This window comes from Mandrillus leucophaeus, unplaced genomic scaffold, assembly GCF_000951045.1.
Source record: "Mandrillus leucophaeus isolate KB7577 unplaced genomic scaffold, Mleu.le_1.0 Scaffold847, whole genome shotgun sequence".
Taxonomy (NCBI): Eukaryota; Metazoa; Chordata; class Mammalia; order Primates; family Cercopithecidae; genus Mandrillus; species Mandrillus leucophaeus.
The window spans coordinates 996,913-1,058,690 of NW_012109219.1; the positions used below are offsets into that span (position 1 = coordinate 996,913).

A 61,778-nucleotide genomic window follows, 5' to 3' on the forward strand; every position below is an offset into this window, starting at 1 on the left:
TTTATTTAGTTAGATACAACAATGGTATTGGTATTACAGGCTGTCCAATTTGCAAAAAGAAAGATTCAAAGAAAGTCCATTCTTGACCAGGTAATCCTGCAGTCAGGACGCTTTGGAAAGGACAGCATTCTATACTGTTAGTTGGTGTATTCACTCTCGGATGTGGGAATTCCTAAGAGTTGCTCATCTCACTGTGGGGTCTTGGACAGCTCATCATTGGCCTTCGAGACACTGGGCTGCCAACATTCCAATTTACATTTGGAATGCTTGAACTCTGAACTCAAGCGTCAAGGGGTCACAGTGGGACAAAGACAAGGTGAGCATAATACAAATGTGCTGAAAGACAAAAAGAAAGCAATGTTCCTTTCCTGGACCTTTACAAAAAGTATCTTCCTTTGCAAGGAGCCAGAGAAAGCACTCAGTGTAGTGGGATGGCTTTTATTCAGTTGTTTTGGGAAGCACATTATCTTAAATATGTCTTCCACCCATGCAGTACTGCACAGAGTTGAAAAGTGTGATGTAGTCCTACCCACATGGAGAATGGAAGCACTAACAGCAACATGACGTTAAACAGTTTTGGTTATTTAGCATATTTTAAGCAAATTATTCATACCTCACCCTACTTATAATTATCTCTATTATTGTGTGCCTATAAATTTATACATAAACACACAAACACACTATGTATGTGCATTTGTATATGTATAAATCAAGTATTTATAACACATATAAATACATGAAAATATCACAGGTAGTGCTGATGTGAACACATGTATAATATGAATTCTGATATAATCTTTTATAGCATAGTTCAAAGTGTTTTCTAAATAAGCCTGATTATGACATTGGTTCAGTGTACAAGGATTTAGCTGAATTTAGCTGAAGATAAGAGCATGATTACATATCACAATATCTCAGCTGCTTGTCATCTCCTGTATTTCCTTGTGTTCTTCTAACTTCATATACTGCTTCGTGAATGTGTTAGTGTGCTTTCTTTCCTGAACTGCTTGTTTGTATATGAGAGTCTCTAGTGGACAGAACCATGAAGTTCAGAGTGAGAGTACTTGGATTCAGTCCCAGTGGTGCCGGAAGCTAGGCTGGAGACCTCTAGCATGCTTCTGAGGGTCTCTGAGTCTCAATGTCCTCATCTACACAAAATAGGAATAATTTGCTAACACACATGGAAAGTGTTTGGAAAACTATTCAATGACTTCTAAATGGAAATGATTGTCAGACCAGGTTTGGGCTAGAGAATTAGGTTTGTCACTATTATACTGTAGTTTTCACAAATTTGATGGAAGGCCATATTTGGTGATCATGACATTTTAGAACGAGGATGCTACTCTTCTAAAAATCAGACCATGAGAAAGGGGGTGGTGGAGGAACAGCAATGAATAATTTCAGATATTCTGTGGCTCATTCAGCTACTTTAAAAGCAATCTGATATTCTTTCAATTTGAGATGTCTCTGAAATCAGCACATACTCTTAAGACAACAGAGATAGTAATAGTAATAATCAGCAATATAAATAACTATAAAACTTTGCACTTGCATAGAACCTTTTATTTCAAGACCTTTAGGGACTTGTCAGAAGGAATAAGTGGAATTTTATTTTATTTTTTGCTTTTTTCTTTCAGAGAAAAAAAAAAGACAAAACTGGAATGGGATGCTCCCAAAGTCTCATTGGCCTTAAACAAATCTTTGCTCTAAAACTGCACAGCCCTCCTTGAATTTGATCCCTTAAATTATTACCTACTTTGCTCTCTTAAAATAAAATAAATAACTTGTAGCTTCTCCCCTGAGAGCAGCTGGCCAGACATGCAGAATGACAAACCTGTGTTGGTTTTCAGGTCATCGCTGATGGAATCTAGAAAAGTTTTTGTACAAATCTGCCCCTTCCTTACTACGTCCCAGAGTTCTACAGTGTTTTAACAGTACCATGGGTCCTTAATATGATACATACATGCACGTATATATCATGGAGATATGGCTTTCATTATGTTATTACATGTATTCTGAAGGGTTTTTTTTTTTTTCTTAATCACCAACAAAGAGAACAAACGACCCAACTCTTATCTCTCATAGGTCAGCATATAACTTGAATGGACATAAGGTTCATCTTGTCATCTCCCTCGCTTGACTGCAGATGCTACTGGATTTCCTTTTGTTCTCTGTTAATTTACACTTTTGAATTTTTGAGAATTGACTTTCCAAGCCTTTAATGAAAAACAAGGTGTTTCAGTAATTAACGGGCACAAGCAAAACCTAAAACAGAGCTATCGCACCTTCAGAAACAAACAAGAAATAACATCACCTAAGATGAATGAAAATCACTCCCTTTCAATCTGGCTCATGTTATAAAGATGTCAAGTTTAGCAAAATTCCCCTCACAGAGGGTAGCAAGTTTTCTTGAGGAACAGAAATATTTTTCTTTCTTGGTATATCTGACCATTCAAATAGCTGTAAATTTCTATTTAAATTTGCGCCCTCTTTTTTGCAAAACCAGTGACTATGCCCAGAAGCACATTTCCAGTGCTTGGTCTGGGCACAGCCTTCCGTTGGCATGCTGTGCCAAATTTTGCATTTTGACGTTTTGAATGGAGTGAAGGAAACAAAGACAGCATACTGACAATGGAGAACACTTGGAATGAAACCACTCTCCCAACCAGAGCCCAGAGCAAGGGACTTGACCTGTGTACACTGAACGTGAGTGCATGTGACGCCCTCAGGGTGAGGTTTCCTTTCCCTTAGGGATTGATTCTGCCCTTCCCACAGTCCTGTGGGTTCCACGTGGATGAGGATTTCCAGGCTTCGGGGTCCATATTCATTAAAACCCATCACCACCGTACAACCCAGAGACATTGAAACTCAGCTAATACACTCCATTAGCTTCCCCTAATTGTATAAGTCGTACCTTTTTATGGATCTGCTCTACCTATCAGGGGAACGATGTCTGGAGCGGTAGTGTCTGCACACAAGGTATTAATCAACGAAGACCATGCACAATTTTGCTTGCACAGTTAAAAGGACGGGTGGGCATGGAAGTTAGGGGTCGGAGGGAAGTGAGATCTGAAAAGTTCAATGTAAGAGAAACTTGCCTCCGAATTTATAGCTTGTCTTATCTTTTCCAAGTTCTTGGTTTCCCACCTGACCCCGAAATGATCTCTGGACATGAATCCACCTCTTTTCAATTGAAGTTGACAAAGGTTCTGTGGGTAGCACTTGAGAAACAAACCAGTGCTATCATCATAACCTATGAAGACAAAACTGTGTCCGAGCACACTATGCACCATCTTGTGTCTCACGGAAGCCATCTTTGCTCTCTACTGCACGCCGCCATTTCTGGTGATGGGAAAAGAATCATCCATGGCACAGAGGCCAATAGTCTTTTTACTCCTCAGAAAGGTCCTCAGGGGAAGGTGCCGAATACATTCTTCCCAGCTAACAGTTGCTGAGAATTTCCTAAGTAGGGATGGACGCCAGCTGATCCCAATGGTTGTCTTTGTTCCTCCCATAATGCGGTTCATAATAAATCTTCTTTCTCTCTGGTTTTAATCTCCCATAGATAAAGGCTTCACAGATTGAACACAAGTTTTCTTTTTTATACACAGGCTTAAGCCATCCAAAAACAATAAGAACAGTAATAATAATAAATAAATAGAAGTGAATCCATAGAAACTCTCGATGTCTGTACAGCAGAAGTGACAAAGTTTAAGTCAAATATTTGTTTTCCCTTTTTTTCATCCACATCAAAGGCAGGAATACAACAAGGCATTGTTAGTTGTGGTGGGCAAACTGGAGTGTCTGCTGATATAACAAATTACGTTTGTTAAGGCCTTTGTCTATGCAGAGTTAATAGTAATGCAGAAGCCAGATTGATTAAAAAGAAAGGGTAAGAATCGTGAAGCAGGGAAGACCAAAAAAAAAAAAAAAAAAAAGAAAAGAAAATTAAAAAAAGAAAAAGGAACAAACCAAGGGAGATGGAAAGAGAGAAAGAGATAATGCCAAAAAGAAGTCAATACTGTGTCTACGGATGAAGAAGTACACACTGCTTCCCTCGAGAGCTTCTCGGAGTCTTTGATGTTAATACTGTCAGAGTGAAGGAGAGCAGCTTGGTGGCCTCCAGCGGCAGTTAAAAGATGTTCATCCTCTCAGCCTGTCTGAGGAGTATGTTGGGAAGGATCGGTCTGGGGAAAAGGGCCCTAGCCTAGAATGTCCAGGTAGACCGGAGATGCCTTGGCCAAGTTCTGAAGGAGGGTATGGATGCCCTTGATGTTCTTCCTCATGTGGGGCTCTCGCTGCCAGCACCCCAGCATCAGCTCATACACCTCCTGGGGGCACGTGCGGGGTCGCTGCAGGACTCGGCCCTGAGTGATACACTCTATCACCTGGACAGAGATCAAAGATAGGATGAGACAGGAGGAAAAGCAACGCACATCAAAGAAATGTTAGCGCAAGAAACAGCAGAAGAGGGGCTTTTACAAAAGAAGCCCACTCTTGGTTTCATTTTCTCAGAAGGAAGACAAAAATTATTATAGGTTAGTTTATATTGTGTTTAATTTGATTGGCTTATATCCATTTTTCCAAGCCACTCTGATTTCACAAAACTGGTGGAAAAGTAATTTATATGGAATGCTCCCAAACCTCACACTGGAGCTCCCGCATGTTGTGGTTTTTATTGGTCTGAGATGGAACATGAGTCACTTGTGTGTTAAGGCACTGACTGACAGGAAACCTCGCAGGCTATTGGATAAAGGAACTGGATTAAAAAGACAGACATGGATCTGAAAAAGATGTGCGGTGCCTGACCAAGAAGCTGTGCCTCAAATATAAACATATTTGCAAGAGTAAGAATAGAAAAAACAAAACGTTTGAGTCTTTCACTAGAAGTTAATGTTCTGGTGAAATATTCAAAAGGGAAAGGACCTTGAAACTTCGTTGGAACAATACTAAAGAACTCGCTGGACTGTATGGGTTCTGGAATGCTACATCTGCTATTAATTTATCAGATGAGCTGCATAAAGTGACTCCTCAGTCCCACCACCAGAGGAGCAAGGACATATCAGCGAGTGCTGTGCTTTGCTTTCTCAGAGTGACTATACATTGACCATGAAATTTAGAAACATAGCAGGCTACTTGGGAAGTGCTGCCGCCAACAAAACCCCATAAGATAACGTCCTGACATGGTCTTCCAACCCAAAACAAGGCCCCAGCTGATGGAAGCCTCTGGGATCTCAGCCCTCTGGAGGGTCTTGGCCAGACCCATTGCACACCTCGTTGTTTGACAGCTGGTACCAGGGCTGTTTGCCGTAGGTGAAGATCTCCCACAACACGACCCCCAGGCTCCAGACGTCACTTTCTGTCGTGAATTTCCTGTACATGATGCTCTCTGGAGGCATCCAACGAATGGGCAGCATCGTGTGGCCACCGACCTGGAGAGAAAGGGATCAACAGGGAGGCATCAGTCACTCCAAAACCAGGTGTGGAAGGGAGATGCTGGGGGACACTGCTTGCTTTCCTTATTTGCACTTTATAGTTTTAATTGTTTATAAACACATAAGGGATATATGATTTCTTCATAGTCTCAAGCAACAGAGACAGAGGGCAAAGAGTGATCCAAATCATTTAAAAATATATTATTTGCAATTCTTTCTCTCAAAACCAGATAGGAGCAGGGATGATGATTAGGTAGATGATCACCTTGGATAAATAAAACTACACACACATACATGCACTTTCTGCTAGGAGGATGACTCAATCTTCTAATTAACAAGATCACTTTGACCAGGAGAACAAAGAGGGGCTCTGCATCCAAAATGACCAACCAGTGACTCTACTTCCTTGGCAAGGCTAGAGCCTCCTTCTGCCTTCAGGTCTTATGTGTACATGATGCTGACTCAAACCCCTCCACCATCACTCAGCGATAGGCAGGTCAGGCATTATTATTCACCTTCTACAGATAAGGCAATGAGATTCAGATTGCTTACAGACACAAAAACTCAGGTCTTTGGATGCTAAGCTCAGGACTTTCCTCTATTACAGGGCACTGCTCCTTAGATTATTTACCACAATAGATAAATACATTTTTTTAAATGCCCACTTTAATGAAAACACCAAGACTGGGGCATCAGATAGCAATTGCATTAGTACAGGCAAAGAAAACTTTCTTTGACAAAGTAAAATTGTATATGACTTTCTACTTCGTGGAGGAAAGTTAAGAAGCTCATTTCCGGGTTTGTCAGGGATGCCTGATTTCAAACCCATGAACAGATTTCTGCACAGTAGTCCTGTGGCTGGTAAGTTCCGCTTTTCATCCTGGTAACCCCCCAGCACCACCAGGCTACACAGTGTGCCTGACACCTGAGAGCAGGTGGGCTTATCCTACAGCAAAACGCTGGACCTCTGTAACAACTCTGGGTCCTGAGTTTATAGAGTAATGGTGCATAGAGTTTCTGCCCAATTCTAATTCTCAATATCCAGTTAGTATTTATTAAAGGAAGAAAATAAACTAACAGTACCTGAAAAATATTCCCCTACCCCAGAACCCAAGAGGCTGAAGTGTCAGAGATGTCTAACACGCTTGGTGATTCCCAGTGATGTTCTTAGCACCAAAGAAAGCACAAGAGTACAAAAGGAGGAGGGTATTTTATTTCATTCTTCTCTGTATGATGCATCCAAATTTGACAAATAGGGACAAAAACTACTGGCTCAGGTGACCATCTTTACTATTCAGCTTTTAATAAACATAAAGCTCATAAAGGCTAAGTTGGTTTTCATTGGTGTTAGATTTCCTCTCTCTTCCTTCAGCAGTGACAGGTCATCAGTGTTTAATAGACAGAGACTTCTCTTATGGTCTTACCTCATGTCTGAAGGTACTGGCAACAGTCACCCTCAGGGTCGATACTCAAACTGCAATCAGTGTGGCACAGACACTGACCAACCAGAAAGGATGTGGGTGGTAAACATGGGTACAGCTATCTCAGCGCATTTCTGGCTTGGTGAATATCTGCCCTATTCATAACTCTGTGACCCCTGGGTACCTAGGACTTTGGGAGAGGGAATCTGCTGATATACACAGAGGACCTGATGTTTCCAGATGCTTGGGAGGACTTGCAGTATGAGGGTAGAATGATCCCACCAGGTCTGGGCAGCTCACATGGCAGTGGCAAGGAGAGGACTGCTTTGGACCATTCAGGGATGCTGCTGCCACCTTGCAGAGCTAGGCAAATGACCCTTTTGTTTATGTGCCAGAAAAGGCTGGGCACTTTGGCACACACATTTTCAAAGATTGTTAACCCCTAGAATAAAGCATCTCTAGTCTCCTTGCCATTCTCTGAAACCATAATTGGAATGTACCATATAGTTTAGAAAACATCTACACACATCCGGTGCCATTTAATTGAGTGAGCAAACCATAAAGAACTCAGGACTCATGGTGGCTCCTCTAGCCTACAGACGATGAAATTGCTCCTGGCAATTATGGGACCTTGCCTGGGGTGACACTTCCAGCAAGTGGTGCAGATAGGACAGAGGTCTACACATTTTAGCAGACCATTTTCATCCACATAGCAAGCATTTTCTGGGGACCTCTTAAGATACAAACATGGCCTTATTCTGCTTACCTAACATGCCAAAAAAAAAAAAATGGGTAAGATGAAATCAAAGAGAAAAACAATCCCTTTTGCTATACATCTTATTTTTAACCTTATCGCTCTCATTTTCACCTTCTTCCTACCTTATAAAGAAGAGCTCATATCATCATTGTTCATCTCAGCATACTGCTGTGGTACAACCAGCTCCACTGTGCATTTTGGTGCTGCTGTTCTTTCTCTTTAGATAAAATAGGACCCCAGTGGTCAAAGTGGCTTAGAGAAGTGGGAATCTCACACTAAAGACTGAGACCTGGTCTTGTTATGCTGTCTGAGTTGTGTTGTTTTGTTTTAACATCCAGGAAAGGGAAGTGTCTGCTAATCTCTTAGAAAGGAGTGTAGAACTTACTAAGAGTGGCGTTCTTTTGTGGGGAGGAATGAATTACTTCTTGCAAAGAGCCTTCCTGCAAGAGCTATTTAAAAGTGTGAAACCTTGAACTCTACAGAAAATTTTAAAGATAAAAGGCTTAAAAGAGTGGACAAATGCATGGCTCTGAGGGTTTCATCCCAGAGTTAGACGGAGTGAGAGGGCCTAGTTCTTAGTGAAAAAGACATAGTTATTTCTTTTACGAAAATATTGAAATTAGAATCTAGATTTATAATCAGTATGTAGTTGGTGCGTGGGAGTAACAAGAGACTGGGATATTATGACCCAGCATGGTGTTCTTTCTGATATCAGTCCCTCAAAATGTTAAAAGCTGGCAATCCCAGAAGTTCCTAGATCAAATGTGTCAAATGTACTATGAATTGCAACCCTCTTCAATTTAAGGAGATCCATCAGGAACTGAGCCTTATTAAAGTATATGAGGAGTTTGGCAGGAAAGAACAAACTTAACTTTGGTAAATTAAACTATTTGAATGTGTGTTTGTGGGAGAGATAACCATTTATATATGTCTCGAACAAGACAGCTAAAAATACACTTAGGGGTGTGTTAATTTAGCAAGATCTCAGGATTTCCATATCTACCTGGACATTCACAGCTGCAATGCAGTGGATGACAATAGCTGGTTTCCAATAGCTCAGTCACCTGTTTCCTACTTGGGTAACCTTGACTAGTTGCCAAACGTCTCTGTGGCCAAGGTGTAATAATTATATATAGGTACCAATGTATACCTCCCAATGTTGTTGGGAGGTATTTACTGGAGCAGGCATTTGTGAAAGTGCTTTCTAAGTCTTAAAGTATTAAATGCTTTTGAGGTGTGGCTTTCTTCTCTGGAACCTTCACTCACTTACTTCCTCCACGAGAAGCAGCCATTCTGGAGACGTTAAGAAGAATCATTATATCTCACTCTCCTGAACTCCTCATTTGGCCAAAAGCAAGTGGCTACTTTGACAGCAACACCCTTTTTTTTTTTTTTTTTTTTTGTCACTGGCAATGCAAGATAGAAAATCTGATGCTGGTTCTCTCTCCTGCATTGCTAATGGCCAAGAAACAGCTTTTGTTTCCTCTAAAGAAGAGAGAGAGAACAAAAGATTCACATTTTGATTTACATGTTTTCTCAACTGATCGTTTATTTTCTGCTTGCTGTCTCTTTGGGGCAGATTTTTCACTCTAATTCTTTCAAGAATCCCTTCTGGGATTTCATGCATGCTGTTATAAATAATGCTTTCCTTGTTCAGATGTCAAATGGGTGAGTGGTGGGACAATCTAATAAAAGTTCAGACAGGGTTCACAAGTTTTCTAAGCCTATTTAGAACATTTCTGAACATTTCTTTTGCAACCCTTTCTCAGAATTTTGAAGCATGTCACAAAAGCAGACCCTCCCCCCACAAAAAAAGTCACTGTTGTTACAAATTACTGTCACATTCTAGTTATAGTCACTTGATGGTTTTTGGACCACACAAACAACACGCTGCGCAGCAACAAACACAATGAGACATTTGTTTTGTATCGTACTACTTGGCAACTTGCCCTCATGCCCTTGCTTAAATATTTGTGAGATGGAATGTGATCCCAGGAATGACACTGGGAGTCAGAATTCCTGCTCTCAGACTGATATGCCGTGGGGCCTCAGGGACTCTCCAGTAATTAAGTTGAATGGGGTCTCATGGTCTCCACTAAACTCACCAGGTTGATCTGGTGCAAGATGAGAAACCCAGTTATCTGGAGAGTTGACTTGGACGGACTTGCAATTGTTATTTTCCTCAACCCAAGAGACTGGAGTTCTAGTTCTTGTGCTGCTATTAACCAGCCTGAGCAGGTACCCTCAGGTCTGGCTTCTGTCTTTATTAGTAAAATGTGAAGAGTTAGGGCAGCTCTTGGTTACTTCCAGCACAAAAACGCTGTGGTTCTAGAGTTACCCACCACCTCGGCACCACCATAATCATCCATCAACACTCAGTCTTCACCATTTACAAAGAATTTCTATTCAATTATCCCACTTGAACCCAATGGTTATGCTCTAGAGCAGACATAGACTTGCCTGGATAGTGCAAGTAATGCCCCTAAAAGTCAGTGAGTTTAAGTAGTTTACCTAAAGCCACATACCAAACCTCTCCTCATTGGACAACCTGTATTCATTAGGATGGACCACTCTGCTTTTCTGCTTTCTCCAGTCTCCACACACACTCTGTGTTCAGCCAGCAAGTTTAGGTGGCTTCCCATCCAGGGCCAAGTTACTCATGCCTCTTAGAAAGTTTGATCTTCTTCCCTTTCTCCCTACTTCCCAAAGGTCTCCTACAGGCAAGCTCAAGTCCCACCACTTCAAGAAAAAACTCTCCCTCCCTGCTGCAGTGCAGGGATGGTTCTAGTACTGTCAGTGTAGCTCTGGGAACACAGAAGGAACTCCTTTCTTTGCCTAATGTATCACATGCCTCAAGAGAGATGTACACAATTCAGTTCTTTCTGGTGGGAGACGAGGCAGAGGCTGGTAAGCATACCATGTCTTCAGTGGGTTCCTCGTGAGTGCTGCTATTTGTCTCAATGTGTTTCTTGAAAGAGATCAGTCTTCACTACCTTCCCGTACATTCTCCAGTCATTTCTGTAAACTCTCGATAGAACCAAGCCTTAGGTTAGACGGATGGAAACAGTCTCACCCATTTGATGCTACAAATAAGAAATTCATAACTTCTCAAAATGCAGCCAAATCTACTGTGGTTCACAAGGAGTATAAAGGCTTTCTAAGTTGTATAAGAAATCCCACGTCTAGGTTTGCCACCTGTACAGTAGACAGGGGGAGTGTCCACATTGCAGACTTGGAATTATTATGTCTGGGAATGAAGTCTAGGAAGACTTCATCATGTATAACATAAAGGAGTATTTTTCTAAAGATAGTTGCTAGTATCACATCTCTTCTGAGGCTGGAGAAAATTAGGAGACACTAAAGAAGGAAGTTAAACTACGGAAAAATAATTTTAAAAACCAGATGACCATCAGGGCTGCTAAATCACTGCAACTTGGTTAAACCAGCAAAGCTAATCAGAACAATGTCTGAGGCACAAGGCCAAAAAGAAATTCCATAGTGCCTAAAATAAATCAACCTGAAAAAAAAAATGGACCCCGTTTTTAAAATATATCAAGAAAAGAACTCTTCTTTTAGCCCTTAATATTTATTTCTATAACACCTCATAATTTTGATAGTGATATGTAGAGAAAAATAACAACTGCGTTCTAGTTAAAATACCCAGGCCTGAACATTCTTTAAATCTACCTGTTTGAAAGGTATTTCAAGACAGTAAATCCTAAAGAAAATACTAAAAGGCCCTTGGTGTAAATATCTTGCATTAGAAATCAAAGATTTTATATTTAAATCAGAATGGACACATCTAATTAGTTTGACTATAAAGTTTATTTCTTACCCAATAAATTCAAAGTGCACACTCTGGTCATTAGGATGTAAATTGTGAAAAATTTCAGTTGTTTGTGGCTAACGAACAATTTGTTTTTTGAAATTGGAAGCCTGGAATTTAGGGAAATGAAGGAATTTGCTGAGCAAATGTAAATATGAATTGGTGACCAAATGGTGTTGAAGACAGCTTTCTATCCCACGTCTCTTCATGCTGACAGGCTAGGTTCTTTCCTATGAGTTGTTTGTTATCCTTGGTACAAGTTAATGAGGAATGCACCACTCATTTTCCAGGTATACTGGGAGACGAGAGAGGAAGTGACAGGTTAGCTCTCCCCATTATGTTGGGCTTCTTAGAAAATGCATTTATCATCCTCCTTGCATCCCCATCTTCTTCCCTTCTCTTCTACTATATCCATTCTTCTCCGTACTGCCCCTCCCTGTTCATTCCTAGAATCCTCCTCTCAAATCTCACTTGTCCAGACCTAGTACAAATGCCAGTGTCACATTTAGTCTTTTCTCATTTGTCTCTTACTTCTCCCAAAGGATCATACCCCACCAAAATTCACTCTCCCTCTGTCATCTTCCTTCTGTGCTTCTGAGAGGCTCATTGGTACACAGGAGCCTTTCTACAGACCCAAAGCAAATGCCTCTCTGGCTTTGAAGCTGCTAGTGATTTAGAGGTGAGTAATGCCAATCTGGGACCTTCTAAACTCAACTAGCAAAGACCAATGATGCCTGGGAGGCCACTTTCAGCTTGTGGTATTTACTCAGTGAGTGAGTGATAACTTATTTGGAAGCCAAACATTCTAGTCCCTTAGAAACTTGTAGGCCAAAGGGCAAGCCCCATTAAGAGATGATTAGTTGTCAGAGGCTTTCAGTTGCATTAAATATTGAAGGGGCTCCTAGACCTCCTCATCACACCCTACACTCCATTGCTTTGTTTCAGCAGTTTTTCCTGATGTGTTCCTTAAAAATTCATGAACCTGTAAACTTTAAGGAATAGCTAGACCTTATTTATTTATTTATTACATGCTGTATCTGTAATAGAAGGTTAAAAATAGGGCCTGTAATCCCAGCACTTTTGGAGGCCAAGGCAGGCAGATCACGAGGTCAGGAGTTCGAGATCAGCCTGACCAACATGGTGAAACCCCTTCTCTACTAAAAATACAAAACTAGCCATGGGTGGTGTCACGCACCTGTAATCCCAGCTACTCAGGAGGCTGAGGCAGGAGAATCGCTTGAACCTGGGAGGCGGAGGGTGCAGTGAGCCAACATGGCGCCATTGCACTCCAGCCTGGGTAAGACGCCGTCTCAGAGAAAAAGAAACAATGTCCACAAAATCTTCCCTTTGGAGAAGAACCTGGAGTCATTGTGGCTGGACAATGACCACATCCAGGAAGAAGAGAATTCTCCTATTACAAAGAGTGATAAGGGGCTTCCAGGCGTGTGACTACTCAATCAGGGGATGCTTTGTGCGTAAAAACAGGCTTTTCTGCCTCATCTCTCACTCCTGAATGAACATAGCTCGGGGCAGGTAAGGAGGAGTGCTGGAACCAGCTTCCTCTCCCTCTTTTGAGTACTGGAAATTGATTACTGCCACTCCTGGAACTGCTGTTATTTGTAGCCTATAACATCTTTCAGTCTGGTCACAGACAAAAGGTAATGACTTAGGAACTTCAAGGCCAATATTTTTGGGTTAGTCAAAGAGAAGATGTGCTGGACCTTAATGTTAACAATATTTTGTCAAATACTTTTTAAGTCATTAAATGTCTGTTCTCTCCAAATAAGGCAAATTATCATCTGTTTTGAAGGGACAGGTCACAGAGCTATTATGACTATCTCCTGACACCTGGATTCTAGATAAGGCAAATTCAACACAAAATTTACATTCAAATTTGATTGTATTTTTTCTACTGTGAAATAATAATAATAATAGAAATGATGATAATAATTATACCTCAGGCTTGCCTACACTTTTTGCTTTTTTATAACATTTCCACAGCTCTTCACTCTATAATAATTGTGCCAACTTCAAAATATTGTTGCAAAGAGTAGATATTAGAAAAATGTCTTTCTTTGGAAGAAGCCAGACTCAAAACCCTTAGGTGATTCCTTTCACATGATATTTTAAAAAGACAAACTATAGAACTGAGAGGAGGAGAGGACTTGCTTTAGTCAGGCACACAGGAAGCCTGAGGGTGATGGAAATGTTCTACCTCATGGTTGTGGCAGCAGTTAAATGACCGTGTTTGCCAAGACTCACAGAACTGTGTACTGAAAAGTGATCTATACTATGGGTATATTATACTTCAATGAGCCTTCCTTAAAAATAAATAAACAAACCAGGCACGGTGGCTCACGCCTGTAATCCCAGCACTATGGGAGGCCGAGACGGGAGGGTCATGAGGTCAAGAGATCGAGACCATCCTGACCAACATGGTGAAACCTCGTCTCTACTAAAAATACAAAAATTAGCTGGGCCTGGTGGCACATGCCTGTAGTCCCAGCTGAGGCAGGAGAATTGCTTGAACATGGGAGGCAGAGGTTGCAGTGAGCCGAGATCACACCACTGCACTCCAGCCTGGGTGACAGAGTGAGACTCCATCTCAAAAAATAAAATAATAAAATAAAATAAAATAAAATAAAATAAACAAACCCCTTAGGACAACTCCTGGCACACAGTAATGTACAACAAACCTCAGCTGTTACAGTTAGTCTACGTATTAGATTCTCCACTAATCCTGTGGGGTCGGTCAGGCATGTTCTTTTATCCCAACTTAAGAGATGAGGAATTTCAAGGGACCGACTCAAGAGCACACAGCTAGGAAGTGGAGAGACTAGGTCAAGACCGTCTCTCCAAAGGCTTAGCACTCTGCATTTTAGCTCTAGTCTGACACAGACTCAGCTGCAGGGGTGGGAAGGGCTCACTGTCCTAGTCTGCTTGGGCTGCCACAACAAAGTTCCACAGACCAACAGAAATTTATTTTCTTACAGTTTTTGAGGCTAGAAGTTGAAGGTCAAAGTTCCAGTCAATTTGTTTTCTGGAGCGGGTTCTCTTCCTGACTAGTAGGTGGTTGCTTTCTTGCTGTGTCCTCACACGGAAGGAAGAGAGAGCGAGCGAGAGCAAGAGAGAGCTCTCAGATGCCTCTTCCCATGAGAACACTAATCTTATGGGATCAAAGACCCACTCTCATGACCTCATTTAACCTTAATATTTCCTCAGAGTCTCCATCTCCAAATAGAGTCATACTGAGGGCTAGGGCTTTGATGCATAAATTTTGAGGGGAACAGATATTCAGTTTGCAACACTCTCCTTGCTCATCCCTCCCTTCTGATTCTGGCATATTTCAGGGGAGCAAGAACAGCTCTGAACACTAGGAGGTGGGCAGTTCTGGTCCAGAATCCAAATCTGTAGCCCTTTATCAGATCTTCACATTCCCAAGTGAAGACCCAACCCTACTGCTCCCTTCCCTTCCTAGGTAACTCTTGGTGCCTTCCCTATTGCTATCTCATTCTAGAGCTTAGCAAATGGCTAAAACCTGCTGTTTTCTATAGCAGCCCTAGTCCATTTCCAGTGCAAACCTTACAGCAATCTCTTCCCTCTCTCCTCTACACACCCCTTTGCAGGTTCCCTGGGAGTTGGCTAAGGGAGAATGAGGAGGCCCTGACACTCCCTGGTGAGGTGTATACAGGGGCAGAATGGCTTCCTGGACTCCATGTCACCTGAGGTTACCTACCACATGGGTTTCATTTTCCCCATGACATAGGGAAGGCCTCCTGCTTGTGTACTGTATATAATCTAAACAGCCAAAGACCCCTAGTTTTAGAAGCGATTGTAATTTCATCTTATTTTACATTTGGCTCTAATGGGGAGCAAGTAAATCTTCTGTCAGTATAGCATTAAGCTTTCATCACACAGAAGTTTTAGAATTACATTTGGATCTAGAAACAATGATTCTTCATCAGATAGTAACAACATGCTCTTCCCCTTCCAGTGATAGCGCCGCTCCCCAGTAACTCTTAATCTTCACAGGGAGTTTCCAAGTGGATCCATGGAAGAATGAAACCCTTAGAAAGTACAAATACACCATGCTGCCTGGTGTGAGGTTATTGTGTTTACACATCACTCAGCAATGGGGAGCTGCACATTCCAAAAATATACATTTCATCAAGCTGCCTTTTTAAAATGTGCAATGTTACCGAGCTTTTCATGGCCTCCTGAGCATTATGTGTTGAACCCAAGATACCATCTAACTTTTAGCATTTGAGACAAAAACATTGCACCCTTTGATGGTGAAAAGCCACAGAGACCACCAAGGTGCTGAGAAAAGGCAACCAGGGAAGCAGAAGCAATATGTGTGTCATTGTCTATGTTATGATGATGGCATTATGCTGGTTTAGGACCAAAACTCCAATGTAAGACTCTTCCTACGGAAGTTACTGAGACAGGCTGATATTCCAGGTAGCTTTTAAAAAAGGACATATGCAGTGATTTGTCAACACAGCCAGAAAAGCAAAGGCTTTTCTGCATTCCAAACAGCACTCTCCGTATCATCTGTGATTGTGGTGATGACTGCGGTCCCGCGTGCATCCTGTCCAGTGAGTAGAGACAGTAGCTGTCCCACCGTCAATCCCAGCTTCTTCAATAATACTGAAGACTGCTGGAATTTATATTCCATCATTAGCCTGAAATGAGGACTTAATACACGAAAGCCAGTTAAAAATGAATAAGGTCTTCTTTCCTCTCAGCTGGGGAAGTTCATTCTGCTATGGTTACTGATGTTTGCCTTCACGTGAGTGTAATAACAGCAGAAAACCACTTTCTCTAGAGAGTTCTAAATGCTAACCTGGCATCACTATGGTTCTAACTGCCAACCTGGCATCATTATGGTTCTTTTCTGCTATCTCTGTGATATATGTAACGCACAGCAATTGTGACCTTGGTTTTGAAGGACATGATGATTACTGTGATGATTGTGAGAGTTAAGAAATAATATAATAAGTTAGCTTTCTCTTACTGAGCATCTACTTTGTGTGCCACGCTCTGAGTTGAAGACATGACCTACATTTAAAGCTCATTTTCCTTATTCCTCTTTGGACATACTTGCAGATAAAATATACCCATAAAAAGTGCACGTGCTACAAGCAGCAGCTGCTTTGCGATTTTGAAATTGGAACTCAGTTTCTGACCAACTTCTTTTCTCGGCACAGTGGTGAAAAGTGGAAGTTCAGTGTTAGGGGAGTCACTGTAGCATACCCCTGTGCTTCTCAAACCTTTCCACCAAAGCACCCCAATACTGCAGAAAGAGGTAAACAGTTGAGGGACTGGGGATTAACTGGGACCATACCTGGAGCATTAGCCCAGTTGTTTATGACAAGTCTGGAATTTATTTAAAGTCTTATATTTCATCTTTAACATTGGATACAATGATTGCATTAGATTTCCTAATGCATTATGAAAAGTAAGTTTATTTTGCGGTTTCATGAGTCTATGGTCCAGACACACCATCTTGGGTCCAAAGTCTACCCAGGCAGACTCCTGTTGGAGAAGCCTGGAAGCAGAAGTCAATGAGCTTTGGAGTCCACAGACCTGGTTTCCTGTTCTAGATCAGCCACTTGCCAACTAGCTGAATGTAAATAAATCACTTGTCTTAGAGTCTGTTCATTGCATCCAAAAAGGGATAAAACCTATAAGCCTAAATCAAGCCTATAAACTTCCCCAATAGGCTAAAAGTTCCGAAAAGGTGATGTTTCCCTTGGAGAACAGCCCTACAGCTGGGACTTAAGCAAAAGGAAACATTCAGGTGATAGCGTTAGAGTAACAATGAAACCCTTGCTGCAAGATTTGATACAGTCCTGCTCCACTACACGACCCTAAGGGGCATCATTCACGCCGCGGTCCGGGTACATGCTCCCACTCCTCCTGGAGTTGTATAATACAGTGAACTACAGTGAAGACCAGGGCTTCTTGTGCTTACAACGATTTTCCGTGTGACTGTGGGCAAGACATCACCTCCCTTTAAGACATAGTTTTTTGGGTTTTTTTTGTTTTTGTTTTTGTTTTTTTGTGATAAAAAGCATTAAAATTTCTTGAGATTTTATTTTATTTTGTTTATTACACTTTAAGTTCTAGGGTACATGTGCACGATGTGCAGGTTTGTTACATACGTATACATGTGCCATGTTGGTGTGGTGCACCCATTAACTAGTCATTTACATTAGGTATATCTCCTAATGCTGTCCCTCCCCCTTCCCCCAATCCCACAACAGGCCCCGGTGTGTGATATTCCCCTTCCTGTGTCCAAGTGTTCTCATTGTTCAATTCCCACCTATGAGTGAGAACATGCGGTGTTTGGTTTTCTGATAGTTTGCTGAGAATGATGGTTTCCAGCTGCATCCGTGTCCCTACAAAGGACATGAACTCATCCTTTTTTATGGTTGCATACTATTCCATGGTGTATATGTGCCACATTTTCTTAATCCAGTCTATCATTGATGGACATTTGGGTTGGTTCCAAGTCTTTGCTATTCTGAATAGTGCTGCAATAAATATACGTGTGCATGTGTCTTTATAGCGGCATGATTTATATCCCCAGTAATGGGATGGCTGGGTCAAATGGTATTTCTAGTTCTAGATCCTTGAGGAATCACCACACTAAGACACAGGTTTTTTATTCATAGAATCTGGGACAATGATACTTACTGTGTCCCATCTGTGAGGTTCAATAAGGTAGTTGACATAAAGTGTGACTTCAGTGGTAGCAACCAATCCATATGTGATAAATCACTACTCTTGCTTCTTTGCACATATGTTTATTTCGGTCCATTTCAACACATTTGTATTTATACAGTCCCGCCCCATTGTGTTCGGGACTGTTGGTTGGTGCAAAAGTAATTGCGGTTTTTGCCACGAAAAGTAATGGCAAAACCACAATTACTTTTGCATCAACCTAAAGTCAGTGCTATGTGCACTGTGGGAAAACAAAGTTGAATGAGATAGGGTTCCCGCCCTCCAGAGCTTGTTCTATGACCATAATGCAAGACAGAGTCGATACCATAGTGGAAATGTGAACAAATGGCTGTGGGTTGTGATAGTCCCAACACTAATACAGTGTGGCTCACTCCTTAATCTGGCGATGCTGTCGGTTCCCTTCTGCTAACAGGTTGAAAACAGGACACCCAAATGTTTGCCAGTGTGTCTACAGGGTCACATGGAAGAAGATCGCAAAAACTAGCTCACAGAAGATAGCAAGAGACAAGGTTTTTCGAAGACATTCCCATTCCCTGCCTCAAGATCCCAGTTCCTCACTGAAGTTTTCTGTGAAGAAAGTGTTGGCCACAATGCCCCAACAGAGGCTACAACAGCTGAGCTTGTGTGTAGCTGTGTGGCTAACGTTTAACATCTAGCTACCATTTACTGCAGGCCTACCATGTGCTAGGCATAACCAAGAACTTTGTGCCTATTATTGAATGAGCCACAGTGAATCACAAGCCTAGCCAATGTAGGAATAAAGAGGCCATATCAGTTAGGGATTCCAATCTGCTACATGTCACAGAGACAGTTGCTTAATCATAAGAGGGGCTTCATTTTTCTCAGTTAGTAGAAGTCCTAAAGTATGCAGTCAAGGGCTTGTGAAATGCTCTAAGATGTCCTTCCAAGGCCATGCTTCCAAAGACATCTCGAGTCTGTCTACTTCTTTCCACCTCCATTTTGAGAAATCAAGTTCCATCATTCCCTACTCCCACTGTTCCCTGGGCTACTGCAACAATCACTCTCCATTTTCCTTCTGACCTTTTTCCAATTCACAGTTAATACAATAGCAAACTATTCAACGACTTCCCATTGCCCTTATGATAACATTAAAACCCTTCAGAATGGCTGCTGGTGCCCCGTTTGATCTCAGCGCCTTTGCTGGTCTCGTGCTTCTCCGTCCTTTCCTTGCAGGGTCCTCCACATTTTGATCTTCCCTTTCTTTCCTAAACTCCTTTAGTTCTTTCTGATGGCATAGGTCCCTCAAACACGCTGCTCTTCAATTTTTACCTGGCTAACTTCCACTTGTCCAACAGGACTTAACTTAAATACCATGTCCCTAGGCATCAAAAGCAGGTTCCCTTGTTAGATCATAATGGTAAATCCCTTTCCCTCACAACCCCAGTCAGCTGTAAGGATATCCTTATTCCTGTGGTTACCTGTTTGCTATTTCCTCCAGCCTCTAGATACAACTTCATGGGAGACAGCACAGTCCAGCACTGGGATGCTCAACAAATATTTGTCAAATGAATTGATTGCATGTGGTTGCCCTAGGGAATGGTCTCAGGGGTGGACAATACTGTGTGAAATAAATATGGGAGGAGAACCAGCAGCTAAACCAAAAAGGCGGCTTCCTGTAAACGCTAGTGGGGCTGCTGGCACATACCCCTTGGAGCCCAGAGGGGTATCCTGAAGGGAAAGACAAATGGACAGTAGCTGATCGGCTTTAGAGGAGGACATCCATGTCCTGTTGAAACTGTAAATCAGGAAAAAAACAGACATATGTTGTGCACAGGGTAATGAACATATAGGATATGTTACCAGGAAAAGCCACTGAGAGCACAGATGGATGAGCCAAAGTGACCCTTCAGCAGAGGACAGTGTGAGAGGGAGCTGGGCGAAGTCAGTCAGAAGGGAAGTGTTGGGCGCCCTGTCCCCAGGGGTGTCTTTCTTTTGCTCCTCCTGTGGTATAGCCTGTTGGCCATCCCACTTCTACTGCATGAAGCCATCCAACTACAGCAGCCTCCTTGTAGCCCCATCAGAATTTCCCCAGGGTGAGGAGCCTCGGGATGGCAGTCTGGCTTGGAGGCAGGAGTGGCTCACCTTGAAGCTGCCTTGGCATGGCCACATGTATGCTTAGCATGATGGCCAGGGAGCCCAAGGGGGCCAGCAGAGCTTAGTAAGAAGAGGTCTAACTATCCCCAAACCAGCCCCTGGCATTGCCACTGCCTCCTGCAGGAGCTCACTCCCACCCCTACCACTATAGCTCCACAGCCTTAAGTCAGGGCAGAGTGCCGTGCACTAACTCATGTTGGGAGAAGCTAAACTTTCCTCTTGCCAAACTCCCTCTGTCTCAATGGACTATTTGCATTACAACAGATAATAAGATAAGCTATTATAATATTTTTAGACTTCTTAAACCCTTACTGGAAAAAGTATAGGTTTCTTTTCCTTTAACCACAGAGTTGATACGCATTTGCTTGTTTTGATAACATTCACTTATTCCGCAAAATATGTTGTGCTACCTCCTGGGTGTGAGGCATTATCATAGGTACAGGTGTCAAGGATGTGAATAAGCTCCATGTCCTCATGGAGCTCTCATTTTAGTGGGAGACAAAGGTCATATGTAAATAAACAAATACCTATGCACAATAATTTCAGGTGGTGATAAATATTGTGCCAAAATAATAGAGTAAGGGGCTGGAAAGAACAGAGGGGCAGTTCTATTTTAGATAGACAGGTAGGTCAGTTAAGGCTTTTCTGAGTAGGTGATATCTAAGCAGAGATTTGAATGAAGTAAAAGAACAAGACATGTAAACATTGGGAAGAGGTACATTCCAGGTATTGGGATCAGCAGGTACAAAAGCCCAGAGCCAGGAACAACTTCTATGTGTTTCAAAAGCAAGGAATCCAGTGTTACTTGGGGTTATCATCAGTAGGGTTCTGTATAATAAGCACAGCTGCACTGGAATGTATGTGTCTATATCTGTATCTGTATCTACATCTATATTTATATCTCAATACCTCTATCTTGAAATAATTTGCTACTTCCAGGCAATATTTTAAGTCACATTACATGATATTATGGGATTTTACAACAAATACATAGTCTATGGCCTAGCTGTCGTTACCATTTACTAAGCAGGGAAACAAAGACATGGAAATCCAAGACCACTGGCAGAATCAGGGTCCAAGATGGCGATGGAAGATGGATGTTTCCAATCCTTTAACCTTGCCTCTTTCTGTTTGATTTCTGCCTTTCATTTTGCATCACTTCCCCAAGTCCACCTGGTGGCATGACCAGCTATGCAAGCCAGCTAAGGCAATCATCAGTCATGTTTTCTGAGTCTTCTTCAGGAGGAAATCTCTTCCTCTTTGATGCAGAGAATTTGACAACGACATCATTGCACCACATCAATAACCAGTGCTTTCTTTTGCACGAAGTAACAGGTTCTAGGAATCAAAGCAGGTCTGACTGTGTGGGTGTCCCTCACAGTCCCTCAAGGTCCCAGTTCCTCACTAGAAAAGAGAAAACAGCAGCAGAGGGATCCTATTATTACTAGTTCCTTCAGTGTTTCTCAGAGCTCAAATCTCTGGGATGCTTAGTCATAGCCCCCTTGGGACTTCAGCTTTAGGATTTATGCGAATGGTCTCTGCATGCTTCTCTCAGTCAGTACCTGGGTAGGAGAATCTCTCCAAATTACCTTGTTTTTCCTAATTATTTCCTCAATATTCCACCCGTTATGTGATCACATCACTGCTAAGGTGGTCACCCTTTGACTCCTAAAGCAATCTGAGCTGTCCTTGAGGAAGAAAGCTGCCCTTATGGTATCCTGGGAAGAAGAGAAAAGATCTCATAGCCATGAAGTCCTTCATGATGATCAGCTGGCATTCTTTTTTGGGTGTGTGTGCATCTTCCTTTCTGCCTCTAAATCCCTTAGTCAACTCCTGTGATTATATTTCTGAAAATTTCCTCCCAAGGTCTCTATCCTCTACAACTGTACTTTTTTTTTTTTTTTTTTTTTTTTTTTACAGCAATACATCTATTTATGTGCAGATCGTTGGCATTTAGGATATTATATTAACTGGTTAATATCCGCTTTACTCCAATTCTTGAAATAGCTTAAATGAAATATATAAAAGTCTTCCAGCACTAGTATCTACTCTCTGAACACAGACTTGGGGATTATAATTCTCTTTATCCCTGAATTTGTCTTTGGAGCTGAAGCCAAGAATACTCCCAAGAATGGCAAGGCTTATACAGAATGAACAAGGGATTGTAAATTAACTGGAAACTATAGAGAAAAGCAGAGATGATTTATTTTCAACTTGAGAACATCAGACTTTGGAACAATCTTTCCCCTTTCCAATGGTGGTCTGTCCTCTGCTGACCCAAGGATTAAATGTCCTCAGATTTCATCCCCCTTTTGAAAAATCCCTCTAGTTTCTTTCCTTCCTTCCTTCCTTCCTTCCTTCCTTCCTTCCTTCCTTCCTTCCTTCCTTCCTTCCTTCCTTCCTTCCTTCCTTCCTTCCTTCCTTCCTTCCTTCCTTCATCTCTCTCTTTCTGTCTTCCTCTCTCTTTCTCTTTTCCTTCCTTCTTTCATTCCTTCCTTTCCTTCCTTCCTTCCTTCCTTCCTCTCTCTTTCTTTCTTTCTTTTTCTTTCTTTCTCTCTCTCTCTTTCTCCTTAAATAGCACCACCATCACCACCAATCACTCCTGTTACTGTTCAAGCTAAAACCCTAGAAGTCATCATTGATTCCTCATTTTCTCTTATCCCCATATCCAAGCCACCATCAGGTTCTTTCAGTCCTACCTGCAGAACATATTCTGAATGCACCCCCTTCCCAGCATCTTCACTGTTGCCACCTAGGCCAACCTGCCACATTCTTTTGCTCAGATCCCTGCAGTAGCCTCCTAACAGGTATGTCTGCTTTCACGCTTGCTTCCTGTAATCCATTCCCCATACAGCAACTGGAGGATTCTTTTCAAAATGTAAATTGGATCTCATCACTCCCCTGCTTACAATTCATCAGCACCTTCCACTGTACTTGGAATAAAATCCAAACATTTTAGCAGGACCCCTCAGTTCCTATCTGATACAGATGCAGCTCAGCTCCCTGTCCTCCCCATCTACATCTGTCCCTCTTGCCTACCACACGGGGCACACTGAAGGCCACGTTGGCTCTCTTTCTCTTCCTTCTTTACGGCACTTAGAACTAGCTACAATTATTATTTGTATAATGTTGCTTGTCTTTTCTGTGTCCCTCCACTAGAATAAGCTTTGATGGTCTTGTTTGCTGCTATAGCTCTAGTACTCAGTATAGTGCTGAGCACACCGAGGTATAAACAGTTGTTGAAATGGATGAAGGAGTGAAATTTTCACACCCCAGTGAGCCACAGTCCCTTTAGGAAAACTCATCTCTGGAAGACCCACCATCGCTGTAGTCCTCACCTTTCCCTTCCTTTCCGTCTGTCATGCTCCCACCCTTCTGGATGGTACCAGAGACTCGGATCTGCCATTGGATTTCAACCAGGAGGTGTGTGCTCCTGGGATTCATAACTTGAGGCACTTTGACCTACAAGATAATCTTATAAAAGGGGGTTTTATAATACACTCATGTGCCACATAATTGTTCAGTCCGTGATGTACAGTCCATACAAGGGTGGTCCCATAAGATTATAATGCCGTACTTTTACTGTACCTTTTCTGTACTTAGTAATGCAAATACTTCCCTTTGTGTTACAATTGCTGACAGTACTCAGCACAGTACAGTCCAGTCCCATGCTACACAGGTCTGTAGCCCAGGAGCGATAGGCCATGCCACACAGCTTAGGCCTGCAGGAGGCTTTACCAGCTAGGTGTATGTAAGTGAGCTCTATCATGTTCACACAATGATGAAATCCTGTAACCACACATTTCTTGGAACATATCCCTGTCATTAAGCAACATATGACTCTATATACATCCTTATATTTGGGCAAATCACAGTATTTATCACATCATATAGCTGAGTCTCCTGTCTGTATATCCCACTGAAAATTTCTCAGAGAAGGGACTTTGTTTTGAGCTCTCTGATAGCTCCATGCCTGGGACAGAGTCTGGGCTGTAGTAGGTCCTCAATAAATATGTTAAATGAATTAGTACAAATGAACCAATACAAGTAATGAAGTTCTGTGATCTTACGGGTAAAACAATTTCCCATGAACTGACCGAGGTGCCCCTTTAAAAGATTGCTTCTAAGTTTCAAATAAATGGTAAGCAAATGGATTTTTGAGATATAAGTCAGTTGTCAGAAGGAAAAAAGAAGAAAGAAGAAGGAAGGGAGAAAGGAGGAAGAAAAAAGAAAAGGAAAGAAAGTAAGAAAAAAGGAAGGAAGGAAGGAAAAAAGAGATGGAAAGGAAAGGGAGAAAAAGGGAGGAAAAGGGAGAGAAAAAGAAAAAAAAAAAGGGAAACTACTTCCTTCCCACAAAGTAAATCCAGAACTACCAAGTTTAGCACTAAACTGGTGGAGTCTCCCAGGTGGAGACTCCTTGGTGGGGTATGAGAAAACTGCGTTAAAATAGGCCTCTCCACCCTTTTTCTCCTCCCATTTGTTTTTGTCTCACTTTAATTATGCCTGCTTCCTCCATGCTGGCCTCTAGGAATGCACTGCATCCCTTTTTAATGATCTCGCAAATGACGCTTTTCATGTTTTGCCTTAGCACAGCTCAAGGTAAGCTGAAAGGCTTTGCTAAACTCTAAAGGAAAATCATAGGACAATAAACACGAAGGATACAACAGAAAGAGAAATACTGTGTTGCACAGAGTCCAGCCTTCTAGAAGGCTCTCTCAGGGCTGATTCACCAAGCTCACTCAGCTCCGTCCACCAACTGTTTCTCCAACTCAGCAGGCCACCTACTGGAGCCCCTCACCTTCCAGCCCGGTCTGACCTGGCCTAATGTTGGGGGCACCATTTGTAGACAACCCTATCCACTCCCAGAAATGCATTCCTAGACATCTTGAGACCTTCATGGTCAAGACAGGGTGCGATTCTTCTCTGTTCCTTCTGTCCCTGTCCTACTTGCAGAATGACCACCCTCTTTGCCTCAGGGGTCAGACTTTATCTTTCCATATCCATGTAACCAAACTTGAATAAAATATAATACTGGAGCCATCGAATAACAAGAAGTATATATGCTGATGGCCAGTTCTTTACAGTGTGTATTTAGTAAACCTTTCAGAAGATGAGAGTGTTTATTTTTGAGGAATTTGTGAAAGGCTTTTATCCATTTGCTGAACACTTGAATGGTCACTTCATCACCTCTCTAAATTAAATCACTGAAGTTGCACTATTACTTTAAAGTGGAAAAAGTTGTTATCCCTGGAGTGAAAAAATTAGGTTCAGCAGAAGAGGAACCCAAACTGAGCATTATAAAGTAAAATGCCACCAAGAGACACCAGCAGCACCTGGGAAGCTTCGCGCATCCACGCATGTGAGCTCACACCAGATGCAAACCTCGAGCTTTCATGGGCCAGGCGTTTCATGATCTTCACTAATGAAAACTCAGTCAGTTAGAACTGGCCTCATTCTGATAGTCATCCTCTTGGGGTCTTCAGAAATTGTCAATAGGCTTGCTTTGCATTTCTATCACCCAGGGCAGTAGGGGGTAAGATTGTGCTTAACTGGAAGGAAGCAGGCAAAGGTGTGGCTAAGAATCACCTTCCAAGTAATGAGGCAGTACTACAAGGGGAATAGTACCTGACTACCAGTAACCAAGGGAAGGTCAAGAAGAGGCAGGGCTGAGTATTAGCAGGAAGATCTCCCGTTTGCTGCAATCAGCTTTTCTGTCATGAATGGCCATCATGTCATTAACTGTTTAAATATTCAGATGAAGATAGCTGTGAAGTCCCCTTCCCTGCATACCTTTGGTGTTCTATAATAGGATACTAGGGGGGCATTTTCAATTGTCCCCTCCCTGCCCTATTCAGAAATTCTGGCCTTCAGTTGAGGTAAAAAGCAGCTGTGTTTACTACCTGTTCTAGGGAAGGCTCTGTATCAGTCAGGGGCCAGCACAGCATCTTACAGCTGGATCTGACTTCTGCCCCAATTATAGCACAGGCCCTATAATGGTCCACTACCTTAGATCACTCTCCTCTCTCAGTCTGTGTAGGGAAAGAACTGGGAGGAGGAGTGAGCAAGAGATATGGAGCCATTGGTCTTCTGATGGAACATTCCGGAAGACAGGTAATGAACTCCCATCCTTTCTCCCTCTTTCTGCTCCCCCATGCCCAATCAGAAACCAAACAAGGGGCTTCAAGAGAATTCTTCATAAAGATTGGTGATGCTGTAAGGAGGGGTGCTGGGAGCTCACTGTGCATTTGAGCTTCTGTTAAGACAACAAGCTTGTGTGTACTGCAAAGGGAGCACAAAGGGACAGATAAAGATGGTGAAGCTGAGAGGGCCAGTGGCAGAGATTGCTTGCCCATCATCTGACAGGGCAAAGACATGTGAGTTTCTCAAGAATAAGTGGGCACTGTGCGAAGTGTCTACTTTTAGCCTTTTTGTCTGTACTCTGGCTGCCCAAAGGTGACCCATGGAGACACTCCAGAGAAATAGCGACAACAGAAAAAAGAATGACAACTGAGAAGTAACCAGATGTTTATTCTCCATCCTCAGTCCCTCCTCCAGGCCCTAACCAAACAGGAAGAACTAGCACCAGAAGAGGCAGAGGGGAGAATTCCAGGCTGTGACACCAGATGGGGAAGCTTTGAATCTGATGTAAGAATAAAGTTTTAAACTAGACTCAATTGTTTCATAACTAAAAGTGAACTGAAAGTCTTGGAATCTACCTGAGATGCCATTAAGTGGTGACCATACTGGCCCCCAAAATGCTGTAATGTGTACCACTATATACCTATCACACCTATTAGAATGGCTAAAATCCAGAACACTGACAACATCAAATGTTGATGAGGATGTGGAGCAACAAGAACTCTCATTTATTACTAGTTGGAATGCAAAACAATACAGCCATTTTGGAAGACAATTTGGCACTGCCTCACAAAGCTAAAAATTCTCTTACCATATGACCCAGTAGTCATGCTCCACGGTATTTACCCAAAAGGAATTGAAAACTTATGTTACACAGAAACCTGCACATGAATGTCTACACCCACTTTATTCATATTTGCCAAAATTTGGAAGCAGCTAAGATGTCCTTCAGTAGGCAAATGGATAAACGGCAGTACATCTACACAATATAATATTATTTAGAACTAAAAAGATATGAGTTATTAAGCCATGAAAAGACATGGAGGAACTTTAAATGCCTATTATTAAGTAAAAAGAAGCCAATCTCAAAAGGCAACATAATGTCATATCGTTGGAATCAAGTACGATTCCAATTACATGACACTCTGGAAAAGCCAGAATGATGCAGACAGTAAAAAAAAGATCAGTGGCTTCCTGAGGCTAGGGGGTAGGAAAGGATGAATAGGAGACACACAGAGGATTTTTAGGGCAGTGAAAGTATTCGGTGTAATACTCCAATGCTGGATACATGTCATTATACGTTTGTCAAAACCCATAGAAAGTACATCAAGAGCGAACCTTTATGTAAGCTACAGACTCTGGGTGATAATGTTGTGTCAGTGCAGGTTCACTGACTGTAACAAAAGCACCGCTCTGGTGCAGGATGCTAATAGTCGGGGAGGCTGCACGTGTGTGGGGCAGGGGGTATATGCGAACTCCACTTTCTGCTCCACTTTGCTATCAACCTAAAATTGCTCTGAAATTGTTTGTAAGACGTGCTGCAATGAGGACGTGGGATGTGACTGTGACTGAGGCTCGGTGTCTCGGGTGCCTCTCTTAGAGTGCAAGACAGCCTCCATTCATGCCATTTAAAAATTCAGGAAGGGAGGTAGCCAGCCCTGGCCTCTCCTTGCTGTGCTTTCACCATCATTTGCTGGGCTGTGGAGGCTGCTCTGTGGCAACCAAGAACCTGAGCCGAGAACATGAAAGTGTGGATTGGAGGAAACCTACAGGAAACGGTGGAAGCCGGCATGGGGAGGTCCACCCACCCTTCCCCAGGATGGGGGTCAGTGGGGCTGGAAGTCCACTCTCAACAGAAAGCTGTGCTGGGCAGAAGTCTTGGAAATGGACATACAAGGAGGGCTTAGGAAAGCGAATTTAGGGCAGGACCATTCTCACCAAGATGAAACTCAGTTTTACCATGAAATATATACATACTATTTTCTTCAACATAGGACTTTTTAAATCTTATTTTTAAAACTCAGACTTTTTCTAGTTTTAATTTTGAGAACTCAAGAGCTAAACTTGCCAAAGAGGATTACAAGGCGGTTGAGTGTATCAGTATAGCAATAGTGCTGAGCTAAAATACATTCAAATGAGCAAGAATTAAATATTAGTGTGAAATACCTTTAATTATAATGATTTGTGCCTTAGTGGCCCAATGTGCTGGTAGTACCATAGCTAAAGATATTAGAATACAATTTTCATCACAAGAGTTCTCTTTTAAAGACTCTTAACAGACAATACAAAAAGAGAGAGGCTTTATAACTTACTGATGGGAAGGAGTCACAATCGAGGACTCTGAGCATCTTATGCATGTTATCACAAGTTCCAAAGGGCTCAGGCAATTGTAAAAGAGAAAACTCTAATTCAGGGCCACCAAAAGTACGTTCAGTGGGAGAGGGATAAAAAAGACATTAAAATGGACTTAATGAGCTGGCTTGGTGTTTCACCTCATCCTCCTATACATATACATAAGTGACATAAGTGACTGGGTTCTCTTATGCAGGCCAAGGAGAGGGGCTCCAGGAGGCACTAAAGAGTGTGCAAAAGATGCACCAAGAACCTCAAGGTCAGAAGTCAACAGAGAAGAGCCTCTTTGGCTGAGAGAAAAGAAGGCTGCATGGGGGATTCCAAAGAAGAGGCTGACAACCTCAACTGCAGAGAAGAGTCCATTTGGGACAAATTTTCACACATTGGTGCTTCACCAGAATGACATCACCTGAGCCTGGACTGCAGAACTGTGTCATGGGTGACACTGTATCATGTGTAAATGAGGTCCTTCCAGTATCAACTTTCTTTTCTTTCCTTAATGGAATCAAATTATAAGACATGAGAATGTTGGCAGGTGGGAGAGTTTCTCCGTGAAGCAGAGCCAGAGGCCAAGGTGTATCTGCTACTAGTTTCCCAAAGAGTGCGATGCAAGAGTGAGGGATAAGAAGAGTGAGGCAAGGGAGGATTCAACTGGCTGATAAGCAGCACATGTCTGCACCCCTGTTTCCACATGGCCATTGAGGCAAAGCATACATACCTTTTACAGTCGTTGTAAAGCCACCTAAGGACAAGGTGTCTATCAGCTCCTGAGTTGCTGTTGATTTCATAGTGTAGGATTTATAGAGAAGAGCTGGTAGCCAGACAGGTAGGTGTAGGGCTGGGCAGGGGCTGGGATTTAGACCTGGGCAGGTGCAGCTAGTGGCAGGGGACTGGCCCAGGGGCAAAGCTGGTCTCTGAGACTGAAAACCATCTCCAGTCCAGGTTGGGGGTCAAGAAGAAGCTAAGTGCCCCCTTGAAGTGGGGCAAGAGCTAGAGCAGGAGCTACTGCACAAGCCACTGTTTGGTATCCATGAGGCTGACTGGTTGCTTGGTCTTGGGAAACACTGGGTTCTCAGGAAAGTCTGTTTAATGGGAAGAATGGGGGATCATTTATTTACGGGCTTCTGCCTCGCACTGCTTAAAGATCCCAACACGGGTGTTGGCTTCCCTATACTTCCAAGCTGAGCATGTTCGGGCTTCAGAGGAGTCCATCTGAGCTTCGTATCTCAGCATCAACAGGGAGGCACCAAGCCATGAGGTGAGAGTTATGTAAGGCAGGCAAGATGTTGTGCAGTCAGATGGGACCCCACAGAGAGCCGGTTATCACAGCAGGGGCTGGAGCATAGCAAAATGACCAATGGTCTCAAAGTCAGGCAGAGCCAAGAGACTCTGAGGCAGTGGGGGAGAGGCGGCATCTGCTACAAGGAGGGGGTTAAGCCACAGGACTCCATATCTCTTCCTTCTGCCACTCCACCATAGCTGAACGCCCCTGGCCCCACGCAGGTTTTCCCAGACCCAGCATTACTCAAGCAGCTGCAGCTTAGCCCACTTCCTTTGCAAATTTGCTCAGCTGTGTATATCTTCAGCCTCCATGGCAGGCTGACTTGGTGCCTTCTGCTGACCACTCAGCTCCCGCTTTATGCCTGAAATCACTGTTTTTGTTCACTTGCCCCACGGGAGCTGACCCCTGAGTATCCCTAGCTCACAGCTCAACACTCATAGCTCTGGAATTCCTCCAAATAGTCCCTTTCCTGGTCCAGGGATGTGACTAGATCTCCATTCTGTTATTGCATCAGTAACCTTACTAGTCCTCTAGACTTCCTAAGATACCTAGGTTTGAGGGTCTAAACATAAGCTCAAAGCCTGGGTGCCTGTCCTCAGGGACAGATTCCTTAAAGCCAATTCATCTGTGCATAAGACTCCTCATTTCTGGGCCCATCCACTTCAAGGGGCACTTAGCTTCTTCTTGACCCCCATCCTGGACTGGAGATGATTTTCAGTCTCAGAGACGAGCTTTGCCCCTGGGCCAGTCCCCTACCACTAGCCGCACCTGACCGGGTCTAAATTCCAGCTCCTGCCCAACCCTATACCTATCTGTCTGGCTACCAGCTCTTCTCTATAAATCCTACACTATGAAATCAACAGCATCTCAGGAGCTGATAGACACCAGCTTTACAAGGACTGTAAAAGGTATGCATGCTTTGCCTCCACGGCCAGGTGGAAGCAGGGGTGCAGACACATGCTGCTTATCACCCAGTTGAACGTGAACAAAGCCCCAGGTGACTCTGCACAGGGACCATACTGCACTCGCTAGCCTTAAAACCGCCACAGAAAGGAAGGAGGAGATTAGTTATTGGAGGCACTAGAAAATCTAGCTAAGCCTGCTTGCAGGGCTCCTGCCATGACGTTTGGCACATACCTGAAGTAGGGGCAAGCTGTAGCCTGTGTCTCTCTCTCTCTACCTCTTTCTATATCTCTTCTCTATTCTTTCTTTTCATCTCCTCTGTATATAATATTATGATATAGATGGCAGGTTTAGAACTTAAAGACCTTCCCAAGGCCAGCAGCTTCTTGGTTGCAGACCTAGAATAGAGCACTCACTCTGGCTCTCAATGCAGGGGCTCACTACCCCAGCAATTGCACCGTTGGTATCTCCTGGAACCAACTCATGTCCTCTCCCAAGATTCACACAGTGTGGGCAGCTCCAAGGCCCTGACAAAGGGCCTTTCTCCTCCACGTGGGTGATGCCAGGAGACAGTGATAGAAGGAAGTAGCTCCACTTTAAGTCCACAAAGCTGAGCCTTAAGTGACTTGCCACTGGCATCTGTGCTCTGCCCATAGCACAGATAGAATTGCTACCTCACCCTAGTTCTTCCCTCTGATGAAATGCCTTAAAGCTTCCTTTTGTAAACTTGGCTGAGTAAGAACCAATAATGGAGGTCACTGCCAAGTCTTATCACAGCAACGTCTTTCATGTTGCACTAATAAATTTCAGAGTGCTTAATCATTCACATTAATGGGAAGGGGGTTACATCTTTAGAGAGGCTTTTTCCCGAGGTTAATATTTCATGCTAAATCTATTCACTCTTTTGACATTTTTATGACCTGTGTACAGCAGCCTCATATGTTCACAATAATGTTCAGATTGAAAGAGTATGATGATCACTTCACAATATAAAAAGTACTCTTTGTTAAGTCAGTTTTAAGCATCTTGTTACACTTAAGACTTGTGGCCAATCAGATATTTTCCTTTTAGAGATCTGTTTCCTTTATTTTCCCAGGATTGCAATATTTGGAAAGGCTAGAGACTGTTGACTTAACCGAAGTTCTCAAGAATCCATATGTTTCCTGTCCTCTATTAATGGTTAATTACCTTTAGACAAGTGAATGCGATCTATTGAATTAAAAACTTTAAGCATCTGGAAGCATCTGGAATTGCTACCCTAAATTTGGACCTGACCTCGAGTTTCTGTTTAGTTGTTTAGATAAAGGTGGTATGTCCTAGTACTAGAAACACAACCAACACATGTTCCATGCCATTTGCTAGTTCTTTATATATGCAGTACATTCAGTGCTCACAAAAACCCAGCAAGCTAGGCATTCTGATGTTCAATTCTCAGGTACAGTAACTAGGGCCCAGAAAGGAAAAATGACTTGCCCAAGTGTGTGGCAGAACCAGCAGCACAACCTCTCAACCCCCCGGCCAGAATCAACTCCGATATGCAGAAATTATCACCCTGTTTTGGATTCAAGTGACAGAAGTCATACATGTTATTCATTTGGGCAACTAGGATTCTGCAGGCTCTCATTGGGCAGAGTGAGACTTGCATCCCACTCCATGCCAACAAACAAACAAACAAACAAAACCACCAAGGGATAAAACTGTTTCTTTCCCTTAAATTCTACCAACATTATAACTGTTCTGGGGAAAAGAAAAAAAAAAAAAGCAAAACAATATGTAGTTACTCTTGGAAGTGTGGTCCTCTACAGTGTGACACCTTCTGAAGTCAACGGGACTTTCTACAGCACATGCTGGCAGTAGACCCGGGACTGGATATGTCTCAGTAGGAATCCAGGGACTGCATTTCTCTTAGGGAAGGCCCTTGCAGAAAGAGAGAACATTTACTTTTCCCAAGGGTATTCTGTTTCTAAGGACTCACACGGAATTTTTAGTTCTCTTTGCTATTTTTAAAATGGTCTAAGGGTTACCTCTAAGTCCTGACCACAATATTCCCTCTTCTCAGGGAAAAGAATGTTCCTTCTTCAGCTGGAGCATGTTTTAAGCATTGCAATGGGGCACTCTTCAGATCCATCCTTTCTGCACATTAGTGACTTGTCTGGGTCTAATTTAGGCCACAACACACATTGGGCAGGAACTCTTTAATTCTATGTTCTCTTCAATGTTCAGCAGATTTTGTTCACTCAACAAATGTTAAATGCCAGTAATAACTAACACCTTCTCTCTCTAAATAAAGCACTATTTTGAGACAGCAAATACATGACCATTCTGATTTCATCTTTTATTTAGAGAACGGGGGGAAAAAAGCCACACACAAAGATTCTGTCAGCAATGCTTGAATTTCAAAGTCTAAAACTGGGTCATGGTGACAGGATGGAGCATATGAGATGCTAAGGAGTCCAGAAGCACTGCAGTGATCTGGGAGTGGTAACAATAGAGAGTGTCTTCTGCAAGTCTTCAGGAAGGGGACAAGGTGGGAGAGCAGAAAGGGCACTGGATGGGGAATCTGCCGCCGAGCCATCCTCTGGGGTCAGCCACTACTGTTCCTGCGCTCCATGTAGCTTGTACTTTCCTTTTCATGGGATTCAGGGATCAAATTAGATGATATCAGGAAGCAGTCTGTTCATTCACTTAAATCATTCATATATTGAATACGTTTATCGGGTGCCAGCTTTGCATTAGATATGGGGAATATGATGGTGAGCATGGCCCTCAACCTCATATAACTTAGAATAGGGGAGATACTAATTAAATAATCTCAATGTAGCTATAAAATTACACATGTAATAAATGCTGTAGAAGACAGTGTGTTTAGAATTAGAAGAGATATTCAAAATACTTAATAGGCACCGACTAATCAGAACCTACATAGCTCTTGGTGGGTGAAAGGCTCCATGTTGTGCTTGGAAGTAACTCTTTAATGGCTGAAGGATGTGGATTCAGGGTGGTGGTTACTTAAAAACTTGTATAAAAATACCTCAATTTTTGCAACCAGTGTTCTGGCTAAATATTAGTTTGCACAAAGGCTTAAAATGGAAGAATTTACTTTGGGCTGGAAGGCTGATAAAAGGTTTCTTGTGGGGGTAACATTCAAATAAGACCTGAAGAATAAGTAAGAATTCACTAGGTGAAGGGAGGAGGAGAAGTCATCTAGAGGTAGAGAGTGCAGCATGTGCAAAGGTCCTGTGACAGGAGAGGTGAAAATGTGCTTGAGGAGCTTGAAGAAGTCCACTATAGCTAGAGAACTGTAAACAATGGGAGATTCACAAGGGATGAAGCTGAGGGGTCATATGTGAACCAGGACATGCGGGATTTTGCAGGCCAGAGAAAGGATTTCACTTTTTTCCCTAAAAGCAATGAGAAGACATAGAAGATTTTACGCTGAGAATGGCATGGCCAGATTTGCACTCTACAAAGGAAACTCTGGCTGCTGTGCAGAGTAGGGATTGCAGTGGGAGTAGTGGCCAGGTTGACATTGCCACCCAGAAAGTTTGATGGCGCAGAGTAGGATGCGGGTAGCAAGAGTACAGAGAGAATAGTTTCTTACAGAACTTGGCAGGTGATGGTCATTCACTGAGATAGGAAGCACTCGAGTAGGCTAGGGTATACTGGTGATGGGAGCTAGGAAAGAGGTTATTGGGAGAGGAGCTGCGTGTGTTGAGATAAAGGGAACTCTGCAGTCTCCAGAGTGAAACCTGAGCAAGTGAGAATGACTGGACCAGAGGTGTGCATTTGTGAGTCATCTTTGCAGTGATCACTGATGCCTGGAGAACGGAGGAAATGGCTTTGGGAAGAGGAGTGAGACTGGGAAAGGGCCTTGAGAAATTCCAGCAGTTAGTGGCTGAGCCTTTCCCTGTGAAGGAGACTAAGAAGTGCCTATAATGGACAAGGGCCAACAAGGTGGTGTGGTATCAAGGGATCCAAGAAAAGAACATTTAAAGAAACAGGGAGTGGTTACCAATTGTCAAATAAGATGAGGACTGGAAATGCCTACTGGCTTGATTTCTAGAGAGGTTTCACTAAGGGTTTAGTGAGAACCATTATGTATATGTGTGTGTGTGTGTGTGTGTGTGTATACATTGTTTTTTTTCCCCTTAACTCTTGGACTTTGAACTAATAACAGACTCACAGTAGTTGCCAGTTGCCAGGAGAGTCCACAGAGGTCCTCTGTTCTCACCACCCAGCTTCCCTCAATGGTAACATATGTAAGCATAGTGATAGCGCATCACATCTGCATAAATGGAGCACAGGAAATTGACATTGGACCCTTGCAATTAACTTGACTACAGACTTTAATCAGATTACAGTAAGCATAACTTTGATGCAGCAATGAGGCAGAAGTTAAATCAGAGTGGGCTGGGCAGGGAGTGGAAAGAGACAGGCAGTGTAGATGGTAAATATTTATTAGGTTCTGCTCTTTGCCAGGCCCGGTGCCAGACACTGGGCACAGTGTGGAACCCTGGAGGAAACCTTCAAATCCACAAAATCTGGACAAATAATTCAGGGAAAAAGAAACAGAGGATAATAATTTACCTCCAGCAGTGAGCACTGGTATCAGAGGCGACAAGGTGGCTGGGGACCAGGAACCCTCTAGTGGAGTAGCCCCTGAGAGCATCCAACCTCTGGCAGTGGCAGGAGAAAATATGCTCAGAGAGAGGCAGACTCATCAACACTCTCCCTTCAAGACAGACTTTCTGGGGAAAACAGATTCCATTGGGCCGTGTAAGTAGTCACACCTTCCTGTGAAAGTGTGGCCACTTTCTTCTGTTCCATATCGTCGAAGTTGGCTACCCCCAGCCAACCTGATACCCCCAGGAATCAAGCAGCCACCGATATCCTGGGACACATTTTATATTTGTCCCTCATTTCAACTGGTGGATGAACAACCATCCACCAACTAGAAAAATAATGAAATATACAAGACCTTGAAGGGTAGATTTTACCACTAGTCCACATTCCAGCACCTCCCTCACTGGGGTCTTTCCATGAAGTTCTGTTTTCAAAATGGAGGGAGGTAAAAGAGAGGAGGTCAGAGGAGGAGGCGGCGCTGGTTGGGTGGCAGCAGGACTTGGCTGCTCCCTGGACTGGGGCCATGGAAGGCCTCCTCCAGACAGGTGCCTTCAGACAGGTGCACGGCTGGGAGGTCTCCCCTCCCTTTGCTTCATTGCATCTTGACGGGCAGGGATCTAAAGAGCCCTGGCTGTTCCTCATGTGAGAGGAGCTGCAAGGGGGTACTGGCCCTGCATACTAATTGGCCGACTTTAATGACTTTTCTTCCCCTCGCTCCTACCGCCACAATCCCTTCTTCCGAAATCACCAGCTCGGCTCCAGGCGGAGGAGGCTTGCTGCCATGGCAACTGAGCCTTCCAAAGCTGGGAAAACTCACCATAGGGATGTGAGGAGAAAAATTCCACTGGTGAATTTCCAAAGAAGAAGGGCTCAAAGGGAAGGGAGAGGGAGAAAAATGGTTTGGGGGATGATGTGGTTGGAGATGGGGAGCTTCCCTGGTTGAGAACCGACCAGGGGATGCACCTTACAAATGTACCACTGGACAGATAAACTCGCATAGATAATACCTGGGTGAGAGGATTCGGGGCCTGGCACTGGGAGACTTCATCTGCATAACTAATGTTCATATCGCCTCATCCACGGGGTGCCCAGCACAGAAACACAGAGGGCAGCAGCGTGTCCGCAATGTCCTTGTCTCGTTAATAAGATGCTACCTGTGTACTCAGCAACATGTATTAGAGATGGAATGTGCTCTGATCAAAACGTGAATTTTGCCACTGAGGGCAAAAACGAATTACCATTTTTGCTCTGCTAGAAAATCATATTTGAAACACAATTATCCCTCCTTTGAAAAAGAGAGGAAACATATCAATATAAGGTGTGAGCTTCTCTAATAAATCGCTTCAGGGGAGGGACGAATCCATCCAGGTATGTTTGCTGGCCAGTTTGCTTGGAGGCAGCCTGCTCCTACCCAATGTGACCTAAGACTTTTGATGTTGCTACGGGGAAAGATGCCGGGCCAATAGCATTCGGAGTTTTTGTGTCCTCTTCAATAATTTTGAGAGGACAAAAATGCAATAGACAGTGAGGAGTGGGGGTGATCCTCTCTAATTGTGGGGTGCCCCTCAGCGTTGTCCTTTCTGAAACACTTCCATTCATTCCCCTCTATTCTTTAAGCCTCCCCTTCAGGTCTCTTTTCTTCCTGTTGCTAAAGCAGGGCAGTGCTTCTTGCGTCATGTACCCATGGCATCATTTCTGAAACACCCCAGTGTTCAGGAGCTGGCGCACGTAATGTCAAAGGGGTGTTTAGTTCTCAAAACCAAAGCAAACACACACACAAATGTTCTCTTTGGAACCAACGTGGGAGAGTTTCTAAAGGCTGACCACAATGTTTCTGACAGTTTCCTTCACTCAAAGGAATGGGCAAATTCCACCATGCCTTTATCTGTGCCTGACAACACAGAACCAAGCCAGGGCTAGAAGCTCACTTAACATCCAAGTCAGGAAACCCTTAGAGCAAAAGAGTGCCTGGGTTTGGAGAAAGAATACAAAACCCTACAAAATGGGAGGCAATTGGTTTTCAGATGGAGCAATCAGTGCAGAGAAAAGCCTTATTCGTCCGTATTAAGTAAGATACACAACAATGTCACATTTACCTTTTTTCCTCTGATGTCATTTTCGACACAAAGACTCTGTGACATGCTTGACTCCCAAGTCCTGGCTCTCAACGTGACATTGGACAAATCTTTCATTCATTTCTTTTCAACAAATATTTATTGAATAAACTCTGCTAGATGCCCGGGATACAAAGATGAATATCCGCCTGGCCTTCTTTGAGAGGTTATTGGAGATAATAGCAAGCTCCTACATTTCTAGGCTCCTTCCAGTTTCCAAAGCATTTCATCTAATTTAATCCTCAGGACCAGCCTGGCAGTGCATAGACAACGTCTGTGCTGCCTGAGCAAGGAGTGAAAGGCGGAAAACCCTCAGCAAAAGATGCCACCAATGTTGGGATATCGTACTTGTTATTACCAACTCACTTTACACCTAGGAACTTAGTGTGCTAAAATTGTATGTTCTTTAGGTACACGGTACTAGACTGCCTGGGTTTGAAAAACCTCTCAGGAGATTAAATATATTTGCCTTCAAAGACATTTTTTGAAAGTGAGGACACTTTATCCAGAAAGAAAAGTGGTTTTACTTTTAAAGAAGACTACAGAAAAAGACGTTTTCAAAGCAATGGCTTGATGAGGTAGAAAAAACACTGGACAAGGAGTCGGAAGGCTTATAGCCTGATTCTGCTCTGCGGCTTTTGGAAAACGAGAAAATTGAGCCAGATGACTCTACACTGCAGGTCAAAAACCCTGCATGACTTTCACGGTGGGTCTGAAATTATAGATGTTGTTCAGCAGTTCTTGAAAAAAGTGAGATCAATTGCAGTTTCAGAAATTATGCAATTGGTTATGACATATATGTAGTCATTTAACTGCCAACACTGGGGTAATGTCAAGAAATGAATGGCATTTTCAATGGCTTATTATTTTGAGGTATCCTCTCACATGTATTATGGGACCAGATAAGGATGGAAGTATAATACCTGGAAAAAAATAGACATTCCATAAATATCTGGTTAACAAATATATAAATATATGGGAGAATAAATGAAGAACAGATGATTTTAAGGAGCAAAGAACAGAATTTTGAAGTGGTGACAACTGAGAATATAAAGAGAGAATTTTCTGAGAAGAGTAGTGAAGTGTTTAGTGCCTCAAACAAAAGCTATGTAACCAAGAAACAAAATAGTGGTTTGTGGGGTGGGGTGGTGTAAGCTGTGCAGGTCCAGTGGTAAAAGTTTGAATTGTGCTACTTTAGTCCTACAAGCCTTTTCTTGAGGTTTGGTGATTTGCTGCTCAGTAGCTGAGGAGCTTTGGCTGAGTAACCTGTATTCTCTGATTTGGGATATTTGCATTTGGAAGATGAGGTTGTTTCTCTTCCAGCTCCAAGGATAGCATAATTTTGTGCAGATCCAACCACCAGATTTAAAGCCAGAGTCCCAGCTTGTGTCAAAAATATCTGTCACCTTATGCCATTTGATGCAGTCAGATAAGCCACTCCTGGTAGCCTAGGCTCCTTGGTATTTTGGCCTATGGGTTGGCACAGTGACAGTGCCTCCAAGGCCAACCTGCCTGTTGTGCAGTTGCCCAGCAGTGCTGGCTGACTTTGTAGGCTGCCTGCCTACCAAGGTCCTTCCTGTAGCACAGGCAAGTGGCCTGGCATCACCTGCCATTACTTGATCTGAGTAAAATGGTTTCACCCTCATGATAACCCAGGTCCCCCATTCAAAGAGCTCAGGCTGATTAGGACTTCATGTAGGCCCTGTAAGTGTGCACACAGCTGTAGAGCTGATTCTCCTTGCTGCATCAGGGCCCCATCACAAAGTTTTCTATGATTCTCTAATGCGGTGGTTCTCAAACATGATGGGAGAACTGTCTCATTCTTCGGGAAGATGTGAATGAGTGTATGAATGAGTGTGCGAGTGAGTGTGTATGTGTGTGAATGAGATGAAACTTATAGATTAAGTTCTCAGGGGAATCCTGATTCACACTCTCTGATCTCCCACCCCTTAACAACCCTGGGTTTACATGAGATCACCTTAATTCCACAGACAGACATTCAAGGACTTCACACCTTCCAGAGTCCTCTCTCACCAAGTAATTCCTTGCTCTCTCTCTCCCTCCAGCCATGGTGGCCTATCTATGGCCCTCCCCTGCCTCTGACGGTGTGGCTGCATTTTCTGGTGAAATGTACTCACATCCCTTCTAGATCTCACCAGCTCCAAATATCCTTCCAGATGTAGCTCAAGCTTCTTTGTGGCACTCTACTGAAACTACCAACTCACAAGGGCATCCAGCATTTAAACCAGATTAAAAGTGCTCCTAGGCTGGGCACGGTGGCTCACGCCTGTAATCTCAGCACTTTGGGAGGCTGAAGCGGGCGGATCACGAGGTCAGGAGATTGAGATCATCCTGGCTAACATGGTGAAACCCCATCTCTACTAAAAATACAAAAAATTAGCCAGGAGTGGTGGCAGAGGCCTGTAGTCAGAGCTACACGGGAGGCTGAGGCAGGAGAATGGCGTGAACCTGGGAGGAGGAGCTTGCAGTGAGCCGAGATGGCACCACTGCACTTCAGCCTAGGCGACAGAGCGAGACTCCGTCTCAATAAAAAAAAAAAAAAAAAGTGCTCCTAGAGTGGAACTATATCTATTGGTGCAAATCTGTGTCCCCTGCAGAGCCCCATGGGGACTAAATAAGCACTTGATGATTGATGGGTAATAAATACAATAGTAAAGGTTTTAAGGAAGTAACTGCAGTATTTAAGGAGTTGAATAAGAAATTTACAACATTGAAGAATAGGCAAATATATATATATATATCACTAATTAATAATATTAGTTAACATCATTAATTACATGTAGGGCAACATTATAAGGAAAATACAATAAAAGTTCAGAAGTTCTACCATTAAAATTCTTTTTGTGAAAATAAGTTAGAAGTGTATTTTCTGCATCCTAAGTATAATTTAGTGGAAGTAAGTAAAACAATCAAGAAAATACTATTTAAAAAGAAAATTGAAAGCAGTAAATTCTCCTCATGTGTACCATTGCTTAGTTAATGCTTCTGCTAAGAAAAATAACTTTTAAGCTGTTCAACTTGGTGTCACTGACTTTTCATTCTTAATGCTTCACTACCCTTTGATTCCTCAAAAATGAATCACCAAGCTTTAAACTTTTTGTAAAGTTAGGAGGGAAATACAAAGAAAAGGAAAAGTAAGAGAAGAGGTTTTAAGTAATAGAGGGAAGAAAATATTTATTCTCTGATTTCCTCAAGGACTAGTGATTCCCTTTGTGCATGGACTAAAGAATACTATTTGCAATTTTCTAATTTAAAAAATGGAGATGTGTTCCTTATCCTTTTATTTTTATAAAACTGTATCAAAATCTATGAACATGAGTTATTCAAATGTACTCACTAGATCACTTCTTCATTCAGCAAACCAATTCCTGACCAGAAATTAATGAGGGACAGCTAGTGGTGCTCAATTAACATAAAACTTCAAGAATGTTCTTTCAGAGTGGTATTAGGTTACAAGGCTGAACTTCTTAACAAATTCTTTTCATCCTGACATGTGAAATTGGGTCAACTTGGGTCTTAAATGCTTGTTTTTTCAAATCAAAAGGTATCAAATATATGATCCCATTTACAGGAGAAGGTGTGATTTTCTACCCTCCCTCAGCTTCATCAGAAATAGCCCCAGCTAATGAACTTCATATTTCCTCTATGAAATCACCTATGTTTCAAAACCCAATTAGAAGACCATCTGTTCTAATCTAAAGGACATTTTTGCATGTTTTCTAGATGTATGTTAGAATGTCTTAAGTGGAACAGTTAATTTATATTTACCTTTCTGGACTTAAACACAGTGAATGCAATGGTGGGTTCCCCAATTATGGGCAAAGGCCACCCTTCTGTCTCCTGCTCTATCTCCCTTATATTCTCTCCAGACTTCTCTTGTCTATTCTCTCCAGTAATTCATCAGGTTCACTGTATCTAAAGGAACCAAGTCTGTCAACAAATGAGACACATAAATGACCATGGCACTTTTCAATATTGTAAGGTGGCAAAAAAGGTTTCAGTTGTGACTGGAGCAATCCCTCTAGAGCAGGGGTCCCCAGCTCCCAGGCCATGGACTGGTACTGGTCCCTATCCTGTTAGGATCTGGGCCACGCAGCAGGAGATGAGTGACAGGCAAGAGAGCATTACTGCCTGGGCTCCCCCTCCTATCAGATCCGTGGTGGCATTAGATTCTCATAAAAGCACAAATCTTACTGTGAACTGTGCACGTGAGGGATCTAGGTTGCATACTCCTCATGAGAATCTAGCTAATGATGATGACCTGAAGTGGAACAGTTTCATCCCCAAAGCATCCCCACAACCCCTGTCCGTGGAAAAATTGTTTTTCACAAAACTGGTCCTTTGTGCCAAAAAAGTTGGGGACTGCTGCTCTAGAGAATTACTATCAGACAGTCTGAATATGGAGGGCAGGGGGGTGGGAGGGTTGAAAACGTCACAATTTCTATCGGTTTGGGGGCCGTTTGTGAAAGGGCAGTCATCTCCGGGCTTCAAGTAGTAGTCAGATAATAATTGTAATTTAACCTGCCCATGCCTTCAGACAGCAACCACTGTTCAAACTCTGAGAGGTTGTTCTACAAAGAACACAGAGAGCATCTATGTGTAATTAAAGCTCCAGCTGCAGGAATCTGCTCATTAGAAATTCAAAGAGTCCTCGAGACCAGCTCTTCTTAGTGTTCCTTGCCCCTTCCCACACCCTCTGCTCATTTCTTCCTCTTTCCCATCCTTTCTAGCTTTACAATTCACCTCTGAACAGAGGAACACCTAACAGTCCTACTTCTTGATTAAACTGTGTGATCCTTGAAGGTGTGTCTTACTTGTCTTAACACAGAGCCTTAATCAATGTTAGTTGAATTAATGTAAGTTCCCTTTACCCATTCAGACGCTGACAAGAACATTACTTCCATGCAATGAATCTTGCATCTTAAAATCTTGAACTTTATCTCTAATTATGCCTAACCAATTCAAAGAGAGTAGATTTCAATCTTCAGAAAGCTACCACAATAATATTTTCTGTATTTATACAAACAATGAGCACAAAGATTACTCAGTGGGTAGATATCACTCTCAATACGTTAGTTGCATAGCTGAAAGATCAGGCTACTAGTGATTAACAGACCTTAGGCTGTACAGTGAATATTAAGCAAGTTCAAATCCTGGCTTTCAGTACGTATTGATGGCATGAAAGTATAAACAGAGCTTTTTTCCTTGACAGTGGAGCTTTTGGGTAGATTTTATCAGTAGCCCCTATAACATGCCCAGAGGAGTTTGCCCTTAGTAAGGCTCAATAAATGTTAGTCACATCAACCACAGAGGTCAGCTGATCATACCTCCTTCAAATTGAGATACAAATTATAGGGTTTTCAGAAAGGGCAACTTCATTTTGTATCACTCATAGAAAAAGAACGCAAAAATAATGTCAAGAGATTGGTTAAAATCTGACTAGCTATTCCCTATCTGCCTGACTTATCTAAATAAAAATGATTTATTAACAAAAGACTTGGCTGTTTCCGCAAACACCCTTGCTGGGACAGATATGTGATTTTTTTAAATCTCCTTTTCCTAAGGAGACAGTCTTGTATCTGTAGCTTAATCAAAGGCATTTCTATGACAGGAAGACAAAGTCATACTCATAATCTATAATAATAGCAGGGGCTCCACAGTTTTACTGTTTTATATGTTAATATTGCTTAAAGTTTTGTAACACATTTCTTTTATTTGATCTCCACAACAACCTGCTGAAGATACAGGGTGGAGACAACAAAAAAATGAAATAGAGATGTTAAGAGGTTTTTTCTTTGGCAACACAGTACAATAGTGGCGAAGATAAGACAGGAACCTAGGACTCTAGACTCCCAATAGCAAGTCTTTCTAGTTTATAAACAAACAACTTCTTAACAAACTGTGGTGAATTTTTTAAAATCTGAGAACTTGCTGTAAACAATTTTTGTTGTATCACATAGTGGTGGTTCTCAGCTTCTTAGCCTGTGGTATCCAGGCCAGCCATACTGTCTTGATCTGAGAACTTGTAAGACTTAAGAATTCTAGGCTTCCACCTCCACCCTAAGCTTACTGAATCAGAAACTGTGGCGGAAGCTAGATATCTACTTTTTTATTTTTTATTTTTTTGAGATAGAGTCTCGCTCTGTCGCCCAGGCTGGAGTGCAATGGTGCGATCTTGGCTCACTACAACCTCCGCCTCCCGGGTTCAAGCAATTCTCATGCCTCAGCCTCCGAGGAACTGGGATTACAGGCATGCACCACTATGTCAGGCTAATTTTTGTATTTTCAGTAGAGATGAAGTTACTCCTGACCTCAGGTAATCCGCCCACCTGAGTCTCCCAAAGTGCTGGGATTACAGGTGTGAGCCAACACGCCCGGCCCTGAAATTTGTTTTAAGGGGGTCTCCAGGTGACTCTTATGCAGGCCAGAGTTTGAAAACCACTCCCCTAGAATATAAAGGCTAATAATCACTGAAGTATCTCATTTAATCCTCACAGCAACCCCAAGATAGGTAATTCTCTCATTACAATTTTGGATATGATGAAACTGAGGCTCGAAAGAAGAGTCAACATTTCTAAGCTCATGAAGTCAGTAGGAGGAAACTGAAACAGAAACGTATGTGTTTGGCTAACTCCAGAGCCCCAGCTCCAAAACCCATCATCCCATGCCTTCCACCATAATCGTCAGAAAGGGTGTGACCCTAGAGTTCAAATCTGCTCACCTACAGTTTCCACTTAAGTAAGACTATTTCTTTTCTTCACAATGGACCTTCACATTTAAAATGAAAGCTATCACATCCCTCCACTCAAATCATGTAATTTGTGGGGGCAGGTAGGGATGTTAAAATAACTAGTTTTTTGTACTTGACAGTGGAACTCTGAATTTTTATGGGGAATAAGCCTACAAATACCCAGTGGGATCAAGGCTCCCACAGCTCAGGTCTCTTTTTACACTATCCCAGATTTACAATTGAAGAGCACTTTTGATCACTGAGGTCTCCACATGTTTGGTACTTATTTTCTAAGTGGTCCTAGGGAAATAAAAATTTAATCAACCTTAGTTTCCATTAGTAGAAGTAGCCCAAGGGTTCAAAGACAGGGTTTATAGTCAGACAAGGAATTAAAATAATCGTGAAGGCCTGAATTCCCGAAGAGGAAGTCCCCGATGGAAGCCTTGACTGCTGTCCTTCAAGATGCTTTTCCGAGAACAACAGGTGCCCTGCGGTGTCGTCTTAGAATCTGTTGGTGCTGATCCCAGGACACAGCCTGTCTCTAAGTGGTTGCATGCTTCACTTTATGTTGCCTCTGTCAATTTCACCTTGGGGTCATTACGTGTTCAGGGAACCATGGGGACAGAGCTGATTATGAACTTAAAGGACAGCAATTTGGTATAAGACGCTGTTAAAGAGCAAGTAGTAGTAACTTTGAAGACTAGAACTGGGGATACTAAAGGGCCATTTCTCCTTAGCTCATGCATCGGCAAAATGATCTCCTTACCAAGACCTATTTCAGAAGGGTCAGAATATTAAGCATCCTTTCCCACTTCCCTGTATTTGATTTGCCCAACAAAAGTGACATGGGGTATAAATTAGGCAGGAGAAAAAAAAAATCCACCACTGCTCTAAGAAAGAAAAATCTATATAATCTGCCGAATACATGCATATTTTCCATCCCCTTCGATAAACATCATTACATTTTGTCTACTTGTCTTTGTGGAATGTAGATTATCTTGGGATATGTCATATCCTTGAAATTATTTTTAAATCAAAGCATACACATTTATTTGTTTAAAAGAAATGGTCATGTGAACGTCAAAGAGTTGCCATCCCACATACTGGATAAGTGTTAGTTCCCCTACATTTTTATATTATATGGAATGCATACAAAAGCGTGATTTTGTCATTGCACATTGGGTTTGTAAGTAAGAAGTGAGGGGGGCTAAAATAAACCTAAATGAAGATGTTGGGACAAAGGATAAGATGGACCTTAGATCAGCATGAGGATCTTTGTGATGATGTAGTTGGCACACAGAAGACAGAGGCACTTAGCTACCACATGGATTTAGACCTGATGGCTTCTTTTGACCATGGAGTCTACTAGGACCCTAGGGGAGATTTCTGGGCCAGGATTCAGGTGACCCTGGTGCTGCCACAGACTCCTGAGTGACACAGGCCAGCAGATAGATCTGTTTCTTCATTAGGACCACTAATAATCTAGAGTCAAGGTCCTCCGGCTGAGAAAAATTCCTGCTTAATCCTGCTCAACTCATCCTCAATCGTTAATAGCGGCCCAGGTAGCCTAACATGTACCCTTGTGGGTGTGGCATAGACGGGTTTCCTAAAAGCAACCCGGGCTAAAGGCCACCGAACTGTTCCTCTTCCTAAGTCTCTAACACTGACATTCAATACTGAAACATCGTCCCATGGGGGTGTGCAAAATATAATTCAACCCCCGAAAAAGGAAAGATACTATTGCATGTAAGTACTAAAACTTGCAGAATATTCTAAAATAGTTTACATTTTCATTAATCAGAATGCTTATGCAGTAACAAAGGCACTGGATAAAACCCAGAAATGAAATCCCTTAGTCAGTTATTCCACATGATACTAATCAATCAGCTGGCTTGATACCCCTCTTCCCCACTGAATTGTCTAACGTCTTGGCTAAGCCAATTACTATTTGCCTGCATAGACTTACGTTCCAAATAATCAATAAAACCCCAGAAACTATCATTTTAAGGGTTAAACTGCTAAGTGATTCAAAACACAGGCATTTTGAAACAATTTCTCCCTCTAAAATGCCCTCCTTTTTATCCTGTGGACATAATGGCCTCAGTAAAATACTATTTTTTAAAACTACAATTCTTCCACTTAAGGGAGAACAAGAACATGTACGTATCATACCTTTCCAATCGATTTAAGAAGACAATGAAAAACACATCAGCTTTCAGTTATTATAAAATTTGAACCATAGGGCAAATAAGTTAGATTTTGTTTCCAAAATAAAATGAAAAATAGGTTAGAAAAATTATTTAATTATATATACACAAGTAACTACATATGTAAATATATATACATGTACTTTAAGGAATTAGTCACTTATGAGAAAAAAATCAAGACTTCGAAAGTTAAATGTTGAGGCCAGGTGTGGTGGCTGACACCTGTAATCCCAGCACTTTGGGAAGCTGCAGTGGGTCGATCACTTGAGGTCAGGAGTTCAAGGCCAGCCTGGCCGACATAGCAAAAACCACTCTCTACTAAACATTAAAAATAAATAAATAAATAGATAAATAATTAAATAAACAAACAAAAAACAGCCGGGCATGGTGGTATGCGCCTGTAATCCCAGCTACTCCGAAGCCTGAGGCAGGAGAATTGCTTGAACCCAGGAGGCAGAGGTTTCAGTTAGCCGAGATTGTGCCACTGTACTCTAGCCTGGGCAACACAGTGAGACTCTGACTCAAAAAACAAAAACAAAAGTTAAATGTTGAAAGCAAAAAGCAGAAAATCTAAATAAGACAAAACAAGAATGAGTTACCAAAATTGGGAACTGGTTGATTTAGCCATCTGTTTATTCCAGCCCCTTCAGACAGACCTGTCCTGCCATGAAGCCATTGCCTACATTTATATATAAAAACTTGGCAAAAGATTTCTTTCACACTACCTGCTGTCTTGAAGTCTGCACTAAGCCTGACTTTTGTTTCCGCAGTTTATGCATTTACTCCTCTTCTGAGGCTCACATTCGGCATCACGAGCTTACACGCTCCATTTTGGATATATTACCCAAGCCCAACCTGGCATGCCTGTTTCCGCTGTGATTCTCACACTCATCCTCTGCCCTTTGTATAGGATGACGGGTGGGGACCTCTTTGGCTGTTGACTTCCTGCCTTGGCTCCAGAGGGACTAAAAGAAAGTCAGAGGGTCAGAAGCCATGCACCAGTAACCAAAGGAATACAGACTCACACCTAGGGACAGTGTTTTATTTAGGAATTTGCAAAATTTCTCATTTAATCACTAATCTTCTCAGGGCTGGATGTAACAGAGACACTGGGGATTAGTAGTTCATAATATTCATGTATTGGTGTATGCTGTACAACTATTTTAAGAGTGGGATGACAATATAATATTGCTCAGAAGTCATAATAATGTTCATATTTTTCAAGCCTACAAGTCCTCTATTGGGAACTTATCCTAAGTAAATAAGTCAAAAGAAGAAAACAGTCCCACATACAATCATGCTCTCTGCACAGCTATTTAAAATAGTAAGAAACAGAAAAATCTAAAAGTTCAACAATAGGAAACAATTAGGCTAATTACAGTAATGCATTTGGGTGGAATAGTGTTTAGCCATCAAAAATATAATTATCACTCATTGTAACAAGAAAAATGTATAGAGGAAAAGACCAGGCACACACACACACACAAAATGAAGACAAACTGTAAGATTCAGATGGGTACAGACATACCTCAGAGACATTGCAGGTTCCGTTCCACAACAGTGCAATAAAGCAAATGTGGCAATAAATGGGGTCACACAATTGTTTTGGATTTCCAGCGCCTATACAAGTTCTGTTTATAATATACCATGGTTTATTACATGTGCAATAGCATTATAGCTAAATAAAAACAATGTAGATACCTTAATTTTAAAACACTTTATTGTTAAAAAATGCTAACAATCATCTGAACCTGTAGCAAGTCATCATTGTTTTGCTGGTGAAAGTTCTTGCCTTGGTGGTGACAGCTCCTGATTGGTCAGGGTGGTGATTGCCAAAGCTTGGGATGGCTATGGCAATTCCTTAGAATAAGACAACAATGAAATTTATTGCATGAATTGACTCTTCCTTTCACAAAAGATTTCTCTGTAATATGTAACGCTGTTTGATGGTATTTTATCCATAGAACTTCTTTCAAAATTGGAGTCATTCTCTCAAACCCTGCTGCTGCTTTATCAACCCAATTTATGTCATATTCCAGATTCATTGTTGTAATTTCAACAGTGTTTACAACACCTTCACCAGGAGTAGATTCCAGCTCAAGAAACCACTTTATTTGTACATTCATAAGAAGCAGTTCCTCATATGTTCAAGTTTTGTCGTGAGATTGAAACAATTCAGTCACATCTCCAGGCTCCACTTCTAAGTCTAGTTCCCTTGTTATTTCCACCACTTCCGCAGTGACTTCTTCCGCTGAAGTCTTGAATCCCTCAAAATCATCTACAAGGGTTGAAATCAACTTCTTCCAAATGCCTGTTAATACTGATAGTCTGACCTCTTCCTACAAACCATGAATGTTCTTAATGGCATCTAGAATGGGGAATCCGTTCCAGAAGGTTTTCCATTGACTTTGCCCAGAGTCATCAGAAGAATCACTCTCTATGGCAGCTATTACCTTACAATTCTTAAATCATAAGACTTGAAAGTCAAAATGCCTCCTCGATCTATGGGCTGCAGAATGGACATTGTGTTAGCATGCATGAAAACAACATTAATCTCCTTATACATCCCCATCAGTGCTGTTGGGTAACCAGGTGCATTGTCAATAAGCAGTAATATTTTGAAAGGGATTTTTTTTCCCCCAGCCAGTATGTTGCAATAGCAAGCTTAAAATATTCCGTTAACCATGCTGTAAACAGATGTGCTGTCATCCAGGCTTTGTTGTTCCATTTATAGAGCATGGGCTGAGTAGATTTAGCATAATGCTTAAAGGCCCTAGTATTTTTGGAATGGTAAATAAACATTGACTTCAACTTAAAGTCACCAGCTGCATTAGCCCCTAACAAGAGAGTCAGCTGACAGGACACTGTGAAGCTTTGAAGCCAGGCACTGACTTCTCCTCTCTAGCTATTTTCATATCCCAGATGGCATCTGCTTTCAATAGAAGGCTGTTTTGTCTACATTGAAAATCTGTTGTTTAGTGCAGCCACCTTCATGAATGATCTTAGCTAGAGCTTCTGGGTAACTTGTTGTAGCTCCTCCATCAGCACTTGCTGCTTCACCTTGCACTTTTATATTATGGAGATGGCTTCTTTCCTTAAGCCTTAGAAACCAATCACTGCTAGTTTCCAACATTTCTTCTGCAGCTTTCTCTTCTCTCTCAGCCTTCACAGAATTGAATAGAGTTAGAGCCTTTCTCTAAATTTGGCTTTGGTTTAAGAGAATGTTGTGGCTGTTTCGATCTTCTATCTAGACCACTGAAGCTTTCTCCCTGTCAGCAAGAAGGCTGTTTTGCTTTCTTGTCATTCATGTGTTCACTGCAGTAGCACTTTAATTTCCTTCAAGGACTTATTCTTTGCATTCACAACTTGGCAGCCTGGCACAAGAGGCCTCGCTTTCCACCTACCATGGCTTTCGACATGCCTTCCTCACTAAGCGTAATCTTTTTTAGCTTTTGATTTAAAGAGAGATATGTGTGACTCCTCCTTTCACTTGAGGACTTGGAGGTTTGTGTAGGGTTATCAATTGTCCAAATTTCAATATTGGTATGTATCAGGGAATAGAGAGGCCCAAGAAAAGGGAGAGAGATGGGGAACTTCCAGTTGGTAGAGCAGTCAGAATACACACAAAATTATTAAGTTCACTGTCTTACATGGATGCAGTTTGTGGCACCACAAAGCAAGTACAACAGTAACATTAAAAACCACCGAACATAAATCACTGTAGCAGATCATATAATAAGCAAAAGTTTGAGGTTTTGCATGAGTTACCAAAATGTGACACAGAGATATGAAGTGAGCCCATGCTGCTGGAAAAATGGCACTGATAGACTTTCTTGTTACCTGGTTGCCACAAACGTTCAATTTGTAAAAATACACAATGTCTGCATAGTGCAATAAAGTGAAGCACAATACAATGAGGTATGCCTGTACAACTAATGTGTGTGTACATGGGTGTATATATGGCATATGTGCAGTTGATTCTCATTATCCACGAATTCTGTATTTGCAAATTGGCCTACACCATAAAATGTATTTGTAATATCAAAACCAACACTCAAGATTCTTCCACAGTTATTCACAACCATGCCCAGAGCAGCAAAAATATTTGAGTTGTCTGATACGCACATTTTCAGTGAAGGTTGAACAAGGAGACATTTTTACCTTCTTGTTTCAGCTCCCATACTGCAAGGATGCATCCTTTTCGCTATTTAGTACCATGTTTTTTGCATTTTTGTGCTTGTTGTTGGTGATTTTGCTATTTAAAATGGTCCCTAAACTTAGCACTAAAGTTCTGTCTAGTGTTCCTAAGAGCAAGAAGTCTGTGCTGTGCCTTATGGAGAAAACACATGTGTTAGATACACTTTATTCAGATGTGAGTTATGCCCCTGAGTTCAGTGTAAATGAATCAAAAATATATACTAAATAAGATGTCTTTAAACAGAAATGCACATAAAACAAGGTTATGTATTGATCAGCTGATGAAGATGTTGTGACCAGGGTTTACAGGAGGCTATTCCTGTATTTCCCCTTGGAGCAGTGGTTCAGTATTTGCTAATTCAGCTAATTCAGCATAGCAACTTTATAGAAAATAACCACTGTGAATAACAAGAATCGAGTGTATGTATATGTGTATCTGTATGTCTCTATCTACATATACACACAGGAAGCAAAAGAATAGCGTGTAAAAACAAATAAATCAGTAAATATGCAATCATATGGATTTATTGATGATCTAATTTTCCTCTTCAAATTTCAAAAATGTTTTTAATAACACTGCTTCCACCATGAAAACATTTAAAATGGACAAAAGCCAAAGAAACCCGGCTGATTGCTAACAGAGTTCTCTAGTTGCATGTACGGCTTCTTTATTGTGGGATCAGGGCCTTGCTACCTCTGTCAATGAGCTCATGCTCATTTTCTGGAAAAGTCACCTGATCTCACAGTGTTTTAGTTGGCTCTACCAAGAAGTAAGAATAATATTAGGTCTTGCATTAATGGATACTTTAAAATTTGTGGTAAGTTTCCCAGGGAGATATTCTGATTCTCTTAGGCCTCTAGCACTATGGTAATTCAGTGTCTACTCTAAATTGTTACTTGGTGCTGTGACCTAAATTATATCCCCACCAAATTCCTATGTTGAAGCCCTCACTCCTCAAGCAACTGCAATTGCAGGCAGGGTCTTTAAGGAGGTAATAAAAGTTAAAGGCACCCATAAAGTAGAGCCCTGATCCCACAGAACTGGGTGTCCTTATAAAAGAGGAAGAGACAACAGAGCTCTCTCTGCCACACAGGGACACAGCAAGAAGGTGGCTGTCTGTCTGCAAGCCAAGAAGAGAGCCCTCACCAGAACCCATGCTGGCACTCTGGTCTCAGACTTCCAACCTCCAGGGGTGTGAGACAATAAATTTCAGTGGTTTAAACCACCCAGCTTATGGCATATTGTTATGGCAGCTGAGCTGACTCATACATTTGGACTGTCCCCTTGACCCCTGGCTCCCCACTGTTTTCAGGACAGAATTCAGGTGTGGAGTCATCATAGGCTGGCCATGTCCTTCTACCAAAAGGCAGAGCTCTTGTCAGGCAGCCTTCTCAGGTAACTGCCCTTCCTGGACCAGGTAACCACTCCCTCCCCTTATTCCTTCAGACCAAGGGGGCATAGGCTCCTACGCATAGCCCTTGTGTTTCCCTAAAACCCATCTACACCTTTGTCAATAGCCTTTTTATTCAAATATGTTCCTATCACACAATTTCAGTGTGAATATCACACATATTTCCTACCAAGACCCTGACAGGATCTAACGAAATGTGGGAATTGCTAAAAAGATTATTTTGAAAATATGATAATTCCAAATATTAATATTGTTGCACAGAAAAACAGACTGAGACCTAAGAACTCTTAGTTCACTGGTAATAATGTCACATCCTTAGGGTCACTCAAGTCATTGCAAGTGGGATCAGCACAGGACAGCGGCTGCTGCACTGCCCGTGCAACTTGACTAGTGATGACAAATAATGCCAATGCGATGGCAAAAGTGAGACCCCCTTTAGTCTGCCTAGAGCAAAACCTATTAATATTACATTTTTCTCCCAATACTCTATGAATCAGAACTTCTGTAATCTCTGATTCCATTTCTGTTTTTGCCACATCTTTTTCTCCATCTTGGTTCCATTCGCTGAAAAGTCTCCATTGTTCTAGGGGTCAGGAAAAAGGGGCAGGGGGAGTGCTTGTTTAGAAGTGATTGCCTAGCAACCCATCTTCCTTATTCCAAGGACAGAGGCTATTTGCATTTTGGGAAAGAGGGGGGAAAAAAAAAGCTCCACTTCTCATGAGTCCCGGGGTGAGAATGTCTTGCTGTCCACTCCTCAAAGGAACCTTCCTTCCTCTGAGAACTGCCCCTGGGTGGCCATTCTTTGCCTGCAGCAGCTTGTGTGTGCTCCCCCGGGGGAGGGTGCCGCCTTCCAAGGTGCTCCCAGAGCCGCTGAGGGCAATGAGTGTCTCCTGGCACTGCCAAGCTGCAGCCCCGGGCGGCACCAGGACAGGGCTCAGAACATCCTGATCTCATTCAAGTGGGCATTTCTTTCCCACACTGTTCTTTCCTTTTGCAGCTTTCTGTCCTGGAAATATGCCACACCCAGGGATATCCAGGCCTGCTCCCCTTAACTCCCAAACAGCCGGCGACTTCCTTGAGGCTGCTTAGGGAAAGCTGAAGCCAGCAGGGATGAGGCAAGGGGAGGAGACATGCACCTCCACTTGGAAATTCCAAGGGGACCCACAAAGGTGGAAACCAAAGGTGGAAACCAAGAGGTTCTCCACATCATTTGAGGACATGAACTAGGCTGGTACTTGGGAAAATCACTATTTCAAGCTGGAGAACTCTGCCCCCAAACAGCCCATTCTCCAATCTGCTCAGTCTCCATGTTAGACAAATAAAGGATGTTTCTCTCGTAAGTGAGATGTGGAGAGGAATTCGATCTGAGTCCTACTTCTTTTATGCCTTAAAAAGGTAAAGAAAACTCTTGGTCTGTCTGGCTCCAAGTTACACAAGAGTTTTAATCTTCTGCAGCTCTGAATTACCATCTATAAAACTGAGATCTATAAAAATTACATTGACAGTGGCTGATAATGTTTGACTTACTTCGCACACCACCAAGTAGCACAAGGCATGCATCCTTGGGTGTATTATTTAATAAAAAAAAAAAAACTATCTAATGACTGCATTTACACTGGTTCATTTTGCTGCCTTATCAAGTTAGGGTGTTTGTCATGAGGAGAGGCCCTGGCTCTACACAGGTAATATTAGTCTATAGTATGATAGCAGATATGCATGGCGTTCAGACACTGTTATCAGGTTTTATGTACTTTTTCATTTCTTGTCATTTTATGTATTTCCACACACACAAACATCCAGAACAAAAAGCAAACCATGAAAGTCTGCATGTGGCTAATAAATAAATAAACTTCTTCCTTAATATGGGGATATTGCTCTAAGAGAGAAAAGACAGAAAAAGATAATATAACCTCTTATCTGTAAGGCCAGCAGATAAAATGCATCTTCTGAATGATTCATGGGGGTTGGACATAAACAATGGACAAAGAAATAAACTTTTAAAAATACCATTGAGCAAGACTGTACATTCTGCAGCAGAAACTGTATCTTTGTTTTTTTAAAATGTTTTTTCCCTAGCTTTGTAAATTCTACAAGAATTTATCTTAAGTCTTCTCTGTGAAGACAGTATTTTGGTTTAATTCAGTGAACCTGAGTCCTGGGATTAGACTTTTAGAGCTGAAAGGACTTTTGAAATCATCTAATCTGACGAACACTGTCCTCATTTCACAACTGAGTCCCAGACACAGAGGCCCAGGGAGGGTTAGTATGCTCAGACCACGTACAGATCACATCGGTGGCACTTAGCGCACAGAAATCATTGTTTAGCACACTTCGGATTTACACAACCACAGGTAGTTGATCTTATGAATAGCAGGAGTACTATGTTTGTCAGCAGGTCAACCTTGTGTTTTATTTGAAAAGGTTTTGAGGTCTGATTTTGGGAATGAGGAACCTGTGCAAGGGGCTGAAACAGCCTGCCATATTCCTGTTCATTTCACACTCATTACAGTAGGAGTATCTGAGGACACCCTGGGTGTTCTGGTACTGAATGAACAACTAGGGAAGACTGTTATGGCCAAGTGTGTCCTTGGGTGAATGTTCTCTCTGCTACAAAGTTGGTGAGTTCTGCTGAGAGCCTGGAGAATAGTGAAGCAGTCATCTGGTAAAAAGTTGAATCAAATGTTCTCTGGGTTTCTCTGATCTGCTTACCATTTCCCCCTTTTTCTCTTAACTACTGCCACTTAATTATTCACAGTGAGTTGTGCTTCAAAGCTGTGAACATTTGAACATTCTCTTCTCTGTGACATGGAGAAGCTGTTGGCCATGGTCCTTAAACTATTTAAATACTTATGTCATAAATATAATGAGATACCAAGACTTTTTTAGAGTAGTCCATGCACATATAATCAATGTCTTTGAAAGCTCAGAAGAAGTTTGGCAAGTTTGAAAGAAGGAAAGAAAGCATGGAAGGAGGGCTCAATGGAGAGTGTAGGGAGAGCTGAAACCATAGTTAATTCTGGAAGCAGAGTGTTTCATAAATGTTTCCCTGTGCACAGAGGACCTAGATCTGGTCATATTAGTTTTTGGGGGCTAAAATAAATGTATAGAAATGAGAATATGATGGCTTATTTTAATTGTCTGAATAAAACCAATGGAATCTTTGAGTTAAAAGGATCTTTAGGAGTTATCTAAATTTCACATAATCTTAAGACACCATCTTCAAAACTAATGAAAATAAAAATGCATGTATTACTAGGAATTCACTTCTAAAACTTCAAGTTGGTAATATTTATACATTATAAAGCTAAACCCCAAAACCATATCAAAGTTTTTCCATTGCCTAATGTGTTAAAATTGTGTATATAACACAACTGAGCATGTTAGTTTTCATTAGTTTTTACTGGTTACAGCATACTTCATATTAGTAGTTATATTAACGGTTATAATACACATAAAGAGAAGAAATTGAAATCAACTGTTTACAAAACCAGTCACTGAAGCCCCTTCATAAACTCACTGGGTTCCATAGAATATAATTTTTAAAACACTGGAGCCCTTTCTGCAGCATAATGGAAGATGGAAAACCTACACTTGGACACTTCCCTCCAGTGACAAGGAACTCATCTCTTGGCAAGGCAGCCCTGATACATCACAGCTCTCGTTCTTAGTTCCTCTCTACATTGTGCCAAATCTGTTTCATGAAACTTCTATGCAACAGACACAGTTCTGGTCTCTGGAACCTCTATCCTCATCTATGCAGCAGTAGGTAGCTAGTATGTCCACATTTAGGTCTTCCTTTTTCTCACCTGAATGTCCCCAGCTCTCCCAACTCTCCCACCTTGGTGTGGCTCAACTATTTGGATACCCTACTATGAATGTTTTCATGCCTGTTAGAGGTGATCTTGAAATATAGATGACTTAAAATCACTTTAAACTTAATTTAATGCACCCCACTGAATCCTTGGTCTCCTTCCAGACCATTCCAAAACCAGGTCATAGAATGACACCAACTGTCCAGTTATACTGGTCAGAAATCTATCTCATATCCTTGATATCTTCCTCTTCTTTTCCCTTTCCATACCCAATCCACCTCCAGGTCCTGCAATTTTGCCTCCTAAATAGCTTATAAGTCTTTTCACTTTGCTCTGAATCCATGCCCACCAAACCATCATCTCCCCACTGACCTTCTGGAAGAGCCCCTTAACCCATCTGCTTACTCTGGCTCCCAGAGTTGCACAGCCCTACCTCTTTCTGAGAGCTCTTAGTGGCATCCCATTGCTTTTATGATCACCAACAATCCTCAGCATGACCAGCAAGGTCCTTTCTGCTTCTACAGCTGGGTTTTGCACCTTGGGTTCGACGTCCAGCACACTGGCCATCTGCCATCTCCTTCACCATGCTCTGCTTCTCTTGCCACAGGGGCCTTCCTGTTGATTGTTTCCTCTGCTCAGAGGGGACTTTCCTCACTTCCTGGTGTAGTTAATTCAATTTGCAGGACTCAGGTCAAAGATGCCCTCCTCAGTCTTCCCAGAGTAGAGGAATCTAATCAGGTTAGATTCCCTTATTACAGGTTCTCATAGCCCTCAGAATGTTTGTTCCATGCCACTTACCATAGGTCTTGTTCAATATGTGTTTGTGGAATTATGTGATAAATGTCGGGCTCTCCAGTGGGATCATTAGGTCCAGGAGGCTAAGATGTGTCTGTTTTTGCTCACTTTTTCCCCTTAGTGCCCAGTGCCCAGCAGGTAAGGTGCTCATGCTCAGCAATATTTGTTAAATGAATTAGCTACATAATTCCTATTTTGATTCTTTCTGTTCCATCAAGAAGAATGACCTGAAATCTAGAAATGATGTAACAAATATGGTTAAATTGTTCTTTAAATGGAAACTGTTTTAAATGAATCTATGTCTTCAAGCATAGCTAAACATTGTCTTAGTCTGCTCCTTTTGACAATGTAAGTGTGGCACTCACTCAGACAGAATGAACAAGAAGAAAGTAAAAGTGGAGACAATAAAGGAGATGAGCAAAGGCTGACATAATTTCCAAGAAGTAAAAAGTAGGATTCCAGAAACCACTGATCACCAAACTTGACCTTTGTTCCAGGCTAGATTTTAACATAAACTATTTAAGGGTTGTTTGAAAGCACTTAGAAAATGCAGTGATAACCAGAAGCAAGTATAGGTTTTAAGATGAAATCATACCAAATAATCATCCAAAAGTAAGGGAAGTTGCTGGATAGGACGGGGGAGTGCTTCGGACGTGAAGTATATTGATTTCAGCAAGGCTCTTGGCAAAGTTCCTTACAATATCCTTGAGAGGTGGAGAAATGTAAGCTGAACTCACAGCTAACCAAACACCAGTGCATGCATGCCCTCTTAACACTGCCCTGCCCAGTGCTGACTCACCCTGATGCTCTTTATTTCTGAGATACTCTCTCTCTGTATGCATAGATAGTTATAATAATGACAGCTGACACAGAAAGTGCCTGCTATGAGGTAGGCACTATTTAAGGTGAACTTAATTCTTACCACATCTCTTTAAGAAGGTATTATTATTATTATTGCAATTTTTAATTTTTTATTATTTTTATTCATTTATTTATTTTGGAGACAGAGTCTTGCTCTGTACCCTAGGCTGGAGTGCAGTGGTGTGATCTCAGTTCACTGCAACCTCCTCATGCCTCAGCCTCCCAAGTACCTGAGATTACAGGTGCCCACCACCACACCTGGCTAATTTTTGTATTTTTAGTAGAGAATGAGTTTTCGCCATGTTGACCAGGCTGGGCTTGAACTCCTGACTGCAGGTGATCTGCCCACCTTGGCCTTCCAAAGTCCCCTCCTTGCGATTACAGGCATGAGCCACCACTCCTGGCCCTATTATTGCCATTTAAAAGTTGAAGAAATCATGTGGAGAGGTTAAGTCACTTGTTCAAGATCACAAAAATAGTAAGACGTGGATGGAGCTGGAATTTGAACCCAGAAAATCTGGCTCCAGAGACTATGCTGTTTATGCAATTCTCCTACCCTCATCTCCCTGCTTCCAATGTTCTAGAATGCTCTTAGCCAGCAGACCTTTATTGTCTGCATGCCTAATGAGCATTCGTGCACTGGTTTACAATGCTATAAAGGAAGTGTTCTTTGCCTGTAATGCACAGATCCTAAAGGGAGCCATGGACAGAATTCATAGGGTTCTGTCAATTTGAATTGCATCTCATTTTCATGAGCCTTTAACAAAAATTTAGCATCTCTTAGGATTGGCAGAATCTGTGAAACTGCCACCCATAGAAATCAGATATTTTCATGCCACGTTATTATTGTAACAGATATCTCAAAACATCATTTATGATCATCACTTTGAAATTTTAATAGGTATTAGACCCACCAAAAGATCTCAATATTTAATGTTTTAACAAAAACACGTGTGTTATTATGTCACCCTTTTAACATTTTATAACTATGCTCAATGCAACGCTGTTCTTTTGTAATGCTGTATACTTTATTTTTTTTGCATGCAAAACATTATTCGGTGCAGGAGTGGGTAGGCTTCCCCAGACTGCTAAAGGGCAGAGCCCTATCCTGTGCTATGCAAATTGAGCTTTTCCTGCAATGTGTGTGGTTTACGCCACAAAACTTTTCCTTTAGGACAAGTGTTTCATGCTCAGGCAAATACATATGACTCAGAATGGCTGACAAAAGGTAAGCGAGTGATCATTCTGGACCAACTCCAAAGACACAAAGGAAGCACATGACACAGAGTATTAAAATATGCTTTTAGTGGTGGTGGCTAAAGTTGCCTTTAGGCATAGTGTGGAAAAAACAGAGTATAGGACAGCAGCCAGTTGGGAATCTGGGGAAGTCTTTCAACCTTCTTAAAGACCTCACAAACACCATTCTAGCCTGGGAGGGTTGACCAACAATGTATGAAGTGTAGCTGCACTGGTAGGAAGTATTTTATTAATTCAGGAGACATGAAGAAAAGGAAAATGTGGCAGTCAATGTATCATATATGTCCCCACAGCAACACGTTGGGCTCATGCCAAAAAGACCCAAGACAGCATTCACAATCTTTGGAACCCATCTTTGGATTCAAGAATATGATAGAGCATCCTTGCAAACATGCTAGGTGTAGCACAGTATATGACACAGGACTCTGCTCTGTCCCTGTTCCCCAATGGCAACAACAGAATAAATAATACCTTACGTATATATGTATACTTCACACTTTTCATGGTGGCATCACGACAGCACTCGTAGCAGGCAGAACCGACTGCTTTACCATTTTACTAAGATGAGAAATAAGGTTCTGAGAAGTTAAATGAGTTATTCAAAGCCACACACTGCACAAATATTGAAGGTGAGAATAAATCCAGGTCTGCTGTCTGCCTGCCTATGTTCCTTGGCGTATTAGTCAGGTTCAGGAATGACTCAAAGCTGGAGAGCTGGTAGGCTGGACAAAAGACCCAGATTCTCTCCTTAAAATAAAGGGACAGGCTATTTCTGAAGCCCCTTCCCAACCTAAAAAGTCATGGTTCTGAAATTTGAAGTATCCCTTTCCTTCTTCCAACGAACACGGCTTTAGAACTTTGCTCTGCACAGCGGGCCACTGTTCTAGAGGGACCTTTTATGATTACAAAGGACAGAGCTCTGAGAATGCACCAGGCGACCCTTGTCCACCTCTCAGGGAGAAGACTAGAGGAGCCAGGGTTGTGCTGAGAGCACAGAGAAGCTTTCAGAGTGGGAAGAGTGTGGACTTTTTGTTTGAGAACAGGAGCTCAGATGCCAGTCTGCCAGAGGCATAAGGGAGGGCACCTCAGGAAAGTGACTTCACGTCCCTGAATATTATTTTTCTCATCAGTAAATTGGAAGATGGTTCAGAGGGTTACATACCAAGCTGAGACATAAAAGGAGGCCAGGTATGTCAGTCTTCCTTACAAGACCCCACATCAGCCCTCTAAAACATTAACAGGAGTCTTCTAAGGTCATTGTTCCTACAATGAAGTCTAATGAGTTTTCCAGAAAGAAATTCACTACTTGCCCTAAGACAGATGGGAAGAACTTAAGCCCCTGTGGTAGCTACAGAAAAAGCCATACTGAGGTTGGACATCACTCACCCTGCAATTTCTCCTTTGAGTGGATGTTCCCTCCACGCCCTTAACCCCGGGCATCAATCTCTCCACACCTTTCCAAAACCCAGGAAGATTTCTGTGCTGCACACAAAGGCGAGGCATGAGCCTCAAATCCTCCCCAGCTTCCGCTGCAGCATCTCTGTCATCAGCAACATGTGAATGAACCAAATTATCTCCAGGGCTGAGGGCGTGGGCCACATAGCTGGGCTCCGCCGTCAAAGGAGCCCAGCGTCATGTTCTCCACCCCCTTATGAGAAGGCTGGTGCTGTCGTAAGGCTGTGAGGGAGGAAGCCAGCCTGGAAATGCCATGTAGGGAAGAAACTGTTCCATTTCAGTGTTCGGATTCTAAAATAGCTGCTAATAAAATGCCTTCATACTGTGACACTTCAATACAGACACCCACAAGGATACCTTGACAAGCTGTTTGACTCTCCACAAGCCTTTTCTTGCATTTCCTGTGTAGGGCCTCCACCAGTCACCCACACAGATATACAACCATGCAGTGACAGAGAAGGCCAGCAGGGGTCTGCCTAGACCACCAGCCTGGGAGCCCCAGCTCCTTGTGGAGGGGGGTTGCGGGGTGGGGGCAGCGGTGTTGCCCTGTGTTGGCATTGTCCAGGAGCACGGTGTATCACTTTCCACCTGCTGCTTGCTCTGTCTCTCTCGTGATCCTCATGATGTCTTTGACAACACTTACCTAGAGAATGAGTCAAGCTCGCCTCCCAGGATGAGACAGGAGAGCCTCAAATAGCACTTCATTTACTAACTGATACCATAACAAATAGTTCCTGGGTTCATTCGGAAATGTCATGGTTCAATGAACCTAAGCTCTGATGTTCAAGAGGGTAGGATATGACTGTGTGCTGGTGATTAAAATTCAGAGGATCTTTCCCATCAGAAGTCCTAAAAATCCATTAATTATGGTAATACCACCTCTCTCAGGGAAATCAAGGGCGATGGCTGAGAGAATTTTTCACGGCAACTATTCTCCTTTAGAAACTTGATAAATAAAACCTTTTGTAACGTTACCGTTTGAATCTCAGCAGAGAGGAGACTGTGTTATAGCCTTGTCTACTTTCCGTAAGTCGACCTGAGCAGCATCTATATAATAGCTCTACCCTGGCCGGGTGCAGTGGCTCACATCTGTAATCCCAGCACTTTGGGAGGCTGAGGCGGGCAGATCACAAGGTCAGGAGTTCAAGACCAGCCTGGCCAGTATAGTGAAACCCCATCACTACTAAAATTACGAAAAATTAGCCCCGTGTGGTGGCGGGTGCCTGTAATCCCAGCTACTCGGGAGGCTGAGGCAGGAGAATCACTTGAACCCAGGAGGCAGAGGTTGCAGTGAGCTGATATTGTGCCACTGCAC

General features: G+C 42.3%; 1 protein-coding gene across 2 annotated transcripts; it reads right to left on the reverse strand.

Moving 5' to 3' along the window:
- Nucleotides 1-2,719: 2,719 nt before the first annotated feature.
- LOC105530827 (BDNF/NT-3 growth factors receptor-like) lies at nucleotides 2,720-60,556 on the reverse strand. Of its 2 annotated transcripts, XM_011968517.1 has the most exons (3): nucleotides 60,463-60,556; nucleotides 5,274-5,432; nucleotides 4,112-4,388 (listed from the first exon to the last, which is right to left on the reverse strand). In XM_011968517.1, the coding sequence occupies exons 2-3, from the start codon at nucleotides 5,415-5,417 to the stop codon at nucleotides 4,203-4,205; spliced, it is 330 nt and encodes a 109-aa protein (XP_011823907.1). In that variant the 5' UTR covers nucleotides 5,418-5,432; nucleotides 60,463-60,556; the 3' UTR covers nucleotides 4,112-4,202. The 2 variants fall into 2 exon arrangements, with proteins under 2 accessions (XP_011823906.1, XP_011823907.1); XM_011968516.1 differs by lacking the exon at nucleotides 60,463-60,556 and having other exon boundaries at nucleotides 2,720-4,388; nucleotides 5,274-5,506.
- Nucleotides 60,557-61,778: the final 1,222 nt, after the last annotated feature.

What these genes read in the sequence shown, in the direction of transcription:
- LOC105530827 (XM_011968516.1), bottom strand. Translation starts at nt 5,417, where the DNA reads ATGCTGCCCATTCGTTGGATGCCTCCAGAGAGCATCATGTACAGGAAA. An exon ending in ACCAGCTGTCAAACAACGAG is followed by an intron (nt 4,389 to 5,273) that starts GTGTGCAATGGG and finishes ATCTCTGTCCAG; the next exon opens with GTGATAGAGTGTATCACTCA.